We start from the raw sequence: 58,224 nt of genomic DNA, 5'->3' as shown, positions 1-58,224 counted from the left end.
AATATAAAAGTTAAAAAATGTATGTCGCAATCACAGATTACCCCTTCAATATTCAACGTTCATTATTTCACATACAGTATTCATTGCTTGCATTCATGTTAGCTCTGTCCCAGAGGATTACAAAGCTCGGCCAGGGACTAGTCCTCATGGTTTATATAAGAAACCCCATTTATTTCACGACAAATCTTTCACTTTTGTGTGTATATATTTACTTATTTTTGGGGGGTTACAATCCTGCATGGAAAGAGGAATCAGATATTTAAAGTATTAAAAATTACTTTAGATTTAATGATTTACAAAGCAAAAGACCATGAACATAAGTTAAACTAATGAACCAATGACCCTGCGTCGCCCTCTGAGACATAACAGCAGTTATCTAGTAACAGCATCCCATCTGTTTAAGGGATTAAAAGCTCCCATCCAGAGTCAGGATGGAAGGATGGAAGTGTGTTTTGACTTGTGACCGCGTGTGCTGTACCTTTTTTCATTTCAAGGATTATGAGGCAGGTAGCTAAGTGGTCAATGCCTCGCAGAGATCACTGATAAGGTTGGAGGGGTTCACTTAATCCCCGTTGAGCACATGGGCAGAGGGACAGCAGTATAAAAGTTAATGGTGGGAGCAGTAGGCTCTTCACTGAACGCTGAACAGGCTTCCACCAAGAGACAATTACAACAGGTAATGCTTTTTACACTCAATATATTGGGTTTCCATTGTATTGTTTCACTGCTGTTTTTGTGTTTATGAGTTTTCAACTATGGTTTTCTTCATTTTTCTTGTCAGGTTATTGCCACCCGCCACTATGATGTGCTTGTTTAAATTAACTGGAGTGTCCCTCATCCTGTCCATACTTCTGAATATCGCAGACTCTTATCCAAACAGCGACATGACAAACAGTACGTTTTACGTGACATTACTTTGAAAGTACTGTTTTTATTAATGGTCTACATGTTCTGGAAACAAAATGACCGGTGAGTTGTTCTTGGAGTAGGTTGTCATTAGAGAGAATATAAATTGGTACATGACCTCCTTACTCCCAAAAAGTGTGTGCTTACAAGGAAGAGAGACAACGCATTGGTGTTGCATGGTGCATCAAGTTTACAGATCAGACTGTTCAATAGATTTTCTAGTAATTTATGTCTTTATTATCTTTACAGTGGGCTGTGAGGAATGCAAACTGAGGGAGAACAAAGTCTTCTCAAACCCGGGCGCCCCTGTCTATCAGTGTACAGGCTGTTGCTTCTCCAGAGCTTATCCAACCCCACTACGGTCCAAGAAAACCATGTTGGTCCCAAAGAACATCACCTCTGAAGCCACATGCTGCGTTGCAAAAGAAGGGAAAAGGGTAAGAATGATTAGCTATTTCGGTATAGGAGTTGGGATTGATATCTTCAGCTAAATAAAGTTTGACCATCTGACATGACGACATTCCTAGTATCACATAACATCTAAACGTAATATTTAAGAACAACTCAAATTTACCAAATGTGTTTTTTTTTAAACCATCTCTCTGTCTCTCGATTCTCTCTCTCTTCTCAGGTGGTGGTCGACAACATCAAGCTGACGAATCATACAGAGTGTCACTGTAGCACTTGTTATCACCATAAGTCATAAACTCTCTGTGAGGGCTGGAAATCTCCTTGTTTGCAGAAGTAAAAGCTTGGCACCAGATACTATATATTTGACACAACTCATTCCTGAAGTTCCTTGTGTTTTAAAAGCCCAGTGCAGTCAAAAATGTGATTTTCCTGTGTTTTATATATGTTTTCACACTACGAGGTTGGAATAATACTGTGAAACTGAAAATTATGATAATACCCTTTTAGTGTAAGGTGTTTGAAAAGACCACCTGAAATGTCAGCCTGTTTTGGTGGGATGGATTTGGGCCTGCCTGGTAATGTCACCAGACGGTAAATTAGTTAATAGACAAATAAGAGAGTTCCAAACTTCTCTGCCAATAACAGCTAGTTTAAAATGTTCCCCTTCCACTCAGACCCCTCCCAGGCAGTCCTAGCAAATTCTTGCTTGAGGAATTGCTCTTTGCTAAGAAGCTATTTTTGTTTATTTTTGACCATTTTAATTGAAAACAATCACATTAAGATACTTAATTGTTACCCTGAAATGATGCGATATTGAGATAAAAACAGCTGCATTGGACCATCAAGGGAAATCTCATATTAGGAAATCATTGTGATCCACCAAAGGGGATAGTCTGCTGAGAATATTTATAGTGCTCTAATGGTCACAATTATATAAAGTTGTATTCCTGTACTGTGTTGATCAACAAAATACTTTACTGTATGAATTGAATAACTATTCAAATGTCCTTAACATGCATATTATTTTGACACATGATCTCTCCTCTGCTTCTTTTTTGAGAAACTAATGCCTTGAGTAAAACCAATGGTTTATGGTTTTACGAGAAATACAAATATTGTTCCTCTCCCAAACTACACCACACTCAATAGCATATGGATCAACATAAAATGTGCATAATGACACAGCCTCAGGTAGGCCTAGTGGCCATACTATGAGTTTATATGTCCTCAAGTAGCCTAACAAGCTGTAGGTTAAGCATGATATTTACTAAAATACTTCAGAACTTTGTAGTATTAGATTGCATGTGGAGAACATTATTCGATTACCACCAAAGGTCTTGACTGATGGACAATGCGCAATTTGTAGTCTAGGTTATATCTAGTAGGCATATTAACATAATTGTCAACATCTTATTTGAATCTTTCAATTAATAAGTAATGTATTATATATTTTTGCTTTATCTTATTTTTATATAAGGTCATGCACGCTTATGCCGGTGACACCGATGTAGCGCTTTTATCGTCGTCTCTCCCCTCCCCCTGTCCGTGCGTGTGCAAGCCTGGCAGCGTAACATCTGTGCGTACGCGGTCGTGATTGTTGTGAAGATGGCGGGGGGAGAGACAGAGAAGGAATATGACACAAGGAAAGCTATCGAAGGGCTCCGAGAACGGTTCCAGGAATTGACCACAACGCTAATAGAAAGCTCGGAATCACTGTCTGAGGCCTCTTTGCGTTTCTGCCAAGAATTCTGCCAGGTCAGCATGTTTTTTCTTCCAACTACCCATCCTAGTGGTTTGCAGTCTTCCATCCAGCTTCCAGCCTGATGATGCGCGTGTACGTTAGGTACAACAATGTAGCTAGCTCGCGCTAGCCACATCAGAACATAAAAAACACAATTACTCCCCGTTTTAACTTCCAACGATAGTAGTTAGTGAACTATATACATCATACGTGTTTTCCGATATTTAGTTCATTCCCTTACTTTCGAATTATACCCGAGCATCACTAATTTTCCCAAGCTAGTTAGCGAGTTGCTAGTTGAATGCTGGCTGGCTAGCTAGCTAGTTAAGGCTTCTTAATGCTGGGAAGAGCTAGTTAGCGTTTTGTGCAGACTTGCTCTAGCTGTTGGTGTTTTAGGTTTTGCACGAGACGAAACATCATTCATCCATGTAAACGTGCATATTTTACCTTAAATTATGGCAACAGAACGTTTTCCCTTTCGTCCATTGTGTTAGTGGATCAATATTGAGTGTGCCTGCAAAAGTATTCTATAGGGCCTGGTCAACCTAATGGTATTGATTTTCATGCACAGCATAGGTTAACTACGTATGCATAGTTGTAATTGTTAGAAAAACAATATTAACTCATCAGCTTGTTTGGGTAGGTTTATTCGGTTTTGTGCTTGATATATAGTCTTTTTTTTTTTGGTGTAATGTGGCAAACCTGGTGGGCCTTGTTTGAAGCCCCATCTGTGCGAAGTGATTAATTCATTGGTCACATTAGGGATTATGAATGAACTTCAGTCTCATATCAGGCTCCATTTGGATATAAAACGACAAGTGTTTTATCTGACACTGACTGTAATAAGAATACACACAAGATTGGCTAGATGGTTACAAGGCTAACTTACTAAAATACAGGGTTTTCTCTGCAACCTCTAAATACCTGGTCACCTCAAGATTTGTGTGTGTTTATTATCATGTGCTGAGAATTACATTTTTATTTATTTTCATATGTTGGAAATGCAATGAAATATCATGATATGTTAGGCTACGTTTAGCAATAGCCTGAGTTGTAGTCTATTTAGGACTGTCCTTCTTAGAAGACCCTTACTCATTGAGCAGCGATTAGGCTTCGACTGGGGGAAGGGATGACAGGCAGGGAGAAGAATGTCAGTGCTTGTAGCATTCAAGTTAGTCTCACTCTCAACTTTGAACGTTGTCCTGCATGGGTAGCCTATGAACTACTCCGTGTGGTTTAGCCTATTGTAGGCTACTGCATGAATTCCATTTGGCCCACACTATAGGCTCCAATCAGGAGCCGGGCTTATAGAAGTCCAAGCAGCCTCCTGTATAATGCTTGTGTAGCTACAGTGTCTTCAGAAAGTATTCAAACCCCTTGACGTTGCACATTTTATTATGTTACAGCCTGATTTTAAAATGGATTAGATGTTTTGGTCACTGGACCACAATACCCGACAATGTTTAAGTGGAATTATGTTTTTATATATATATTTTTTTACAAATGAATGAAAAGCTTAAATGTCTTGTCAATAAGTATTCAACCCCCTTTGTTATGGCAAGCTTAAGTTCAGGAGTAAGAATATGATTAACAAGTCACATAAGTTGCATGGACTCACTCTGCATTAATAGTATTTAACATGATTTTTGAATGACTACCTCATCTCTGTACCCCACACATACAATTATCTGTAAGGTCCCTCGGTCGAGCAGATTAAACCACAAATACCAGGGAGGTTTTCCAATGCCTCGTAAAGAAGGGCATCTATTGGTAGATGGGTTAAAAAAACAAGAGACATTGAACATCCCTTTGAGCATGTTATTCATTACACTTTGGATGGTTTATCAATACCAGTGGTGGAAAAAATACTCAATTGTCAAAACTTGAGTAAGAGTAAAGATACCTTAATAGACATTGACTCTAAAATACACTTAAATTATTTTTGACTTTTGAAACTTAAAAGCAAACCAGACGGTACCATTTTCTTGTTTTGTTTAATTTACGCATAACCAGGGGCACGCTCCAACACTCAGACATAATTTACAAACTAAGCATGTGTTTAGTGAGCCCACCAGATCAGAGACAGTAGAGATGACTGGGATGTTCTCTTGATAAGTGTGTGAATGAGAAATTTTTTCTGTCGTGCTAAGTACTCAAAAAGTCCTTTTGGGTGGTGGAGTGAAAAGTACATTATTTTTTTTAGGAATGTAGTTAAGTAAAAGTAGTCAAATACCCTAAAAACTACATCAGTAAAAATACTTTAAAGTACTACTTAAGTACTTTACACCACTGATCAATACATCCAGTCACTACAAAGATACAGGCGTCCTTCGTAACTCTGTTGCTGAAGAGGAAGGAAACCATTCAAGTAATTCTGCAAAAAAACATCCAATAGAACACATTACTGAGTACCACTCTCCATATTTTCAAGTCGAGAGGTAGCTGCATAATGTTATGAGTATGTTTGTAATAGTTAGACTGGTGAGTTTTTCAGGATAAAAAAGAAACGTGATGGAGCTAAGCACAGGCAAAATCCTAGACGAAAACCTTTTTCAGTCTGCTTTCCACTCTACACTGGGAGATGACATCACCTTTCAGCAGGACAATAGTTTAAAACACAAGGCCAAATCTACATGAGTTCTTCCCAAGAATACAGTGAATGTTCCTGAGTGGCCAAGTTAGTTTCGACTTCAATCTATGGCAAGACCTGGTTGCCTAGGAATGATCAACAACAAATTTAACAGAGCTTGCAGAATTTTGAAAAGAATAATGGGCAAATGTTGCACAATCAAGGTGTGGAAACTCTTAAGAGACTTACCCAGAAAGACTCTCAGCTGCAATCGATGCCTAAAGAGCTTCTACAAAGTATTGACTCAGGGGTAGGGCTGGGTGATATGGGCAAAATATCAAATCATGTTATTTTATGTTTTTGAATAATAAAAGTTATACATTTGCTTCATGGGTAGTGGGTGGCAACATCCATTGAAATCCTTTAGAATGTGTCTTTCTCAACTCTGATTTGTTTTATACAGTTCAATTCAACTTCAACCAAATACATTTCTGCATTTCCTGCACTAATTTGAGATCATTTTCACACTGCCATGTAGGGTTGCACGATATGGGTCAACAACCTAGGCCTTATTTTTAACCAAATGTTGCAATTGTGATTTGACTTGTGAATTAGAGAAACACTTGGGTGAGCTGTTGGAATGATGGAAATATAATGATTGTTCTCCTTTTATAGCTGGAATATAATTGTGGGCACTTTGAATAGTGTTTGACATGACGATGCCAGAGAGGAGTTATTGTGAAAGGGTAGGAACCAAAGTGTTGACAAGTGTTTCCAAGGGGACCCTATAATCTTTGGCCACATTGATTTTTTTCAATTAGCTACTTCATGTAGCTTACTTATTCATGCTTCGCGTATTCCTCTTTGATTTAAAAGATACTGTTGCACAAACATGCAGATTTAGGTCTATACCATCACTGGTATAATCAGGCTGTATAGCTAATTAGGTTATCTTACTCAGTACATTTATTAGCTAGCTAGCCAGCTAACTTAGCATTAGCAGCAAAGAAGATTTAGGCCTAACTTGCTAAGAAAAGACAAACTAGCTGTTTGCAGATGTAAGAAACACAAATTAATTGTAGAACGCTGGTGGATTTATATTAAGAAGCAAAGTGAAAACGGCATCATTGTTGTCAACATTGTTGCATGTGCTGCGTTGACCATGCAGACTGAACGCAAGTTTTCGAGGAACAACAAATGCGCTCCTTGAGTGACAGGCGGCGGGGTTAGATCTGTGTGGAAACCAGCATGGAGAGCAAGAGCGGAGAGAGATGACTCAAGTAGCGAAGTAAACTATAAAAATGGACACACGGCATATCCCATTTAACAAACCAAACATTCAAATACTGTTGTAGAAGGTAAAGTAAAAACTCAAACCGGTCTGTACATCAATACCGGTATATTGTAAAAAACAGTTTACCGCCCAGCCCTACTCACGGGGTGAATACTTATGTAAATAAGCTATTGCTGTATTTCATTGTCAATAAATTTGCAAACATTTCGAAAAACATGTTTTCACTTTGTCATTATGTTGTGTGTAGATGGGTGAGATAAATATATTTAATACATTTTGCATTCAGGCTGTAAAACAAAATGTGGAATAAGTACAAATAACTTTCTGAAGGCACTGTATGTTGGTTCATCTTTCACTTTTTTTATTAGACCGCATATATGAGGTGAATATTCGCATTCCAACAAAGTGTTCTTTACTAGTGATGCACCGATATGACATTTTTGGCCGATAACGATATCCGATATTTTCCTTGCCAAAAAACGATCCTGATAACTGATATTTAACATTTTAGCGGCCTTTTAACCATTCTAGTACAGTTAAATAGTTAAAACACATATGGACGCAGCGGTCTAAGGCACTGTATCTCAGTGCAAGAGGTGTCACTACAGTCCCTGGTTCGAATCCAGGCTGTGTCACATCCGGCCGTGATTGGAAGTCCCATAGTGCGGCGCACAATTGGCCCAGCGTTGTCCGAATTTGGCCGGGGTAGGCCGTCATTGTAAATAAGAATTTGTTCTTAACTGACTTGCCAAGTTAAAGGTTTCACACACCACACTGACCAAAATGTTATTTTGTCATTTAACTATGTCCCCATTACCAATAAAACACAATCAAAACCTATTTCTTTCACTTTCTTGCTGTGCTGTTTCGTTGTTCAGTCGTTTCATTCTCACCCAGGATTTCTCATACTATGGAATGCTGTTTGCGTCATTATTTGATGTGTAAAATAACACTATTTGACCATTCAGGACATGAATATGACTGCATGTCACATAATTTTACGTTCATAATTTTCTGTAGTTAATACACATAGATTACACTATCACTCGTAATTCATATGTCACAACGATTCATCGATACGTGTGCTATGATGCTAAAGTTGGTAAAGTTGTCTCGCGCACCTACAGTGCTGGTCATAAAAAAATTTTTTTAAGCTAGCTAGCTTGTGGATGCAAACAATGTTCTTCCCCAGAAACATAGCAAAAACGACAATCTGTTTCAGTAGCTACAGTTAGCTAACTATATAGCTAGGTGTCATCAAAAATAACCCTCATTTATAAGACGGTTCTTATTTAATTAATGGTGGTCGGACCCATCTATGTGAAGCTAGCCACAATAAGGATTAGCCACAATAGTGGATTTTGCAGGTAACCTTCAAAAGAAAAGTATGTCATTGACAGTGATGCAAATGAATACAAATAGTAGATTTATGCCATACTTGAATAGATGATGCTAAACGAGGTTGGAATGTTATGTCAAATTATTTTTTGTTGATTTTATATCTGAAATCACACTGGATGTATTATACTTTAGAATTGCATTGGGGGCTTACTTATTTCACTGTACAGCCTTACCTATGGATTGTGGATCAATGACATGGGGTATCAGTCTACTCCGTGACACCCAGAGAACATTAGCGTCGTAGCTCTTAATGAATTTAGCCACATTTATTGTCAACCTATGTGTATTGAACACTATTCCCCAGGAAAAACAATACTGCGTGGATGTTTTGGAGTCTGATAACTCTGAGGAGGATGTTGGGAAAAAAATATATTGGGTATTGAGTAGACTGATACCCCATTTCATTGATCCCCAATCCTTAGGTAAAGCTGAACAGTGCAATATGAATGTCAATACACACAATAGGCTGACTGGGGAGGTGATTTCACACAGTCACAGTCCTGCGATAAGAGCTACAACGCTAATATTTGCATAAACTCTTAACAGTTGTGTTCTGTGAGTGTCACAGAGTAGACTGATAATTAGATTGCTTCACATGCCAACCTTGTTTAACATTATCTAGTCTAAATATGGCATGATTCCACCAATTGTAACCTTCTGCATCACTTTCAAAGAGGTACTTTTATTTTGAAGCCAAACCTTAAATTCCACTATTGTGCCTAATCGTTATTGTGGCTAGCTTCACAACACATAATCCAGACCGGCCTCGACTCACTAGCCAGATGAAGCTAGCTGGCTGTTTCTAACGTTAGCTTAGAGCAATGGGCTTAAGTAACTGACTAGCTGTTCATTTTCAAGAACTGAAGTTCAATTTCAATAGGCGAACAAGTGGCTACCTAGCTAAATATTACTCAAAATAATTCATAAATCATTGCTAAGAATAATGAAAATGACTGCAGTTTCAACTGGTCATTGTTTTCAGGTTGGTTTTATTGGTGCTAGCTAGCTACCAAGCTAAAGCTAGCTACCCCAGAAGTTGCGGTCAAACAAATAATGCTTCATTACCAACGCAGTATTTTAAAGACATCCTTCGTTGCCGGTGTTTGCTCGTTTGCAGACTTTTTTTTGTTGTACAGCTTTGACAGTGCTACTGATAGTAGTAGTGGCGCTTGGCTTGCACGTGCAAATTCCTAACACACAACATTCTATAATAGAACTGTTATTTGACTTGTTAAATAGTGTTATTTGACATATCTTTTGACACGCGAAGACCCAAATGGCATTCCATGGTATGTCGTGAAGCTTATAGCAGTGCTATTACTGTGTAACTACGGTAGGGCAACATATGAAAAATAGCGCACTTGGTAGTGTATACCGGTGCTCAATCAGAAGGCCAACATCACCCACGACAGAACAGTTGATTGTCAAGGGCAACGAATTACGCTATCTTGCCGTTAATGAATTTCACCTTTGCTGTCTCTCTGAAATGTTCTTACTCTTTCAATTGCCAGCTGACTTGTTACCTGCTCGATTCACACAGCAGACATTGTGGGCTAGGTTAGGAATGCTGTTTTGCACATGTAGCGCAGAATTTTGCATGCCGTCATTGCGTCATGTACGTTATTTAGGTACGCACGTCAGCTTTGACATCGGTTTTGCACATCGGCGTTAAACTAGACATCGGGCCGATACAGATGTTGGCTTTTTTGGCTAATATCGGACGATTTTCCTATATTTTCACCGATTATATTGTGCATCCCTATTCTTTACATTAGTGAATGACAAATATGCCTACAGGAGACTGCACTAGGATTTATACGGTGCATTCGGAAAGTATTCAGACCTCTTTTTCCACGTTTTGTTACGTTACAGCCTTTATCGAAAACTGATTAAATAATTTTCCTAATCAATCTACACACAATAGCCCATAATGACAAAACACAGGTTTTTATGAATCTTTGCACATTTTATATACCCCCCCCCCCCCAGGCCCTTTACTCAGTACTTTGTTGAAGCACCTTTGGCAGCAATTACAGCCTCAAGTCTTCTTGGGTATGATGCTACAAGCTTGGCACACCAGTATTTGGGGAGTTTCTCCTCCATTCTTCTCTGCAGATCCTCTCAAGCTCTGTCAGGTTGGATGGGGAGCGTCGCTGCACAGCTATCTTCAGGTCTCTCCAGAGATGTTTGATCGAGTGGCCCAGCCAGAACCCGGACATGAACCCAAGGACATTCAGAGACTTGTCCCGAAGCAACGCCTGTGTTGTCCTGGCTGTGTGCTTTTGGTCATTGTCCTGTTGGAAGGTGAACCTTTGCCCCAGTCTGGGTACCTACTCCAGAGCACTCAGGACTTCATCAAGGATCTCACTTTATTTTCCTCTTCATCTTTCCCTCGAGCCTGAGTAAGTAGTCTCCCAGTCCCTGCCGCTGAAAACCATGCTTCACCATAGGGATGGTGCCAGATTTCCTCCAGATGTGATGCTTGGCATTCAGGCCAAAGGTTTCATCAGACCAGAGAATCTTGTTTCTCATGGTCTGACAGTCCTTTAGGTGCACTTTGGCAAACTGTCATGCATTTTTCTGAGTGCCTTCTGTCTTGGCACTCTACCATAAATACCTGATTGGTGCTGGTTGCCCTTTTGGATGGTTCTCCCATCTCAACAGAGGAACTCTGGAGAGCTGTCGGTGACAATCCTGTCTCGGAGCTCCACGTACAATTTCTTCGGCTTCATGGCTTGGTTTTTGCTCTAACCATGCACTGTCAACTGTGGGACCTTCTTTTTTTATATATATAGTCGGGTGTACCTTTCCAAATCATGTCCAATCAATTGAATAATCAAGTTCAGGTCCAATCAAGTTGTTGAAACATCTCAAATATGAATAATGGAAACAAGATTCACCTGAGTATCAATATTGAGTCTCATAGCAAATTGTCTGAATTCTTACAGTACCAGTCAAAAGTTTCGACACCTATTCATTCCAGGGTTTTTCTTTATTTGTACTATTTCTACATTCTATAATAATAGTGAAGACAACAATTATGAAACAACACACATGGAATCATGTAGAAACCAAAAAGTGTTAAACAAAGGTTCTTCAAAGAAGCCACCCTTTGCCTTGATGACAGCTTTGCACACTCTTGGCATTCTCTCAACCAGAGGTAGTCCCCTGGAATGCATTTCAATTAACAGGTGTTCCTTGATGAAGGTTAATTTGTGGAATTTCTTTCCTTGTTAATTCGTTTGAACCAATCAGTTGTTGTGACAAGGTAGGGGTGGTACTGTGGGGCAAAAAAGTATTTAGTCAGCCATCAATTGTGCAAGTTCTCCCACTGTAATTTTCATCATATGTACACTTCAACTATGACAGACAAAATGAGAAACGAAAATCACATTGTAGGATTTGTAATGAATTTATTTGCAAATTATGGTGGCAAATAAGTATTTGGTCAATAACAAAAGTTTATCTCAATACTTTGTTATATACCCTTTGTTGGCAATGACAGAGGTCAAACATTTTCCGCAAGTCTTCACAAGGTTTTCACACACTGTTGCTGGTATTTTGGCCCATTCCTCCATGCAGATCTCCTCTAGAGCAGTGATGTTTTGGGTGCTGTTGCTGGGCAACACGGACTTTCAACTCCCTCCAAAGATTTTCTATGGGGTTAAGATCTGGAGACTGGCTAGGCCACTTCAGGACCTTGAAATGCTTCTTACGAAGCCACTCATTCGTTGCCCAGGCGGTGTGTTTGGGATCATTGTCATGCTGAAAGACCAAGCCACGTTTCATCTTCAATGCCCTTGCTGATGGAAGGAGGTTTTCACTCAAAATCTCACGATACATGGCCCCATTCATTCTTTCCTTTACACGGATCAGTCGTCCTGGTCCCTTTGCAGAAAAACAGCCCCAAAGCATGATGTTTCCACCCCCATGCTTCACAGTAGGTATGGTGTTCTTTGGATGCAACTCAGCATTCTTTGTCCTCCTTCAATTTTGGTTTCATCTGACCATATGACATTCTCCCAATCTTCTTCTGGATCATCCAAACTTCAGACGGGCCTGGACATGTACTGGCTTAAGCAGGGGGACACGCCTGGCACTGCAGGATTTGAGTCCCTGGCGGCGTAGTGTGTTACTGATGGTAGGCTTTGTTACTTTGGTCCCAGCTCTCTGCAGGTCATTCACTAAGTCCCCCCCGTGTGGTTCTGGGATTTTTGCTCACCGTTTTTGTGATCATTTTGACCCCACGGGGTGAGATCTTGCGTGGAGCCCCAGATCGAGGGAGATTATCAGTGGTCTTGTATGTCTTCCAATTCCTAATAATTGCTCTCACAGTTGATTTCTTCAAACCAAGCTGCTTATCTATTGCAGATTCAGTCTTCCCAGCCTGGTGCAGGTCTACAATTTTGTTTCTGGTGTCCTTTGACAGCTCTTTGGTCTTGGCCATAGTGGAGTTTGGAGTGTGACTGTTTGAGGTTGTGGACAGGTGTCTTTTATACTGATAACAAGTTCAAACAGGTGCCATTAATACAGGTAACGAGTGGAGGACAGAGGAGCCTCTTAAAGAAGAAGTTACAGGTCTGTGAGAGCCAGAAATCTTGTTTGTTTGTAGGTGACCAAATACTTATTTTCCACCATAATTTGCAAATAAATTCATAACAAAATCCTACAATGTGATTTTCTGGCTTTTTTTTTTCTTCATTTTGTCTGTCATAGTTGAAGTGTACCTATGATGAAAATTACAGGCCTCATCTTTTTAAGTTGGAGAACTTGCACAATTGGTGGCTGATTAATTACTTTTTTGCCCTACTGTATATAGAAGATGGCCCTATTTGGTAAAAGATCAAGTCCATATTATGGCAATAAAATCGCTCAAATAAGCAAAGAGAAATGACAATCCCAAAAATGTCAAGAACTTTTAAGGTTTCTTCAACTTCAGTCACAAAATCATCAAGCGCTAGAATGTGGCTCTCATGAGGACCACCACAGGAAAGGAAGACCCAGAGTTACCTCTGCTGCAGAGGATACATTCATTAGTTACCAGCCTGAGAAATTGCAGCCCAAATAAATGCTTCAGAGTTCAAGTAACAGCCACAACTGTAAAGAGGAGACAGTTGTTTTATTATTTAACTAGGCAAGTCAGTTAAGAACAAATTCTTATTTTCAATGACGGCCTAGGAATAGTGGGTTAACTGGTTGTTCAGGGGCAGAACAGCAGATTTGTACCGTGTCAGCTCGGGGGTTTGAACTTGCAACGGTTACTAGTCCAACCCTCTAACCACTAGGCTACCCTGCCGCCCCACTGTGTGAATCAGGCCTTCATTGTCAAATTGCTGCAAAGAAACCACTACTAAAGGACACCAATAAGAAAAAGGAAAAAGAGACTTGCTTGGGCCAAGAAACACGAGTAATGCACATTAGACCGGTGGACATCTGTCCTTTGTTCTGAGTCCAAATGTGTGATTTTTGGTTCCAACCGTTGTCTTTGTGAGACGCAGACTAGGTGTACGGATTATCTCTGCATGTGTGGTTGCCACCGTGAAGCATGGAGGAAGTGTAATGGTGTGCTTTGCTGGTGACCCTGTCTGATTTATTTAGAATTCAAGGCACACTTAACCAGCATGGATACCACAACAATCTGCAGCAAAAGCAGCCTACAAGTTTTCAGTTATCATCTAGGCGAAGGGTGGTTACATTGAAGAATCGAAAATATATTTTGATTTGTTTACTTTTTTTTGTTTACTACATGATTCTATTAGTTATTTCATCATTTTGATGTCTTCACTATTATTCTACAATGTAGACAATAATAGAAATAAAGAATCCCTTGAATGAGTAGGTATGTCCAAACATTTGACTGGTACTGTATGCGAACAAGGTTTTTCTGACTTATTTTTTTCAAAATTGTCAAACCTGTTTTTGCCTTTTCATTTTGGGGTATTGTGTGTAGTTTGAGGATTTACCTTTTTTTTTAAAGTATAAATGAATCCAGTTTAGAAGAGAACTGTAATGTAACAAAATGTGGAAAAAGTTGAGGTATGCATACTTTCCCAATTGCGGTTGAATGGAGCATCCCAGGACTGAGTCTCAATGGACTTCTGTATCAGGGTTTTGGCTTGACACATTTCAAGACCTAAAGGAAAATGAACTAGCCAACAATTTCCAAGGGGTGCTGCTTGACAGGACTTTGCCTAATATATCTGGCTGTGATACCTTTTTGGTTGGTTTTTAGTCTGAAACGATGCACTGCAAAACATATATTTTTTTTAAAGTTTCTTCTGAACCACTACAAGCCAGAATGTTGAATAAAATGTATTTACTCTACCAGTTGTCGGTTCAGTCGGTCCTTTTGTTAATATACATTTTAGAAAAAATAACCACAAGTGTTAATAAAGCTGCAATATATAACTTTTTGGGCGCACTGACCAAATTCACATAGAAATGTGTTTTCTATGTCTGTCATTTGCATTGAAAGCAAGTCTAAGAAGCAGTAGGTCTTTTCTATGGCGCTATTTCTATGATTCCTGTTCTGAAGTGTTTCATTTTTGAGTCTTCAAACAGCTGAAAATACAATATTTTTGGTTATATAAAATATATTTCAGTGGTATAAATGGTAGAATGATTTTCTATGCTGTACTTGCTTGTTTTTGTCACACAAACAGAAATTAGTCAAACTTACAATTTTAGCAACCAGAAAATGACAGATTTCTTTATAGGGCAGCTTTAAACCAACTTCAAAACAAGGGTCTCTGGCTCTCATGGTTTGTTTGTTCATTGCCAGAGGCAAGCGCACAAGATGTAAGCGATGTACGCGATGCACGCATGCTAACCGAAGTCTTGCAGGTCTTTACATGGGTTTGAGCATGTGCCAAATAATATAAATCTCAACGCCGGTAACCGAGTTTGAAAAGGCGGTTTAGTACTTTACTGTGGATATTTAGGAAGGTTACTCTGTTACCTGTGCGGATTAAATTCAAATGTAATTTTATTACAACATCTACAAGCAAGAATGTTTGAGGTAACGTTCCAATTTTGTGCAGTGCATTGTTTGACTGTATTAACATGGTTTGTGATACCTTTGGTAACCTTTGTTTTTATTTGAGTAAAAGTCATTCCGCATAAAAAATAACATCGCAACAGCTGTTATTGAAATTGTTTCAATGCAATTGTATAAATGCCAACAATTTGTACGTTGTGAGATTCTTTTTGTCATTTAAATTATGAGAAATAGCGATGGAAAAGTATTTTAAAACTCTAATATTGAAATAATACCCATCATATAAAAGTTAACTTGGCGTCACGCAATATTGTGTGTGTGTGGTCCTTCCACTACGACTCGTGAAACCATGCACTTTATTAGGCTACAGATAAAATAAGTAATGAACTTCACAGGATGGTGAAAGTGCACTGATGAACTTGATGCTCCTTTCCAATACATATTGAGGTGACATGATGATTGGCTCTGTTTGACAAATAAAAATATTCTTGCTTCTTATCCATAATCTCATGTAGACTAGCCTACCCGCTGTATCTGTGAGCTGTTGGCTAGAGCGTACGTGCCAAGACTAGAGTGGGCACATTTGCACTAGGTCATCATGCGTGGATGTTTATCTATTTCAGTTTAGAATGTAATTTGTTTAATCAGGTGTGTTAGCTGTGGGGCTGGGGGGGAAGTGTGATACCAATCAGGGACCTGAGGGCAGAAGTTTCCCATCCCTGGGCTAGAGTATAGACTATTATTTCTAGGGCTGGGATGATGCCAGTATCACAGTATGTTTTCCATGGCAAAAATGTAAACACCAAGCAGGCCAAACTCTTTGGTCCTTGTAAAACCTGCTATGCGTAAAATATTGTGAGCTATAGCTTGGAATATAAATTAAATGTGACCCTGGATGAGGGCTGCGTTCATAAATTGTATTGTGGCTTACGAAACAACTTAACGAGTATGATGATACTGGTGTCATTCCGGCCCTGATTATTTCCCAATTGTTTTGGTAGTTGTGGTTTTCTCAATTTGCTATTTTAATGGAGTGTAGCCTAATTTACTTGGAAGGACTAATACTTAATGAAATTAGTCCATTAGTCATTTTCTATGATAATTGTCAAGTAGTTGGAAAGTAGAAAAAATACAAATACATTTAATAGCGAGCACTAATCAGCTTGCCACATTTTATGCCTGACTGAGAGCATGCCATGATGTTGTCATTTGTTTACAGATCCTTGTGGAACATGCAGGCCGATGGAAGACTGAGGAGGAGCCACTGCCTTTACTGGAGGCATACACAGTGGCCATACTCAGTTATGCGAAGGCCACGTCCTGTCTCTCCTCCGAATGTGAAAATGTGCCACTCGTTCTTGAAAACCTAGCAATGTGAGTACTCGAGATGGTCTGATTCATATGCATAGATGCTTCATGGAACCAGCTATGCATTATTTCAGATGGTGCTATGCCTGTGTTGTTGAATGACTGTTTGCATTCCACTTCTGCTAGTGCTACTGACCAATACAACTGTATCCTGCCTAGGGTTGTTATGGTGACCGTATTACCGCCACACCGGCGGTCATGAGTCATGATGCAGTCAAATTCCAGGTGACCGTTTAGTCACGGTAGTTAGGCTTTTCCAATCTGATGCTGCTGATGGTCGTTAGTAGCGTACCAAACTTGCTAACTGCCTGGTACTCCGCACTCTTGTCCCTCTAACTCTGACATCAATGCAAATGTAATCTAAAATCTAATCAAACACTTCTTGAGCTCATGTTGTGCAACATTTCTATAGGCTACACAATTGCGTGAGAAGTTGATGGCCTCTATTAAAAAGAGGATCCCATTACCTTTCTATAGGCTAGGCCTGCTATATTTATTTCTCAACTTTCCTAATATTAAGCACATTCCTTCTCTTTAAAACAGGAGTATAGCCTACCTCGCTGGTATGAAAATGAACCACGGGAAAAGCGCCCTCCATTCGCTATTTAATTTCATAAATGTCATGTATTTTTTTACGCTGCCCCTGTTTCGAGACGGGTGCATGATAATGGTCCATTCTAAATCCAAACAAATTTCACCCATATATTATTTTGTATATGTAAAGACAAGATTGAATCAATAATAGTGTGGTGGGTGACAATATTAGCCTACCACTTGTGAATTATGTATTACCACTTGTGAATGATGCCCAGCTCAAGGCAAGAAACAGCGCATGCTTTTAAAACTTTTGTAGCCTAGCCCATAGGCCTATATGTTTTGATAAGGTTTGTATCACAACTAAAGTGGCCAAATAACTTAAATTGAAGCACATTTATCCGCTTTACAATGGATGTAGTAGCCTAATTGGCATACATACACAGCGTGTGAGTCAAGTTTGGGGAAGATATTTTTATGGTGAAAATTGCACCTTTATGGGCCTCCCGAGTGGTGCAGTGGTTTAAGGCACTGCAGTGCTGTAGGTGTCACTCCAGACCCGGGTTCGATCCCAGCAGTGTTGCAGCCAAATGTCTGTCTTTACTTGTAGCCTGTGAGAAGACGCATTTACGTGACGGAGAGCCATGTGAGTGAGAGGTGCCGAGTGCTTCGGGCATGCAGCCGGGAGAAGGGAATTTTAATTATTATGTTCAGCCCATGGGCACAACGGCCACTGGCCACAAAAGGCATGGATTTTTTTTAAAGGGACATTACGGCCGCACAAAGGGGGTGCAGCCGGAAAATTCAAGTGCTTGTCAAATTGTGAATGAGAGACTGATGACGTGTGTACAGCTTGCGCAAAAAAACAAAGCTGAGCTCATGCCTTTCATGCAACTTTTTTCAAATCGTCATTAGTTGCATCATGCAGCCTTATAGCATGTATTTAAAAAATCTAAACACATAACCCAACATTTGTATCATAACTAAATTAAGCAAACCGGAGTACCTGTTTCTTTATTAACCGCTCAACACAGAATAGTCTTGTGCGCACTCACTCAAATCAGTTGGAGAAAATATCCTTTCTATTTTATTCAGCTATGTTCAATTGTATGCTTCATACTATAAAATAATGCCATGGAATTCTAAGCAAATCTTGTCTGCTAAATGAACTAGTGTAGCCCACAGCCATATGGCATAGCCAAATCAGTGCCTAACATACAGACAACTCAGAGTATGCTATTCTGTTCTAATGAAATAGAATAAATTTTCTTCAGACCTGTCTAAATAAATGGATTTATTGTGATGGTGGAAGCTATATTACATGGAATTACTAGACTTAAACATTTTTTTTACATGTTCCAAAGGTCTGCATCAGTGGCTTGTAGGCTATGCGTGGAAGCCAGGAGATGCAAAATGTGTTTGTTAATTAATGGTCAATTACCGTGAGACAAACCGTTATTTGCTTGACAATCACCGGCTGACAAAATGTAATGACTGCCACAGCCCTAATACTCTGAAGCGATGCGAACGTCGCAAAATTCATTTAGAAATCTATATTATTCAATTATTGCACCCACACTGCTCGCACGAGTCAACGAGCGTCTGCGTTACCAAGGGCTAAAATAGAAGTCACTATTTGTGACGCAGATTGCGCTGCAAGTCCTGCCTCTCCCATCTCCTCATTGGTTTATAGAAGCAGGTACCCACGTGCCATCTCCTCATTGGTTATACCCACGTGGGTGACTGAAAGACAAATGAGGTTGGTGGCGGTAATTCACCGAATTTATGAAAGGTGCCAATCGCAATATAAAGTCCAGAGAAGGAGGAGAGATGACTAGAAACGATTTGGTTGACCATTTTATGTGTGGATTAATTGTCGGAGTAGAGGACCATGTGCATTTCAGGTAAAATAACAACTCAATGTATATATCCCAGGACAAATAAGCTAGCTAAATAGGACAAATTAGCTAGCAAGTGCAAGCTAGCTAGCTAAATTGCCATACATGTTTAATGCTTTTCGACCTGTCCCCAAATTAATGTCTTTGGTTAAGAGTTTTTGATATTTTAACCTGTGTGTCGTGATCGTGTTTGGTGTGGGGGGACAAAATACATTTATGCACGATTGCGCACGCGCGCAGCCGGTTTGGGTTCCGCGTAATCCTGCCTCACTCATTTCACAAGCTAAATAAATGAGGCTTTCCTTATAATAAGTGCTGCGGCAGAAGTGTGTAGTGCTTCTTTCATTTTAGTCATCTGCACACAACTTTAGCAGCATTAGCATGAACCTAAACAAACTCATTGAATGACCCTGTTTTACTTGCAGGAGCTGTCTGGAGCTCCTTCTCTCACTGCCTGAGCATGTCCCTGGTGCCTTATGGGGGGAGTTTCAGTCCTCTATCAAGGTTAGTCTCAATGCTGCTCTTTTTTTATCAACTTTGCATAAAACAGAAATGTATGGAGTGAACTTTTATTTATTTATTTTTTTGTACTGCCAATTCTCTCTAGAAAAAGTGACATGGTGTCGCTTTGAAACTGAATTGGAATATGCATGCACATATCACACCCTATTTGACATAATTAGAATCTTGTGTTTAGAAAAGTTGTTTGGTCGGTATATCTGAAAAGTTTTATGAAGTTATTTCCTTTCATTTATAGTTGGCGCACGGCCTTTTGCAAGAAAATGGGAACACACAGCTTCACATGCTATCAGCTATGGCACAGGCGCCTGGTGTGTGGAACAACACCACTCTGTGCAGCATTCTGTCTAATGAGAGACCTGAAATTGACAGAGGTTAGTTTTAGCCTACCTGTTTCTTTTCCTAATAGCAACTTTCTACATGTGAGTTGACTGATTAAATGTTGTGGTGACGGCTCAGAAGTGCTATCTGTAATAGTGTTCTCTTTCTCTACTCCCCAGTTAATCAGTTCCTGCAGATGGAAGGTCCTACACTCCTTAATATGCGAATAAAGCACCTTATCAAACAGAATCGAGCAGAGAAAGCAGCTGTCTTAGCGAAGGTGTGCTCGGAGTATCCAGAGTACGAAGGAAAAGGGAACTTCAAGCAGACATACTTTGTTTGCCTGTGTGTAACAAAAACACAAGAACAACTCATGCAAGAGGTGAGTGAATAGCATTTACATTAAGTTGTTTACCAGGCAAGTGCATTCAAATAAGGGTGCTGACCCAAATGCTTGTCTTTTAATTACGGATGGAGATTTGCTGAAGAAATTAAACAACTCCTGTTTGATAATGATAAATGAAGATGACCCTAATGTAAAATGATCAACTGTGGATGGCAATGAATTACCATCATTATATGTTTTCTCTGTGCCAGATCACCCAGGTAGACTGTAAGGATGCATTGGAGATGATTTGTAACCTGGAATCGGATGGGGATGAAAAAGGAGCCCTTTGTTTGTGCTCTGCTTTCCTCAAGCGGCAGCTTCTCCAGGGAGATGTGTATTGTGCCTGGTGAGTATTGCCCTCTTTTCATTTTCCACTCGCTCTCACAGTTTTAGAGCGGATGTTGTGTTGACGACAAACTACCTCTTGTAAAGCCCTTCATGTGTAGCAGACCAATAATGATATACTTTTCTTCTTCCAGGGAGCTCACACTCTTCTGGAGTAAGCTTTTAATACGGTCAGAGTCTTCAGGAGATTCATTTCTTGATCAATGCAGAAAGTTGGTCCTGCTATCAAGGAACGTCTGTCATATCCTCTTCCTCATCAAGGTTATCCAGTCCGAGGTGAAATTCTTTGTAAAATTGTATACGTTACTGCCTGGATATAGCCTGTAGCGATTTATATTCTCATGACTGACTTGGGCTTTATTCTTTTCTTAGGTTGGAGGGGTGGGACTGCCTGTGTGCATTGAAATGTGCATTCGAGCTCTACAAATGGCATCCAGTGACAACACAGACAGCAGGACCACCATCTGCAAAACTATTTCCTGCCTTTTGCCCACTGATTTCGAGGTGAAACAGGCATGCCAACTAACAGAGTTCCTCAATCAGCCTACTGTGAACTCATATTATGCTGTTGAATCACTCTATAATGAATCTGATGAAAAGCGTGAGGATGAGAATCTTCCAGTACCCAACTCACTACGCTGTGAGTTACTGTTGGCCTTGAAGACACAGTGGCCTTTTGATCCAGAATTTTGGGACTGGAGAACCTTGAAGCGCAATTGTTTGGCATTGATGGGTGAGGAGGCATCCATTGTGTCATCTATCGACACTCTCAATGACACTGATGAGGGACTTGAGGATGATGCCGCAGAAAAAGGTTCAGAGTTCAAAGACCTTGAGGATTTTATTTTGAACACAACAAATGAATTGAATGAAATTGCAGATGAAAAAGAGAAGAATAGGGAAGCTAAGAAATTAAGGGAGAAAGGGTTTGTTTCGGCAAGATTTAGGAATTGGCGAGCCTATATGCAGTATTGTGTTCTATGTGATAAAGAGTTCCTTGGCCACAGGATAGTCCGTCATGCACAGAAGCATTTTAAAGATGGGGTCTACACCTGTCCAATTTGTGCTGACAGCTTTAACACTAAGGAGATCCTTGAGCCACATGTAGCATCACATGTAAAGCAATCTTGCAAAGAGCGACTTGCTGCAATGAAAGCAACTAGGAAATTGCCCAAGCCAATGCAATCCACCAGCAGTCATTGGAATCATTTGAAAGATAGAGCTGTCGTTAATCTTGAGGCAGAGACCAATGTCAGTCCAAATGATGCTAATTTTCTGGATGGAAATCACAACAGTGCTGAAACTGTCAAAGTCAATACTCAAAATCCTGTACAAACTAAGGTCAGTCCTCCAAAGCCTGTACAAACTAGATATGAAGCTGAATTTACAGAGGATTGTGTCTGCCCTGTTACATACTGTCAGAAGGTATTCAAGTTTTTTCGGAGTCTTGTAACTCATGTAAAAGCCCACAAAAATGACGAGGAAGCAACACGTTTTTTGGAGATACAACGACAGAAGGTTGTGTGTCAGTATTGTCGTCGGCAGTTTGTTAATGCCAGACATCTCAATGATCATTTGCAAATGCACTGTGGTGCTAAGCCATATTATTGCATACAGCTGAATTGCACAGCCAGCTTTCACTGCAATTCGGAACTTCTCATGCATAAAAGACAACACACTGACTTTAAGGCAGGTTGTATGTTCCCTAATTGTGGAAAGATTTTCAATGAGGCCTACCTGTTGTATGATCATGAGGCACAACATTACCTTACATTCACTTGCAAAATAGCTAATTGTGGGAAGATTTTCTATTCACAGTCCCAGCTAAATTTGCATCAGCAGAACCATGATACAAATGAAGTGCCCATCACAAGTGAGAACCATCCTGTACCTAAAATGGAACCTTCCACCCAGTGCTCCGCTAGGCAAGAGGAAACCTGCTCTGCCTCTGTCATTCTAGATCAGAAGACTGCACATGATTATGTGAAGGAAGGAGTAGTTAAATCAGGTTCGTCAACATCAACAGTTCCTGAGAACCCAAACGGCACAGTGAAAATAAAACATTCAGTCGAGAGCATGTTGAATTCTGTTACCAATCCTAGAAAGGAGTTACAGAAGTGTTATGTTCCACTCATCAAAACTAAGCTCGGATTGGAGAATGCAAAACTATCTCCTGATGTCCCACTCCAAGATATGATTGCCAATTGTGAGGATCAAAATCACTGTGGAACCAATCCCTTGAAAGGGTATCCAAAAGAGGACCTGGATAACCAACCAACTCAAGCTGTTCAGAAAGTGTTACCACAGGCCTTTCCTCTACCAGAAATTAAGAGTGAACCCCCGTTTTTGCTACATCCATATGAAAGCACTCCTGCAATAACTGGTAGAGATGAAGACGCACATAGTTGTCCACTTGAAGCATGTGACCGCAAATACAGTACCCCTAAAAGTCTCTCCCGACATGTAAAGAAAAACCATCCAGACATTTTTGAAGACTGGAAACTGGCTAAGAAGTACAAGAAAGTTGCCAAAATAACTTCGAGAAAGGTTCCTTCCGTGAACAGGACTTCAAAGGACCAAACACCACTTCATCAAGTATCACAATGCAGAAATACTGGACTACAACAGTTTGAATATCCGATGGCATGTTCAAGTTTACCTGCTGTTTGCCCCCCTTGGGAAGCCCCAGCAAATCAGACTGGGCTAATGCAGTCAGAGATGGGTGAAGTGTGGACATCTACATTGAACAATTGCTATGCAGATGTCTTCCATCTGAATGAATACCCCAATAAGAGTGTAACTCCTTGGCAATCAGAATCTTATCCAACTGGCTATCCATTAGAAAGAGGCAGAGAACATACACCAGCAAATATGCATGGCAGTGCCATCCATCCCATTAAATCAGAATCAAGTTTGATGAATCAGATGTCAGAATATGTGTCAAGCTCGCTTATGCTGGATAATGGAGGACACATGCACAGTGGAGGACAACACTATGGGATAATTAACTCGGGGGATAATGCAGATAGTGTTGATGTTTCCCTAATGAGAAAAAACAATTCCAGTATGTTTTCCCAAGAAAGTAATGGTAACAATTTGTCAGCTGGCGGTTTCTTTGCTTCATATGTCCCAGATGAATCTTCCAATCTTAATTCAAGATCAAGGCCATCAACAGACATTCCAAGCAATGTATTGAGTCATGATGGCCAAGTAGCACCAAGAAACACAGTGGAGATGAACAACATTGAGAACATAACCCATTTTACATCACCCAATTATGAGAATCAGATGAACAGCTCTGTAGATGACATGCTTCTTAGTCCACATGCTTCTATCCAAACTGATGTATCATATGATGACACATGTCATGCAGAATCTGAAGCTATCCCTGCAGATGACAAGAATGCTGTTCATGAGACACAGACAGTAAAACGCTGCAGACTCAGCAAGAGAACGAAATGGCCTGCTATTATAAAGGATGGTAAAGTTATCTGCCGAAGATGCTTTAGAGAATTCTCAAGCACGAAATCTCTCGGAGGTCATCTTTCAAAACGCTCCCAGTGCAAACCATTAGATGAAATAGATTTAACGGATGATTTGCCTACATCATTTCTCGACTTTCTCAATGACCCAAATGTTCCTGAAACCAATGATTCATCAAACAACTTGGTAAATGTTGAATTCCCACAGGAAGTTGTTGGTAATCTCTCCACACCAAATACCTCTGATTTAGCACAAAAGGAAACCTCAAAACCGCTGGATTCTCATTCATTAAACACCTTTCCTTCAGTTTTGACAGGTGGACAATCCAAACCCTGCCCAAATAAAACAGAAGTTTGGATAGAATTGATACAGTCAAAAAATAATGTTGGTAGTCCGCAGAAGGAGCGAAAGTCGAATGATAGTCTTGCTGAAAAAAGGTCAAATACAACTTCCATTGCAGCATGTCAAGATGACAAGGTTATAGAAATTCAAAATGCCTTACAAATGTTGGATTTAGTTGAAGCTGCACATGAGAAAAGTTTGCAGGAAAATTGTTCCTCAAAGTACAATGACCGCCAAAGCAATGCAATCTCAAGCGATAATGTCATGCAAAAAGATAGTGATCAAAGCATGACAACAAAAATGATTATGAAGGAGGACCAGAATCGTGACAATGGCCCCAAGCCGTTCAAGTGTGAAATGGATAATTGTGAATATGGGTTCATGACCAAAGAGGCGTTGTTCAGACACCTTGCTCGAGTTCATGATTACACAATTGAGATGATTGAGGACCTCAAGAAAACCCCAGTCAAATTCTCTCCATATCCTTGTCACATTTGCCCTAAAACATTTACCAGAACCACAGGCCTAAGAATTCACTATGAAAAGGTTCACCACCTGACGCAGGCAGAGATGAACAAGTTAAAGGTTGGAAGTCGCAAAAAAAAGTCAAGCAACTCTTCTATCAAAACAGAGGTAGAGAGTAGTAATGGAACTGGATCTTCAGTTGTGTCGACTTTAATCAAACAAGAGCCACTTGATATTGACATTGGCTGTCCAATGCAAAGCACAAATCAAGAGGGACATGCACAGTCCTCTGAGATCATTACAGCAGGAGATGTAGTACAAGAGGATTCCTTCCATCAGTTAACAGTTGAGAGGTTGCAATCACCACAAGATACTCTGGAGGACCTTGACAATTCATTTTACCAGTTAGAATCACCATCAAAGACAGGATACACCAAGAATGAGCCATCGATGACAGCCATGCAAATGAACCACACCCCAGTGTTGAAGCAGAAATTCGGTCAAGGTGACACTCTAAAAGAGCCAGAAGCAAGTTCAAACACTAAATCATTTAGCCATGCAACAGAGGCAATATCCAGCCAGGCTGTGAAACCCTTACCTGAAAAAGCAGGTTGTTCAAAAAACATAATATCTAAAGATGAGGTTCATGTCCAAAAGAAAGAAAAGGTTCAGAAAAGGTTGGGGCTTCAACTGTGTGATGCTGACAATTCTTTCAGTCCATATAGGCCGTACCGTTGTGTTCATGAAGGATGCGCTGCAGCTTTTACGATCCAGCAAAATTTGATACTTCACTGTAGGGCTATGCATCAGTCATCCCTTCCCCTTCCTCCAGGAGACCTTGATACTGACATCCCTGGTCAACAAGCTGCTGAAGTCCAGAATAATGAAATCAGATGTCAAGTGAAAGACTGTTCAAGAATATTCCCGGGGATCACAACCTTAGTGCAGCATTACCTCTTGCTTCATAAATTCACTCGAGATAAAGCCACTGTTATGATGTCAAGCATCAAGGTAGGGACATTCCAGTGTGACCGGTCAGAATGTACACTCTCCTTCACCTCTGTGGAGAAATACATTGACCACATAAAAAACTTTCACAAGGAAATAAACATCTCTGAGAGAGGCAGTGTGGATCAGACTTTCAAGTGCGAGTATGATGGCTGTGACCGGGTCTACACTACAAAGTCAAACCTCCTTCGTCATGAGATGAAAAAGCATAATTTAATTTATATTCCCAGAACACAGCAACAGAGAACAGGCGTCATTCCCAACAATGGTAAAGAGAACATTGAAAACAAATTCAAAGTGAAGAAAAAAAACACTAAAAAGAAAGATGACAAATCACCTGACCACTGGACTAGCTTTGGAAAACCCTCTCTGAAATCTATGGATGAAGCATCTGCCATGTGCACAAAAAACTTCTCTTTGCAATACCCATGCATGATCAAAGGCTGTGATGCTGTTGAGAGGGCTGAACGGAACATATTCAGACATTACACCACACATGGACTCACTGAGAGATATATAGAGGATCAGAGAAGCCAGTTCATTTTCTGCAAAAAGTACCCACGCTCAAGATTCAAAGATGCAAACAAATCCGAGGGTATGTCAACAGACGCCTCCGCTGAGGAGACGGACCCTAATGAGAGTGAACCTGAGATTTCAAAGACCACCTGTCAGAGGCAAGAAGCGTTGGATGGGATCATTCAAGCAGAGGCTAAACTGTCAACTGATGCTAGTTCTGAATCCCAGTCTTCTACTTCGGAGGTCAAAAAAAGGGGGCGTCCCCTCAAATCGTCGCGGCGAGCATTAGCTTGTCCGGACAGAAGATTGACTCTGAGAAATCGTCCAGCAGATAAAGTTTACCGGTTGACAGACACTTCAGACCAGGGCTTCACTGCTTCTCAAGAGGAAGAAACAGAGGATGGTGTTGCACTGGACACTTTGTTAAAGTTCCTGGAAACTTCACCGTCGACCCACACTCCCAAAAGAAAAATGAGTGGAGGTTCAAGAACAGAGTTGCCATTAAAACAGCAGCGTACCTTTCAGCAGAAGACGGCCAACATTATATGCGAAACACCTGATATATTTATTGAAGCCTGTCAAAACCTTGTAGACTTCAGAAATCCTCTCAGTCTTCAATCGGTGAACAATGTGAAGATAGTAATGGACAAAACCTTTTCCAATGGTGCTGAGCTTTTGCTAAAGCAACTTCAAGATATGCGACCCATGGTTTTAATAAAAAAAGTGGCTTCATAGTTGATGGATTGCTCACAGCCTGACGTTTTTATTTTTTACTCTTAACTCAGGATTAGAAAAGTAACATGCTGCAAACATATATGTTAATATTGTTCAGATATCAAATGGTAAACTGTTTTCACCATTAAACAATTGAAGGAGTATTTTCTACTTATTATGATTGATTTTAAGTTTGGGTAATGTATGTTAGTCATATAAGAACCAGGTAATCTATAGGGAACATAGACTTTAGAACATGTTTGTATTTATGAGGCTTCTAGTACTAATTGTTTTTGCTAAATGAAGAATTTTAAGGAAAAACAGTTTTTATATATCCCTATGGGATTATATTTTTTGTTTATTTAAATGTTTCAACACTAGTATCTGTAATATTTACATGTCTTCCACAAAGTGTTAAATAAAATAACTGTTTGCCTTTGTAAAACTTGTTTGCAGGATGTTATTTACATTCAGTATTATGAAGCAACTATGTGAAGAGCCCATTTGTTGTCATTACATTTGACTGGTGGTTTTGACACACACATTGAGTTAAACCGCCATAACCCGGACCCTTATTGAAGGCATAAGAACTGACTTATAATTTGTAATTGATGTATTTATTCAGCTAGACCGTTTGAGCCCTGATTCCCTGATACCCTTCACATGGCATCTACTACTACGTCCATAATGATGATCAAACAGTGCCTCAGGTAAGTAATGAAAGAAAATTGTTTCAGAGCAGTGGGTTTATGACAAAATGATTCAAGACAGTGCATCATTTTTGTTGGTTGGTTTTACTGATGTCCAGTCACATTATGTTGTTGGGTGAGTGTTTGTTTTAAAGAATGATCAAAGATTGTTGGAACTGCTATAATGAACCAGAGTCATAATACGGAAATGGTTCCAATCGTTTTTTCCACCATTTCTTTTTCCCATAGGGGATTTTAGAAACACTTCAGATGGGGTAGTGTTTTGTGTAGGCTTACCCAGATGTAATGTCCCCCCAAATGAAATGTTAATGTGGCTATCATACAGAACTACAAATACCTGTCTCAAGCTTCACATCACTCACCAGGGCCATTATCTGGATGATACTGCCAAATTGAGGCAAAGGTAAGAATCTCTGAATCTGTTAACTATCTGTTAGCAACATTTTCTATTTGACAATTCTGTGAACTGTCTTGAGCAAGTTTTACATTTACACTAGCTGTTATCTAGCTAGCAACTAGCTCATGGTTAGCTAGTCAGGAGCCCCAGGTTACAAAAAAGGGAAGCCTGGGAAAGTCCATCGCACAAAATCAGTTATAAAAGGGGCGGGAACCCGGTGTAAATCAATGATACCTTGTTTGGGCGAGATTAGTGTCAGGTGCAACAGTGTGTGAGGATGGCGGTGAAATCGGCGGTTTAAAACCCCATCAAAATATGCTCATGTATGCCGTGTTTGTGGTGAACAGAACAATTGTAACAGGAAGAAACAACCTTTTGGAAGGTAAATCGTCTTCATTGCGATCGGACTACACACTGGCTTTAGAAAAGAAAGCAGGACCTGTCACGCTGAGTGATGGGTTTTCAAAAGCAGTATGTGGCTCTGTATTCTCAAATATAAAAGTGCCAATGACGTGGAAAGAATCAGCTGTTTTGTGAGGGAAAGAATAAAGAACGAAAAGGTGTGGTGCGGCTGTTTCGACCAGAAGTCCCAAAATAGTGTCTGTTCAGCAAAGCACAGAGAGTCCAGCAAGACCAGGCCTATTCAGGGACCCAGTGACAGATCTGCTACACGCACCGGTTTTTGGTGCATCATCGGCTGTAAGTGACGACAACTAAAGTGATCGTAGTTAAGGTGCTCTACCTTCGAACAACTCATCCTGACATGACCCTCCAGCATGACAATGCCACCAGCCATACTGCTCGTTCTGTGCTTGATTTCCTGCAAGACAGGAATGTCAGTGTTCTGCCATGGCATCGATGAACCCGGATCTCAATCCCATTGAGCACATCTGGGACCTGTTGGATCGGAGGGTGAGGGCTAGGGCCATTCCCCTCCCCAGAAATTGCAGGTGCCTTGGCGGAAGAGTGGGGTAACATCTCTCACAGCAAGAACTGGCAAATTTGGTGCAGTCCATGAGGAGGAGATTCACTGCAGTACTTTATGCAGCTGGTGGCCACACCAGATAATGACTTACTTTTGATTTTAACCCCCCCCCCCCCCCCGCTTTGTTCAGGGACACATCATTCAATTTCTGTTAGTCAAATGTCTGTGGAACTTATTCAGTTGGTCTGTTGAATCTTATGTACATACAAATATTGACACGTTAAGTTTCTTGAAAATAAACGCAGTTGACTGTGAGCAGATGTTTCTTTTTTTGGTGAGTTTGAGACCTACAGTACATATTGTACACATACATTTTTCTAGCCAATAGGCTATGTAACTCCAAACACATTTTCGCTAAAAGCAGCTGTTTAGCTCAGGGGCCTTTTTCTTGCCATGGAACCCTGCCGAGACAGACCTAGGGACCCCAATCATGTTAACCCCCCCAAAAAAATATTAATTTGTCTTATCAGATGAATGATAATGGCAAGGAGAAGTAAGGAACATTTTCAAATGAATGGACTTGGTACATAGTTGGAAGAGGAAGTAATAACTCTAGCATACCTTTTTCTAGCTAATAGATTAACTCCCAATCTGGTTTAGCTGGTTGAACAAAGGTGAGCCATGTGTTGGCAAAATATATGTCCAGGACCCTGTTTCCCGATAGCGATGGAACTTAGGCTGAGTGTAAACATGCATCTTTCCAACAATGGCCAAAGATGCGTTTCCCAAAACACCACGAAGAGAGAACGCTCGCTTAGTGAGATGTTGGGGCATGTGTCGATACTAATAGGATCGAAAGAAAGTGAGCACTGCTCTCAGATCAGCTTTCTCCATTCAAATCTTACCTTAACTTTTAGAATTATTTCACAATACTGATGACGGATCAGCTCCAAGAGTGATATTAACACCTACGGCTGCAAATATTGAGGTGGCTTATTACTATGCCTACACAATAAAAATGGACTAAATCACTGATTTGGCACAACATTGCGCATGTTAGGTTACATACACATCATGAAATATATTGAGAGAAATTATTAGACAGTAGCCTACAAGTAGCAGAATAGAACTCCATTGATTGAACCACTGTCAAACCAAATACAATGTTATTTGTCAAATGGGTCTTAAGAGGTGTAGACTATGCTTACATACTTACTGGCCCTTACCACTATTGCAGAGAGAAACATTTTAGAAAACTAATACAACAAATAAATACACAATAAGTAACTAACTTTAGCTACAGTGCCTTCGGAAAGTATTCAGACCCCTTGTCTTTTCCCATATTTTGTTACATTACAGCCTTAATTTAAAATGTATTTAAAAAGTATTCATCAATCTATACACATTACACTATAATGACAAAGCAGAAATTAGGTTTTTAGAAATGTTTTAATAAAAAATATATAAATATCACATTTACATAAGTATTCAGACCCTTTACTCAGTACTTTGTTTGGCAGCGATTACAGCATTGAGTCTTCCATGGTATGACGTTACAAGCTTGGAACACCTGTATTTGGGGAGTTTCTCCCATTCTTCTCTGCAGATCCTCTCAAGCTCTGTCATGCTGGATGGGGTGTGCTGCTGCACAGCTATTTTCATGTCTCTCCAGAGATGTTAGATCGGGTTTGAGTCCAGGCTCTGGTAGATCCACTCAAGGACATTGATACTCGTCCCGAAGCCACTTCTGCATTGTCTTGGCTGTGTTCTTAGGGTCGTTGTCCTGTTGGAAGGTGAACCTTCGCCCCAAGTCTGAATTCCTGAGCGCTCTGGAGCAGGTTTACATCAAGAATCTCCAAGTACTTTGCTCCGTTCATCTTTGCTTCGATCTTGACTGCTGAAAAACATCCCGCAGCAAAATGCTGCCACCACCATGCCTCACCCTAGGGATGGTGCCAGGTTTTCTCTAGATGTGACGCTTGGTATTCAGGCCAAAGAGTTCAATCTTGGTTTCATCAGACCAGAGAATCTTGTTTTTCATGGTCAGAGCCCTTTAGGTGCCTTTTGGCAAACTCCAAGCGGGCTGTCGTGCCTTTTTACTGAGGAGTGGTTCCATCTGGCCACTCTACTATAAAGACCTGATTGGTGGAGTGCTGCATAGATGATTATCATTCTGGAAGGTTTCATCTCCACAGAGGAGCTCTGTCAGTGACCATCGAGTTCTTGGTTACCTCCCTGACCTTGATTGCTCAGTTTGGCCGGGAGGCCAGCTCTAGGAAGATTATTGGTGGTTCAAAACTTCTTCCATTTAAGAATGATGGAGGCCACCGTTCTTGTCGACCTTCGATGCTGCAGAAATATTTTGGTACACTTCCCCAGATCTGTACCTAGACACGATCCTGTGTCGGAGCTTTACGGACAATTCCTTCAACCTCATGGCTTGGTTTTTTCAACTGTGGGACCTTTTATATAGACAGGTGTGTGCCTTTCCAAATCAAGTCCAGTCAATTGAATTTACCACAGGTGGACTCCAATCAACTTGTAGAAACATGATCAATGGAAACAGGTTGCATCTCAGCTCAATTCTGTGTCTCATAGCAAAGGATCTGAGTACTTACGTAAATAAGGTATTTCAGTTTTTTTAATACATTAGCAAAAATGTCTAAACTTGTTTTTACATTATCCGGTTTGCTTAATATTAGGAATTTGACATGATTTATACCTTTACATTTAATACATAAGTATATTTTAGCAATTGCATTTAATTTTGATACTTAAGTATATTTAAAACCAAATACTTTTTGACTTTCTTACTCAAGTAGTATTTTACTGGGTCACTCACTTTTGTCATTTTCTATGAAGTTATCTTTTTACTTTTACTCAAGTACGACAATTAGTTACTTTTTCCACCACTGGTGACTTCCTAAAACGAAATGTGACAAAATACTAGAATGTTGTTTTGAATGTTTTTGGTCATTTGAAAGTTATTTCCCCTCTATGGGGCACCATTTTCAGCCATTTACTTTTAACTGCATGAATTGAACGTTGTCTGAGGACCTGTGGGGAGCCTACATGTTTTAATGCTCTAGGCCGGGGATTCCCAAACTCGGTCTTGCAATGACACTTATTTTTCTTGTGGTGCTTGACATGGAGGGACTTTAGGGAATGGGAGGGCCTGTGGAGAGTGTTTGAGGCTTTGCGAGGGGTGGTCAATGAACTAATCATCTACTTCAACTACCGCCATTTCTGCACTTAAAAAAATATATATATATTTTATTAAACATTTGCTTAAGTTTGTTACATTCGGTTTTTGGATCTGAGATTACACTACAAGTAAAACTTTAAATACATACTTCTATTATATGAAATATATGGCTGCGTATGATAGCTGCGTCTAGGTAATCACTTAGAACTTATGACCTCAAACAGTCTACAATCTATATGGCCTGCTTGAGAGGGAACGGGTCCCAACTACCAGGGATTGAAGCTCTTCCTGATAGCCCATCCCCTGGATCTGAGGACAGACTTTCTCATCTCAGCAATGCTGGAATAGTATGCACACAGTGCAGTTTTTATACATGGCAACTCACAGTAGCTGTCCTTTTTATAAAATGCATATTGTGGCTACAGTATCAGTTTGCTACATTCATTTCATTTTGGAACTCTTTGCCACTGTTTGCAATCATCAGGGCCAGCTTGACAGTGGCCAGGTCCTAATGTGGAAGCGACACTGACAACGCCGACACGGTGTACAGCATGTGTGTGTTCTTCAGCAGTCTTGGGGGGCTTCTTCCAAAGTCACTCTTGGTCTCAAAACAAGGACATCTGCACCTGTTTTAAGAACGTGTAAAACATAACATTGTGAATGTAGTTGTTGAACATATCGTTTGTGGTGGGGGGTTGGGTGAGGTAGCCTGGTGGAACAAGACCGACACATGTATACCGCTCCCCAATAACCTAACTACCATCCTCCTTGGTAACTTTTGACAATTCGACCCCTAGTTCTACATGATTGATTTGAGCAAGTTAATTTGTGTGTGTGAGAGAAAATGTCTGACATGAAAATGATGTCCATCACCCACACTTTGGAAATGTGTCCGTACCCCCCCCCCCACGCATTTTGACTCTGTCAGGGGTGGGGAGTAATGGGTTACATGTAAGGGATTACAAAAAACGGTAACTGTAATCCGTTACATTACCAGCATTTAATATTGTAATCAGTTTACAGATACTTTTGAAAAACTAGTTACTTCGAGGATTACTTTTAAATTTATTAAGGATGTTAGCGGAAAAAAATCTTTGACACTTCTCTGCTTTCTCAATGACATGCAAATGAGCATTGAAAAAAGGCTCAAGTTTAAGTTTGTTCCACCTGAACGAGTCTGACCACAAGTCAGAGACCACTATGATGATACCAAATGTGCTTAATGGATCGTGGGTAAAGAGCAGGAATATACATTTTTTTGTAGGCTACAGTCCAAGCTGTCTTCCAATGGTGCAGCATCCAAAGATTATTCACCTTGAATAAATGCTTGGAGGTAAGGATGGCAGCAGTGGCGTAGTCTACCGTGATACGGATATCACTTATTATTTATATCTACATAGTGCATTGATGTGAAGTGAATCACACTGCTGCTCTCTGATTTAGCTATTTGCGCCTTATGGATTGTGGTTGCTGTGGATAGCTGTTCACAAATCTAAATGGTTGAATTCAAGAAGTTTAAGCTTCCTATCAATCATTGTTTTTGAAACCAGTGGACAGCCAGTGAAAAATGCGCTCTTGCAACAGCTGCATAGCGCGGATCCAAGCCTATGGAGTAAGTGGGGCTTTTATTGATCAATCTAATTCATGCTGATAAAAAAATCCATAGGACTTGGAATTACTGGAATTTTGATAGACTTTGGTTTTTAATGTAAAAATAATTTAATCGTATTATTTATTATTTATATGTACTAGAAAGCTATAGGTTAGAAGAAGCCTACATAACCACCCCATAAAATGTAACATCCATTTATGGCCACTGTAAACTTGAACAGATTTATCCTGCAATAGATGTTCAATTGTTAACATACATTTTTGTCTTCTAATGCCTCTTAAGGGGAAAGTAATCTAAACATTACTGAGTTTGGGTAATCAAAAGGTTACGTTACTGATAAACATTTGATTCTGCTGTACTTGGTTCTGTTATTATTCTCGTTGGAGATGGAGGCAGCTGCCAAGTTTCATCTGCTGGAATGATATAGACTTAAAATGTTTTATTTTCTGAGTTCGTATTGTTCAACCAATGAAGTAGATGGGTCTAGCGCTCCCTTAGTAAAGTCTTGCATGTTAAATTCCAAATCATTGAGTTTTCTTTTTTCATTTGGAAATAAGTGCCTTAGTGACCGTCTTTGGTGCCTTTAATTGTCTTGTCCCACCACCTTTTTCTTCTCTCTAACTTGGCAGAATGAGTCGACTCCAACTTGTTCCAGCCATCCAATTTTGAAAGTATGTTCTGTTGTCTTAGCGTTGGAGTTTCCACAAAGTTTTGCAGGCTACTTATGACTTTTCTTTAGGCTTATGGAACAATTAAAAAACGGATCTGCAGTTTTGAACACACTGGATCCCTGGAGAGCGGCCACTTATCTTTTGCAGTACTGCCTTATGGCAATACGATCACCAAATCTGGGCACGTATTTTGCGAGTTCGGCATCCATCATGACCTTGACGGCACTGCAGTAAATCTGAAAACAAAAGAGGTAAGTAGTTACAACTTAGTGTAATTAACTTGATTTGATGGATGGTTATAGTGGATGGATGAATACATAGCTCAATTAAAGCAAGAATCCTTAATTGAAATGATAACAAAGCAGCCAACCCTGCCTCTTTTGGTAAAAAGCTGAGGAATGGGCCTGGTGTAATGTAACAACTCTCAAATTCATACACAGAGCTATGGATGCAAGGACTGACAAAATAAAAACAAGATCAAATTTGGGTTCTGATGGGGGGATGACTGTTGAACTAAGCTCATGAGGCATTGTTTTTATTTATTTATTTATTTATTTATTTATATATAAGTCCCAAAATGGTGTGACAAACTGTGCCCCAACTATCCACTGCCCAAAAGCGGGAGAATTATACAGGGCATTTGGAAAGAATTCGGACCCCTCGACTTTTTCCACTTTTTGTTACGTTACAGCCTTATTCTAAAATGTATTAAATACATTTTGTTCCTCAATCTACACACAATACCCCATAATGACAATGCGAAAACCTTTTTTTTTTTTATGTTGTGAGACTCGAAATTGAGCTCAGGTGCATCCTGTTTCCATTGGTCATCTTTGAGAAGTTTCTACAACGTGATTGGAGTCCACCTGTAGTAAATTTAATTGATTGATTGGACATGATTTGGAAAAGCACACACCTGTGTATATAAGGTCCCACAGGAGGTGACCAAGAACCTGATGGTCAATCTGATAGAGCTCCTCTGTGGAGATGGGAGAAACCTCCAGAAGGACAACCATCTCTGCAGCACTCCACCAAATCAGGCCTTTGTGATAGTGGCCAGATGGAAGCCACTCCTCAGTAAAAGGCACCTAAAGGACTCTGACCATGATAAACAAGATTTCTCTGGTCTGATGAAACCAAGATTGAACTGTTTGGCCTGAATGCCAAGCGTCACATCTGGAGGAAACCTGGCACCATCCCTACGGTGAAACATGGTGGTTGCAGCATCAGGCTGTGTGGATGTTTTTTTTGTTTTTCAGCGGCGGGGACTGGGAGACTCGAGGGAAAGATGAACGGAGCAAAGTACAGAGATCCTTGATGAAAACCTGCTCCAGAGCGCTCAGGACCTCACACTTGGGGCGAAGGTTCACCTTCCAACAGGACAATGACCCTAAGCACACAGCCAAGACAACGCAGGAGTGGCTTCGGGACAAGTCTCTGAATTTCATTGAGTGACCCAGCCAGAGCCTTGACTTGAACCCGATTGAACATCTCTGGAGAGACCTGAAAACGCACAAGCATTTCGCTACACTCGCATTAACATCTGCTAACCATGTGTATGTGACAAATAAAATTTGATTTGATTTGAAAATAGCTGTGCAGTGACGCTCCCCATCCAATGTGACAGAGCTTGAGAAGATCTGCAAAGAAGAATGGGAGAAACTCCCCAAATACAGGCGTGCCAAGCTTGTAGCGTCATACCCAAGAAGACTTGAGGCTGTAATCACAGCCAAAGATGCTTCAACAAAGTACTGAGAGAAGAGTCTGAATACTTACGGAAATGTTTATTCAATTTTTTTGGTGGGGGGGGGGGGGGGGGGAAACTGTCATTATGGGGTATTGTGTGTAGATTGAGGAGGGGGGGACTATTTAGAATAAGGCAATAACGTAACAGTGGGAAAAGTGAAGGAGTCTGAATACTTTGCGAATGCACTGTATATCTGGCAAGGCAGCGGCGCTGTCCTTTCAGCACCAAAGAGTTGACCATGGTTCCCCAAATGTAATTTCCACGTTATTTGGTTGAGTTTGCTTTGTTTGTCATGCATGCGTCTTTAACTTCCTTTAATAAGTAGGCATTCTATATTTTATTTCAATTCATCATAAACCTAGATTTATTTGTTGATTTATCTGTCATTGATTGTATTTCCGGGAAGCTGTTATGTGCACCGATAGTAGCCTTGCAGTAACATGACAGCCTTTAGTGGCTTGAATATCAATTTTCTTTCGTGAAGCTCATTAGTTATTAATGGTTCGAGATATATATATATATATGTGGACAACATTCCTCTGATGCAGTTTATTGATCTGAATAGAATGTTGTTTTGACGAGACACTTTTCTTTGACACTTTGAACTGCATTTATTAGTCATTTTGTTTGTTGATAGGCTATCATTTCATTACTACTTTTGGTTATAATAGCCTATGAATTCATTGTTTGTATAGTATTGTAATATATTGAGACAAACTCTTTACTGCCTTTTTTACTCCCTTTTCAGAACAATGGCTGACTTTATAGTTTACATGAGTCTACTCCAGACTCTGGATCTGTGTAGCTCTATGAACGGCGACCTTAAGTACACTTTTAAGTTTAGCAATTTCAATAACCTGAAAAGTCAGGACCCTCGCTAGCTGTCATAACTGAATTATGCATGTTTACGACGCAAACTAAAGACACAATGCGCAAACTCTGATTCATGATACATGTACAACATGAACAGCGCCATCTGCTGGATAATTGAGATTACACCATGAAATAACACTGACATGACAATGGTTCAGGTCATTGGAAAGTTTATTTTGCCTGCTCCTTACCGTACTGTCAACTACATTATTATATTGCTGAATTGTAAATACAGAGCTCAACCATGCACATAACGCAACTTTTTCCTCCCGGAACTACGCTAAATGTGCTTGCTTAGTGACATAATTTCATCTTCCAGTAAAACATGGCATCAGGCAAACGGTTTGATGAGTTTGATTGTTTAATTGTCAGAGGCAGAAAGGAATCATTTCTAGGACTGGAGGCTTCGGTGTTAACAGGTGCAAATGTCAATGATGGTGCGCTCTCATCCCTGCGCTATAACTATTTTGTTATGAAACCCCTAAAAGTTAGCTATCACGTAGGCCTACCTTTTCATTGATGAAGGTCTGTAACAGATCCTCATCAAACCCTCGATCTCTCAAAAAGCGCAGCAATTCCTGGTTCTGCTCCATCTCTTGCTAGCCTATACTCCGGAGGATGGAGGGGGCAGACTGGTTGGATATCTATCAAAAGCTAGCTAGCTACGTATCCTAGCCTGGCTATCAGCTAGTATAGCGTTACAGGTGAACGTATTGTCATAGCAACAAAGCAAATAGCTATCAATTGCTTAAATTCCTACACCGCGAAGGAGCAAGACAGCTAGCTACAAAAGACATTAGAAATCATTTGCCTGTTTTAATCGATTCCAGACCATGGTTCCATCAGCAGCATGTTTCTGGTTTAGGGTTGCATACACAATGAATGGAAAAACATGCAGATTATTAAAATTGAGGGAATAAAAAAAATTTAATGAGGGAACGAATACAAAATCGGAGAGAACTGTTAAAAACAAAAACACTAATTAATTTGAAAAAAAATCAGTGAAATGATTTTTTTTTAAACGGGAGAATTGATATTAGATTAGTCTGGCCGTTTGTCGTTCCCCACCACCATGACTACTGAAGTGCGCCGTACAATCTGTCAAATAATAAAACATTTTACTGATCATAGTCTGTCTGGGACAGTCACATTTTGACAACTTCTTCGGTTTCAAAGGTAGGCTAATGAGTCCATTGGTTTTATTGAGGTTTCCTGTTGGGAGTGGTGAATTAGTACATCATCGTGGCAAATAACGTTACATCTTTCCCACGTATGTCAGCTGGTTTACTAACTTTAGCTCGGCAAAACGACCATAACAAAATTATAGGTATCTAGCCACAAAACTTGTTTAAGTTATTGCTTGTTGTCAGCCCACTGAAGTAACAATGATCATGTCATCATGTGTATATCCCCCGCATGGATAGGGTTGCTTTGTGTTCAAGTCCAGTGCCAAAAAGAGAAAGAAGAGGCCAACTGTGGGTGAGTGATTTTATAGATTATAAACACAGTAATTGAATAATACGTGTACTTTGTTTTGTGAAACCGGAATATTCTGCCAGTGCCATTTTGTATTGATCGCGCGCGCATGTTTTCTCCAGAGGATTATTTCGCTCATGGCAATGAGGACACAGAGAATAACAGACATTATTGGAGAACATGAAGGCAGACACCCAGGTGAGAACCTATAATGAAGGCAGACACCGAGGTGAGAGCCTATACATGTCATGCAGAATAGGGAATTGTGTCGGCTCTATTTATTACATTTCTATCTGTAACGTTGTGAACGTTTCACCTCACAGAAAAGTTCCGTTATCAGGCATGGAAATGTACATTGTTTCGTCTTTACAATTTCTGCAGGATGAGCTGAACAGGATCATCTTAGACAGCCTATTGGAGTTTATCAGAAAGAGTGACTCCACTTTCCAGCAGGGCACGGATGACTGGGCAAGAGGTATGAGAGCCAATGAGATTCCTACAGCTGCCCTAGTGCGTGGATTGTTACTCAAAAGAGAGGGTGCACACGCAAAAGTCTTTGGCATGACCAGGGCTCATGCCATATGCCTAAATTAGTGTATTTTGATATGTTGTCCATGGGATAGAGATTAACCAAGTAACTGTATGTCTCTTCTCTTCTTACTGTGTAAGAGTGAATGTGCCAAATCATGAAATTACCTTCCAGAGCTCCTCTAACCAGCTGCAGCAGTCGGTGACTCCTTTTTGTTATCTCCATACAAGCCAAAGAGTGTGCAGGTCAGTCCCATGTATGCAGGTCAGTCCCAACAACTCTTATTTCTATTATTAGTCAACAAGGGAATTTGTACAACTGCTATTTGAGGTTGGTAATTGGGTAGATGTAATTTATTTATACTTTGATGTAAATAAGTATCTGCATGCCATTTTTTTTATTATGACACATGGATACTACCTCACTCAAATCTTTAAGCACCTGATGCATAGGGTTCTAGTGAGACTGATGAGTGCTTGTGTGTCCGTGGATGTTGAAGAGAAGGAAGAGCCTAAGCAACACAGTACATATGTTAACCAGAAGAGGGTGCACTGCTCCCTTGGCACCCTCTGGCACCCTCTGTGACTGGTACATTACTTTTTTCCCCACCTTTATTTAACCAGGTAGGCCAGTTGAGAACAAGTTCTCATTTACAACTGCGACCTGGCCAAGATAAAGCAAAGCAGGGCGACACAAACAACAACACAGAGTTACACATGGAATAAACAAACGTGCAGTCAATAACACAATAGAAAAGTCTATATACAGTGTGTGCAAGTGCGGTAAGATTAGGGAGGTAAAGGCAATAAATAGGCCGTAGTGGTGAAGTAATTACAATTTAGCAATTAAACACTGGAGTGATAGATGTGCAGAAGATGAATGTGCAAGTAGAGATACTGGGGTGCAAAGTAGAAAAAATAAATAACAGTATGGGGATGAGGTAGTTGGATGGGCTATGTACAGATGCAATGATCTGTAAGCTGCTCTGACAGCTGATGCTTAAAGTTAGTGAGGGAGATTTGAGTCTCCAGCTTCAATGATTGTTTTTCAGTTTGTTCCAGTCATTGGCAGCAGAGAACTGGAAGGGAAGGCGGGCAATGGAGGAATTGGCTTTTGAGGGTGACCAGTGAAATATATATTCTGGAGACTATGGGTGGGTGCTGCTATGGTGACCAGTGAGCTGAGATAAGGCGGTGCTTTACCTAGCAAAAATGTATAAATGACCTGGAGCCAGTGGGTTTGGCAATGAATATGAAGCGAGGGCCAGCCAACGAGAGCATACAGGTTGCAGTGGTGGGTAGTATATGGGGCTTTGGTGACAAAATGGATGGCCCTGTAATAGATTACATCCAGTCTGCTGAGTAGAGTGTTGGAGGCTATTTTGTAAATGACATCGCCGAAGTCAAGGATCAGTAGGATAGTCAGTTTTATGAGGGTATGTTTGGCAGCATGAGTGAAGGATGCTTTGTTGCGAAATAGGAAGCTGATTCTAGATTTAATTTAGGATTGGAGATGCTTAATGTGAGTCTGGAAGGAGAGTTTACAGTCTAACCAGACACCTAGGTATTTGTAGTTGTCCACATATTCTAAGTCAGACCCATCCAGAGTAGTGATGCTAGACGGGCGGGCAGGTGCAGGCAGCAATTGGTTGAAGAGCATGCATTTAGTTTTACTTGCATTTAAGAGCAGTTGGAGGCCACGGAAGGAGAGTTGTATGGCATTGAAGCTCGTCTGGAGGTTAGTTAACAGTGTCCAAAGAAGGCCAGATGTATACAGAATGGTGTCATCTGCGTAGAGGTGGACCAGAGAATCACCAGCAGCAAGAGCGACATCATTGATGTATACAGAGAAAAGAGTCGGCCCGAGAATTGAACCCTGTGGCACCACCATAGACTTCCTGAGGTCCCGACAACTGGCCCTCCGATTTGACACACTGAACTCTATCTGAGAAGTAGTTGGTGAACCAGGTGAGGCAGTCATTTGAGAAACCAAGGCTGTTGTGTCTGCCGATAAGAATGTGGTGATTGACAGAGTCAAAAGCCTTGGCCAGGTCGATGAATACGGCTGCACAGTATTGTCTTTTATCGATGGCGGTTATGATATTATTTAGGACCTTGAGCGTGGCTGAGGTGCACCCATGACCAGCTCAGAAGACAGATTGCGTAGCGGAGAAGGTATGGTGGGATTCGAAATGGTCGGTGATCTGTTTTGTTAACTTGGCTTTCGAAGACCTTAGAAAGGCATGGTAGGATAGATAGACTGTGACAAAGGTACGAAGCTACTGCACACAATCAAGGACTAATGTAAGGCTTTTATGTAAAACAGTCACATCTTAAAGATTTTGACCTTACTATCTCTACATTGTGTAAATGCTCATTACAGATCATGAGTCTTATGTGCACAAATAATTTGTTTGGTCCTAATAATTTGTCTGGCACCCCAGGCAAAAAGTGTACTTCTTTTGGCAAAGACATGCAACAGTATCCTCCCATTTTAGTGATCTTCATAGACCTAGAGGCTTTCAACCCTAGAGTGCTGCAAGACCTCACCATCTGCAGGGGGGAGAAAAGCATGATCCCTGACCTCTGTCTCTGTTAGATTGATTGAATGGGGAAAATGCACTTGTACTTGTGTGAGGGTACCTCTAGCTATATGTTAAAAATGCCCATGCGTGACGTGCTATATAATCTCCCCGTTCTCTGCGACAAGTTGGTACGTGGAGCAGTTTCCTCTGATGTTCGTCTTTGGCATCACCACGTCTCGCAGCACCAATCAGCACATGCTACCCCAGTCCATATCCTTTCTGCTGTGCATTGAGCTCTTCCAGTCCCTGTCCTGCACCCTGCACCTGACCACTGTCATAGACAAACCAATCAACCTGCACATGTACTCTACTGTATGCTTATTGTTATTGTTGAATGTATGGTTATTTTGACACTTGGTTATTGTTGTCCCTTTGACAATTTTGATTCTTATTTTTATTTTATATTGTAAATATCCAAAATAAGCTTTGGCAATATGTACATTGTTACATCATGCCAATAAAGCTAATTGAATTGACAAAGTAGTCTGTAGCTACCACGGATCCATCCATTCACTTTGATGTAGTTCTATTGGACACAGTGATCATGCTCCTCTGTGCCCTATTCCTAAACCCAATAGGGTTCTAAAGGTGCAGTTGAATACCAACTAGAGATCAACGCACATTTTCACTCTTGATCCCCATTGATGACATTATTTTTTTATTTTTGTTTTGTTACACGTCTTTCCCAAGTTAGAATTCTGACTTTAGTGTGTGTATTGCTTTCCCGTCTGTGTCTCAAGGTGATCCTGACCCCACTGGATGTATTATTTTGGATTATTCCTGTGAATAGTTAGTTACCTTATCTTTTGCATTGCTTGATCTCAGGTTTGTGTGTACGTGTGTGTTGAACATGGGGCCCCCTTACCAGTTGGCTCTGCTGGAGCACTTCCACAGCCAGCCTCTGAGCGTGCTGTGCCGTAAGGAGGCGGCGGCCCTGGGCCACGCCACTGAGCTCAGCCACAGGGATGTAGAGAGGATCCAACAGCTGCCATCCTTCATGAGGTGACTGTCTCACACACATACGCACACGCAGGCCCACAAGTCTCCAACACACACACACTTCTACCCATATGATGGTTGAGTAACATTATTTAAATGTTGTGTGGTTCGTCTGTTTAAAACTTGTTGTGATGCTTGGTGTTTACCTCGCACCCTTTCCCCCAGGTACATAGCAGGCTCCCCAGGAGCAAATGGAGCTGTTGACCAGTGATGACCATGTGAAGGTAAATATTGAGTGCTTTGTCTCAATGCCTCTCCACGTTCTAACGTCTTCTCTACCTAAATACCCTCTGGGGAAACAGGTTTGAACATTTTGTTTATCAAGGTTGCCATTGAAATAATACCTCCATGTTAAGAATGTAATTGTAGAGCATGGCACCAACTGTCTCGCCTGTTCCACATATGCCTCGATTTTCAGATAAGGGAACTGCACATATCCTGTTTGGAGAAGAATGTGTGGGAGAATGAAGAGCATGTGTCTGCCATGCAGCTGAGGTAATGATTGATTCCAAAATCGTTGTTTAACGTCAATATAAAGCACAAACATTGCCTTACGAAACTTATTTCAAAGTTCTATACAAGTTGCCATGTACTCGGTTACCTGCTAAGATAAGAAAGTTCAGTTTGTCTGCTCTCCTTTCTTTTGACAACACTCTACGTTTCACCCCAGGATGATGGCCAAAGATGAACTTGTAGCAGCACTGCAAAAGTGCGCTGAGATCCTAAAACCTGGCAAGAGCAAGAAAATGAGCGCTGCACTGCTCCAACTGGAGGATTTACTTGCCAACGTTGACCAGTCGGACAGAAAGTAGCGATGAGGGTTTTGCTTTACCATTTTTATTTGGATCTCTGACGCATTAAAATAGCAGACTTTTTAATTATATTTCTATGGTGGTGAAATGTACTTTTTGATTGCTTCGACCCTATCAGATGTTGCTGATGCAGCGGGTGCAGCTGGGGAGATCATCTCTTCTCCAAGGAAAGGCCTCCAGAAGAAAACAGACCTGTTCCAACTGCAAAAGGTAACATTTTTGTAATGGAAAATACCGATTTTAATACACTTCTAATATGTACAGCAGTGCCCCTACCCGAATCCCAGTATGTGTGCTACTATAGCTCCTCTGCTGTCCTGAGACCCCACCTCAACGCCACGCCATCCAGACTGCCCTCAGCAACCCCTACCTTTACCTGAAGGTAAACAACTTACCACTGAGAGGCTTTGTCTCAATAGTGTCTAGTAAACTCCTTTCCTCATATCCTCTCCCTAATCTGGATAGACTTGATGGGTGTAAGCAATTTGGTGGACTACTATCAGTGGGCTTACGGTCACCTATTCACAATTCTTTCAGTGCAGATGAAGGAAAAGGAAAGGAGGTAAGACAGTCTCTTTAGACAACTGAGTATCAGCCCAAACTTTAAGTGTTAAAGCTACAACAGCAGCTGATACTGATGCTAATGTTGTGTGGTTCAGAATGAAAACCTGCGGATCGAGGACGGGACAATTTCAAATGCTGCTCCTGACATCTGCTTTGTGTACAAACTCCATATGGAGTGTGGGAGGCTCATCAACCTGTATCACTGGCAGGAGGTAGGTTTTTATAAAGAATCAAATGAAACACTATTGTTGGTATTCTTTACTGAACAAGAGCACTTTACATATTGCATTGAGTGAATTTGTATGTATTTTGCAGGCTTATGCTACAGTGGTCTCGGCTGCAGAGGGCAAGGATGCTGACTGTGGACTATGGCAAAGTGGATGAACTCAAACGGTATCCTTTAACTGTTGGAAGTTTTAAAATGCTTGCTCGTGATGTATTTTGAATATTGCTTTTCATACCACATGTCCTACTGCAGTCTCTTTCCTTTCCCATAGCCTAGATATACAGTCAGGTCAAATTATTGGCACCCTTGATAAAGTTGAGCAACAAGACTGTAGAAAATGAATTAGCACAAATACTGAGTGAGCTATGTTGTATGCAATTTTGAAAATATTATTATACTAATACAATTGCTCAGAAAAGACAGCCCTCTTGAATTCAAACCACAGGTTGTCAATGGGGTTCAAGTGTGGCGAATCAGATGGCCATAGCAAAACGTTGATTTTTGTGGTCAATTAACTATTTCTTTGGACTTCGATGTGTGCTTAGGGTTATTGTCTTGCTGGAAGATTCACTTGCGTCCAAGTTTCAGCCTCCTGCCAAAGGCAACCAGGTTTTTTATTTTTTTATCCAGGCTGTTTCTGAGCTAGAGTTCCGGGGATTCGTAAAATCCACAAAGCAGAAGTCTGACCTGCGGAGGCTGCTGTTTCACGGTCTCTGAGCTTGTGTTGTATAGTATGCATGTGTCAATTGTTTTATCATGATTTGCTCCAGTGTATTCTTAAAAGGTGTGGAAAATGCAAACATGTTTACAGTTTACTCCATTAACAAACACACTCAAAGAGAAGTGTGTGTATATGCAATATTATAAAACATTTTGTCATCAAGTAGCAGTATCACAAATGATAAAAGCAGCCATGTTAACAAGTTTAAGGGGTGCATTCATATGTAATGAACATATGGGTCTTCATGTAGTGGTTGTAAACAGGTGACGAAACAAGATCATTCTACCACTTGAGGGCTAGATGAAGTGCAACTGGGATGAACATTCAGTCAATACTTACACGGAGGGCCGAGTGTGTGGGGTTTTGGTTTTTCCAATTAAGACCTAGACAACCAGGTGAGGGGAATTCCTACTAATTAGTGACCTTAATTCGCAGATCAAGTACAAGGGTGGTACAGAATCCTGTAGACACTCGGCCCTCCGTGGAATGAGATTCAAATCAAATCAAATTTTATTTGTCACATACACATGGTTAGCAGATGTTAATGCGAGTGTAGCGAAATGCTTGTGCTTCTAGTTCCGACAATGCAGTAATAACAAGTAATCTAACTAACAATTCCAAAACTACTGTCTTGTACACAGTGTAAGGGGATAAAGAATATGTACATAAGGATATATGAATGAGTGATGGTACAGAGCAGCATAGGCAAGATACAGTTGATGGTATCGAGTACAGTATGTACAAATGAGATGAGTATGTAAACAAAGTGGCATAGTTTAAAGTGGCTAGTGATACATGTATTACATAAAGATGCAGTAGATGATATAGAGTACAGAATATACGTATGCATATGAGATGAATAATGTAGGGTAAGTAACATTATATAAGGTAGCATTGTTTAAAGTGGCTAGTGATATATTTACATCATTTTCCATCAATTCCCATTATTAAAGTGGCTGGAGTTGAGTCAGTGTCAGTGTGTTGGCAGCAGCCACTCAGTGTTAGTGGTGGCTGTTTAACAGTCTGATGGCCTTGAGATAGAAGCTGTTTTTCAGTCTCTCGGTCCCAGCTTTGATGCACCTGTACTGACCTCGCCTTCTGGATGATAGCGGGGTGAACAGGCAGTGGCTCGGGTGGTTGATGTCCTTGATGATCTTTATGGCCTTCCTGTGACATCGGGTGGTGTAGATGTCCTGGAGGGCAGGTAGTTTGCCCCCGGTGATGCGTTGTGCAGACCTCACTACCCTCTGGAGAGCCTTACGGTTGTGGGCGGTGCAGTTGCCATACCAGGCGGTGATACAGCCCGCCAGGATGCTCTCGATTGTGCATCTGTAGAAGTTTGTGAGTGCTTTTGGTGACAAGCCAAATTTCTTCAGCCTCCTGAGGTTGAAGAGGCGCTGCTGCGCCTTCTTCACGATGCTGTCTGTGTGAGTGGACCAATTCAGTTTGTCTGTGATGTGTATGCCGAGGAACTTAACTTGCTACCCTCTCTACTACTGTTCCATCGATGTGGATAGGGGGGTGTTCCCTCTGCTGTTTCCTGAAGTCCACAATCATCTCCTTAGTTTTGTTGACGTTGAGTGTGAGGTTATTTTCCTGACACCACACTCCGAGGGCCCTCACCTCCTCCCTGTAGGCCGTCTCGTCGTTGTTGGTAATCAAGCCTACCACTGTTGTGTCGTCCGCAAACTTGTTGATTGAGTTGGAGGCGTGCGTGGCCACGCAGTCGTGGGTGAACAGGGAGTACAGGAGAGGGCTCAGAACGCACCCTTGTGGGGCCCCAGTGTTGAGGATCAGCGGGGAGGAGATGTTGTTGCCTACCCTCACCACCTGGGGGCGGCCCGTCAGGAAGTCCAGTACCCAGTTGCACAGGGCGGGGTCGAGACCCAGGGTCTTGAGCTTAATGACGAGTTTGGAGGGTACTATGGTGTTAAATGCTGAGCTGTAGTTGATGAACAGCATTCTTACATAGGTATTCCTCTTGTCCAGATGGGTTAGGGCAGTGTGCAGTGTGGTTGAGATTGCATCGTCTGTGGACCTATTTGGGCGGTAAGCAAATTGGAGTGGGTCTAGGGTGTCAGGTAGGGTGGAGGTGATATGGTCCTTGACTAGTCTCTCAAAGCACTTCATGATGACGGATGTGAGTGCTACGGGGCGGTAGTCGTTTAGCTCAGTTACCTTAGCTTTCTTGGGAACAGGAACAATGGTGGCCCTCTTGAAGCATGTGGGAACAGCAGACTGGTATAGGGATTGATTGAATATGTCCGTAAACACACCGGCCAGCTGGTCTGCGCATGCTCTGAGGGCGCGGCTGGGGATGCCGTCTGGGCCTGCAGCCTTGCGAGGGTTAACACGTTTAAATGTCTTACTCACCTCGGCTGCAGTGAAGGAGAGACCGCATGTTTTCGTTGCAGGCCGTGTCAGTGGCACTGTATTGTCCTCAAAGCGGGCAAAAAGGTTATTTAGTCTGCCTGGGAGCAAGACATCCTGGTCCGTGACTGGGCTGGATTTCTTCCTGTAGTCCGTGATTGACTGTAGACCCTGCCACATGCCTCTTGTGTCTGAGCCGTTGAATTGAGATTCTACAGTGCCTTGCGAAAGTATTCGGCCCCCTTGAACTTTGCGACCTTTTGCCACATTTCAGGCTTCAAACATAAAGATATAAAACTGTATTTGTTGGTGAAGAATCAACAACAAGTGGGACGACATTTATTGGATATTTCAAACTTTTTTAACAAATCAAAAACGGAAAAATTGGGCGTGCAAAATGATTCAGCCCCCTTAAGTTAATACTTTGTAGCGCCACCTTTTGCTGCGATTACAGCTGTAAGTCACTTGGGGTATGTCTCTATCAGTTTTGCACATCGAGAGACTGAATTTTTTTTCCCATTCCTCCTTGCAAAACAGCTCGAGCTCAGTGAGGTTGGATGGAGAGCATTTGTGAACAGCAGTTTTCAGTTCTTTCCACAGATTCTCGATTGGATTCAGGTCTGGACTTTGACTTGGCCATTCTAACACCTGGATATGTTTATTTTTGAACCATTCCATTGTAGATTTTGCTTTATGTTTTGGATCATTGTTTTGTTGGAAGACAAATCTCCGTCCCAGTCTCAGGTCTTTTGCAGACTCCATCAGGTTTTCTTCCAGAATGGTCCTGTATTTGGCTCCATCCATCTTCCCATCAATTTTAACCATCTTCCCTGTCCCTGCTGAAGAAAAGCAGGCCCAAACCATGATGCTGCCACCACCATGTTTGACAGTGGGGATGGTGTGTTCAGCTGTGTTGCTTTTACGCCAAACATAACGTTTTGCATTGTTGTCAAAAAGTTCAATTTTGGTTTCATCTGACCAGAGCACCTTCTTCCACATGTTTGGTGTGTCTCCCAGGTGGCTTGTGGCAAACTTTAAACGACACTTTTTATGGATATCTTTAAGAAATGGCTTTCTTCTTGCCACTCTTCCATAAAGGCCAGATTTGTGCAATATACGACTGATTGTTGTCCTATGGACAGAGTCTCCCACCTCAGCTGTAGATCTCTGCAGTTCATCCAGAGTGATCATGGGCCTCTTGGCTGCATCTCTGATCAGTCTTCTCCTTGTATGAGCTGAAAGTTTAGAGGGACGGCCAGGTCTTGGTAGATTTGCAGTGGTCTGATACTCCTTCCATTTCAATATTATCGCTTGCACAGTGCTCCTTGGGATGTTTAAAGCTTGGCAAATCTTTTTGTATCCAAATCCGGCTTTAAACTTCTTCACAACAGTATCTCGGACCTGCCTGGTGTGTTCCTTGTTCTTCATGATGCTCTCTGCGCTTTTAACGGACCTCTGAGACTATCACAGTGCAGGTGCATTTATACGGAGACTTGATTACACACAGGTGGATTGTATTTATCATCATTAGTCATTTAGGTCAACATTGGATCATTCAGAGATCCTCACTGAACTTCTGGAGAGAGTTTGCTGCACTGAAAGTAAAGGGGCTGAATAATTTTGCACGCCCAATTTTTCAGTTTTTGATTTGTTAAAAAAGTTTGAAATATCCAATAAATGTCGTTCCACTTCATGATTGTGTCCCACTTGTTGTTGATTCTCCACAAAAAAATACAGTTTTATATCTTTATGTTTGAAGCCTGAAATGTGGCAAAAGGTCGCAAAGTTCAAGGGGGCCGAATACTTTCGCAAGGCACTGTACTTTGTCTCTTTACTGGCGCTTAGCTTGTTTGATAGCCTTGCGGAGGGAATAGCTGCACTGTTTGTATTCGGTCATGTTACCAGACACCTTGCCCTGATTAAAAGCAGTGGTTCGCGCTTTCAGTTTCACACGAATGCTGCCATCAATCCACGGTTTCTGGTTAGGGAATGTTTTAATCGTTGCTATGGGAACGACATCTTCAACGCACGTTCTAATGAACTCGCACACCGAATCAGTGTATTCGTCAATGTTGTTATCTGACGCAATACGAAACATCTCCCAGTCCACGTGATGGAAGCAGTCTTGGAGTGTGGAGTCAGCTTGGTCGGACCAGCGTTGGACAGACCTCAGCGTGGGAGCCTCGTTTTAGTTTCTGTCTGTAGGCAGGGATCAACAAAATGGAGTCGTGGTCAGCTTTTCTGAAAGGGGGGCGGGGCAGGGCCTTATATGCGTCGCGGAAGTTAGAGTAACAATGATCCAAGGTCTTTCCACCCCTGGTTGCGCAATCGATATGCTGATAAAATTTAGGGAGTCTTGTTTTCAGATTAGCCTTGTTAAAATCCCCAGCTACAATGAATGCAGCCTCCGGATAAATCGTTTCCAGTTTGCAGAGAGTTAAATAAAGTTCGTTCAGAGCCATCGATGTGTCTGCTTGGGGGGGGGATATATACGGCTGTGATTATAATCGAAGAGAATTCTCTTGGTAGATAATGCGGTCTACATTTGATTGTGAGGAATTCTAAATCAGGTGAACAGAAGGATTTGAGTTCCTGTATGTTTCTTTCATCACACCATGTCACGTTGGCCATGAGGCATACGCCCCCGCCCCTCTTCTTACCAGAAAGATGTTTGTTTCTGTCAGCGCGATGCGTGGAGAAACCCGTTGGCTGCACCGCTTCGGATAGAGTCTCTCCAGTGAGCCATGTTTCAGTGAAGCAAAGGACGTTACAGTCTCTGATGTCCCTCTGGAATGCTACCCTTGCTCGGATTTCATCAACCTTGTTGTCAAGATTGAAAGTGCCTTTGACTTGGTCACTCCATAGTGGAGGCAGGGAGCTGTGGTGGAACACAAGCGACTGTGTTGACAGGACCTGATATCGGTATATCTACTTGATTACATTATTAGCTATTTACAATTGAAATATTAGTACTTCAGTTAATTAAAGCATTACCCTGTTGTGACGACATGAAACTTAACATTTTATTGTTTGGTTTTTCTACTAAGTACATAGGTTTGAAAGCAAAACAGTCAATGAAATAAATAACATTTTGAAAGCAGAAAAAATCTAATAAATTGAAGTTAGTCTTTGTAAAGTCCATTAAAAAAGGCTCTGGGGCATTGCAAATAATCTTCTCCAAACCGTACCTTCCACTTGCTAATAGATTGACCAGCAAACCTTTGTCTACATTCCTTTATCATATATACATGTGTAACAAAGAAATAAAACAGTGAATAAAGTCTGGAATGCCAGATGTCTTTATAAAAGTAAGAGAGTGACAACTTATCGATACAGGTACAGCAGGAGAAATGTAGGCCACTGGTAGAGGGGGTCCATATAATTACATTAGGAAGCACCTAGTTGCTTACGTGAGAGAGATTACCACTGACAACGGCTTAGATAAACCTTTGCCCAAAGGAGAAATATGGCACAGTAAGACGTTTCATTAAACCAATCACTTGCAGGGATTTCCAAAGATTTAAACTCTAACTTCCAGCAAGAGAAGGTCGCCTGGCAAAGTCGGTCTCTCAGGAAACATCTGGAAATGAATAGATAAAAGCAGAAAACCAGCCATATTAGCATAACCTAGAGTTTTCCATTCAGGAGTCACAGTTGCCTTCTCACATTCAGCAATGGAATGGTACATGCACTGATAATTAAATATAAAAATGGGCAAAACAATACTCACAGCTTGCAGGTTGCTCTCCAAATCTTCGCATCAACTGGTCATGTGTAAACTTCACAAAAGTGTCATATTGTTCTGTAATAGAAATGTGGGAGAAAAGGGAGGGGTTTAATTTGACTAACTAAAAATCACATGGTGCACTTTCTGAATTGTGTTTGACTGTCCACACCTGCCAACTTGGAAGTCATGGTCTCTTCATATTCCTCCCGCACTTTGTCTTCACGCTCCTTCAGTAGACGTTCACAAATCATTCCAACTTGTCTAAGAGTAAATAAGGGCTGTTCTTTCTTTGATGGAGAAGAACCTCCAGCAGATGTGCCTGCAGAGGACACAAGTAAAGCAATTAGGTAATTTGCATGTTGGGGGGGGGGGGGGGGGGGGGGTCTAGTTCCTAGTATTGTGGATCTCCTCCACTCACCAGGGTTTAGGCTTATAGTACACTATAAGCTCATAACAAACCTGGCATACTGGATCCACTAAGATGGGGTGGAGACTCTGGCGAGTAGAAACCCTCTGTCTGTTGGTAAACTCCATCTATGTGCTTTCTCTTCTGAATGCGTTTGTACTCCTGCTTGATGTTGTTCAGAATTTGCTCTAGAATAAGATAGAACGTTGGTCAAACAACTTGTCAAATCTAATGGAGGCCTCACACTGCAGTGCAATCCTTATGGCCGACAACATGTTAACAAAAGACAGTACAGTATGAAGATATGCAGAAACTGCTTCTCCAATAGAAATTCCTGATCACACTTGTCAAGATGATGTTCGCTAGCAAAGCTCATGCGCAGAAATACGTCATCACGTCACCTTGTTTTAGATCTGCATTCAATAACGACTTTATACCAGTAGATGGTGTAGTATTGGCTTGGGCCTTTGACTTGTGTGCGAATGATAAAGACACAGAAGTAAATATGATTTAGGCTAGGTCTATTCCGCTATCTAAATATGCCATGCTGTTGTGTTATTTAATCGCCATATAAGTGCATAATTTATTTTTATAGCCGCGTGGGGCTACTGTGGTGATCATGTAACCTAATGAATCACACTTTTTCCAGTATTTTGGAGTACGGACTGTAGGCCTTTATTAGGCATTTTGACTATTGTTTTAAAGAATTCCACTCTGTATGTAGGCTTGTTTTAGACATTTGCGTTGCACAACCCCATCACGCAAAGGCTATATCCATGTCAATAAATGAGATGAAACAAAATATTGCTCAAGTCTTGACTATAACCTGTCCTCAGTCTTTGGGACCCCTTGGCTATTTCGCTATCTGTAGCCTATTCTTATTTCCAGATCTGTTTAAGCTATCAGCAACTATTTTGTTTAAAAATGATTTAGATGCTATATTTAGAGGCCTGGGAGCTAGGGTCTCTTTTAAAGGGGAGCCCTATAATAAAAACAGGTGTAAAACACAGTTCTCAAATTATTCCGCAAGACACCCGTACCCAAAATGATAGGCCTTCAACTTTTAGGCATTGTAATTTAGGCTTTTTTATTTTATTTGGATAGGACTAAATTAAACATTTAATTATTAAAATGATAATACATAGATTTCAATAAATACATGGATAAGAATGCTCTATTCTTTGATTTATTTCCTATTGCAACAAATTACTGAATGGAAGGCATACTGACTGAACTGAATGAATTCAATGTTGGAATGACGAGTTGCACGCATCATGCACGCTCATCACTTTATTTGGCTAGTAGGCAAATAGGCCTACATTAGGGTGTAACAACTATAGCTGCATGCCTCCAGAAGGGCATCTTCTGAGGGTGAGGGGTGCTTTTCCAAAGTCGCATGGTGCTGCACAAGCTCTTCAACTGGCCAGCAGTGTCACGATGGAGGGAATAGCCTATATGGAGACTACTTAAGACCATTGCAACAGAGTTACTGTAAAGTGTGGGAATAAGCTTATGCCAGACTTAGCCTACGTTTAACCTCTCCATTATTAATTTCACAGTCCATATGTTCATGACCCGGTTCATATAAATCATGTCAAATTATTTTACATTCATATTAACCCATCGTACAGAGTATGCTTTGGCAAGATTGAGTGATCTATTATTGTTCTGTGTTTCATTATTCCTGGTAGAGACTACTGGTTATGATTGCAGACAGAGACCAGAGAATGGAATGGTGCAATATTGAATTAGTCTTATTTGATAAGGTGCATGGATGAGGATGTCCACGTCACTTCACCCAGAGATATGCCCATGCTTTAGAGATACAACAGTGAAGTTTCATTACGCTAGGTGTAGGCATAACAGAGCTAGTGCTATCTAGACTTGCGCTGGCAAACAAATCCATTACATTAAGTACCTAATGTGAAGTAGACTTAACTAAAGAGTAATAGAGAATGGACACTTAAACATGCTGGATACCTCTTTCCGGTTTCCTTGACTTAAAAAAAAAAAAAAATTATGCTGTGTTATGCTTGTTCACGTAGCACTCCTCACAGGCCATTTGGTGTGCGTTTCTTTGTGTTGGTGATATGAAACTGACAAAACTCAAAAGGTATTATTGTTCGTAAGGATTGCAACAAGATTGGTTCAAGCCTAAAATGTTAGTCCGTAATCATAACATGGTGTTTTTGTATGTTCACAGATGAAATTTTACGTTTCATGTTTCACGCATGGCTTTTCTTACGGTCCTAACAATTTACATATCGATTTTCTTATGATCTAACAATACCTACGTTCAACCTTTTGGCAGGTCTCTCGCTCCATAATAGTCTGCTTCGCAATGCGTTCCCGTAAGTATCACGATGTTGCGCCTCTGGGTTTGAAAACACTGATATTTTTTCAAGATACAGTGCATTCGGAAAGTATTCAGACCCCTTGACTTGCCCATATTTTGTTATGTTACAACCTACACTATCACATTTACATAAGTATTCAGACCCTTTACTCAGTACTTTGTTGAAGCACCTTTGGCAGAGATTACAGCCTCGAGTCTTCTTGGGTATGATGCTACAAGCTTGGCACTACTGTATTTAGGGAGTTTCTCCCAAGCTCTGTCAGGTTGGATGTGGAGCATTGCTGCACAGCTATTTTCAGGTCTCTCCAGATATGTTCGATGGGGTCAAGTCCGGGCTCTGGCTGGGCCACTCAAGGGGATTCAGAGACTTGTCCCGAAGCCACTCCTACGTTGTCTTGGCTGTGTGCTTAGGATTGTTGTCCTGTTGGAAGGTGAACCTTCTCTCTATCCTGAGGTCCTGAGTGCTCTGGAGCAGGTTTTCATTAAGGATCTCTCTGTCCTTTGCTGTGCTCATCTTTGCCTCGATCCTGAATAGTCTTCCTGTCCCTGCCGCTAAAAAATATCCCCACAGCATAATGCTGCCACCACCATGCTTCACCGTAGGGATGTTGCCAGGTTTCCTCCAGATGTGACGCTTGTCATTTAGGCCAAAGAGTTCAATCTTGGTTTCATCAGACCAGAGAATCTTATTTTTTCAAGGTCAGAGTCCTTTAGCCTTTTGGTAAACTCCAAGCGGGCTGTCATGTGCCTTTTATTGAGGAGTAGCTTCCATCTAGTTACTCTACCATAAAGGCCTGATTGGAGAAGTGCTGCAAAGATGGTTGTTCTTCTGGAAGGTTCTCCCATCTCCACAGAGGAACTCTGGAGCTCTGTCAGAGTGACCATTGGGTTCTTGGTCACCTCCCTGACCAAGGTCCTTCTCCCGCGATTGCTCAGTTTGGCTGGGCGGTCAGCTCTAGAAAGAGTCTTGGTGGTTCCAAAATTCTTCCATTTAAGAATGGAGGCCACTGTGTTCTTGGGGACCTTCAATGCTGCAGACATTTTTTGGTACCCTTCCACAGATCGGTGCCTGACACAATCCTGTCTCTGAGATCTACAGACAATTCCTTCGACTTCATGGCTTGGTTTTCGCTCTGACATGCACTGTCATCTGTTGGACCTTATATAGACAGGTGTGTGCCTTTCCAAATCATGTCCAATCAATTGAATTTACCAATCAATTGGTAAATTGATTGTCATTATGGTGTACTTAGTAGATTGATAAGAGAAAATATTTAATCAATTTTAGAGTAAGGCTGTAATGTAACAAAATGTGGAAAAAGTCAAGGTGTCTGAATACTTTCTGAATGCACTGTAGCTGCTGCAATAACACAAGTAGTTATTGGCTAACACCTAGAATGATCTTGGAAAAAGAACATGCTACCTTAAAAGGCCCTGTGCCATTAACGTGATTTTCCTGTGTTTTATATTTCCACACTGAGGTTGAAATAATATTGTGAAAAATGCCCTTCTAGCGTAAGAGCTCTTTTAAAAGACCTCCTGAAATTTCAGCCTGTTTTGGTGGAATTTTTTGGCCTGCCAGCAATTTTTCTTTTTGACCATTGTTTTAAATACAAATCACAATAAGGTACTTAATTACCCATAAATGATTTGATATTTTGATTAAAAACAACTGCTGCATTGGACCTTTAACGTGCAGCAAGATTGCCCACTGCCTGGCTTGCTATAGATGTCTGATATGAGTTTGGGTTCATCCGGTATAGTACTTACCAGCTGATAGTCTGGATGACACTTCTCCAAATGGTGACGGCTCCATGCGAAGGTATTTCCGTGGTGATGATGATGGGGACACCGGAATACATCTTCTCCTTTTAGGGGACGTCGGACTCATCAATGGATCAAAATCCATGGTCCTTTTCAGGGTCGCTCCACACGCCATGATTTGAACCTAGGAGGGTCTACAAAGACCGAACGAGGAACGGTGTGGCTAATGCGAGAAACAAAAGAAAATGGCTTTCTAACGTTCGTTAGCTAGCTAAGAAAGAGCTTATCCTGATGGCTTTTCAGCTAGCTTTGCAACTTCGACAAGTCCAGGAAGGAGTATTGCTACTGTTAGCTAACTTATCACGCTAGCTAGCTAGCGTTAACCAACCAAATTAAAACAAATTCCCTTCACCTTTCCGGGAAAAGTTACCCTCCTCTTATCACTCCGACGCCCGTGTAACGTTGACTTTTGTTTTCACTATCTTATAACGTTATCTGTTTGGATGTCCTTAGCTAGCTAAGTTATACATTCAGACGAAGATATAACTTGCTGCCTAACGTTACCATCTTGAAAGGCAGCGAACGTCAGCTTTTTCTTGTTTTTGACCACCAGAGCCGTCTGTTTCTCGTATTGATGACGTCAAATATTCAATTATGCGCTCATGCCGGGTCGTTTGGGCATGCGCAGATGAGACTGATGATGGCGGTGATTTGGACTGCGGTCCCTGCAATCTGGAATCCATAGGAGGTCCCAACTCTGACATTAGCCGATTGATTATGAAATTTAAAATGGTCAAAGAGTGAGATAAGGGTAGGCACGTCTCAAGGATTCCGGATAGTGCAGACAAAAGTTGGTCGTTTGTGTGGTATGGAATTACATAATAAATTACATCATTTTGCGCTGCTATCCATATACATTAGTTAGTTAGTAGCCATATTCATACACATTATTGTTACTTTAATCTTGAAGATTGGTGTATTTCCATTAGTCTTTGCCTGTCTCTTTTGCTCTGCAAATGCATGGGCACGTAATGTGAAATTGCTTGTTTCACTTATAGGTTTTGTGCCTTTTCTGTTGTATTTTCACTTTATATTTATTTTTATATTGGGTTTAACTTACTTTTTGAGGCAGTACAGTACCTCACAAAACATGGCACGTTATCTCATGTGCCACTGCCTACACCTCTTTCTCCTCCAGACTGACAAAAACATATACAACCAAAGCCCGATAAGACTATCGTGCCTGCCTTATGAGTACTGTGCACACTTGACTTTATTCAGAGGCTTGGAAACTAAACCACATAAAGGTGTTTAATAATTTTGAAAATAAATGATTATGATTGTAAATGAAGTATGTGCACATTTTATCCTAGTAGGGACCTCTTAAAAAATTCACATTCCTTTAATTCTTCACTGACTTAGAGGGCCTCTGCAGATTTTCTTTCATTTGTCATTGTTTTGTCTGTTTTTGGTTGATGATGGAAGCTTTTGGTGTAAGTACAGCTGCAATAAAACACACTGGCTATTGTGTTTCAATTGCTGTGATCAGATGAAAACATTCATATACATTGCTTATTACTAAATTAGCTGGTTTGGAATAAGTAACTGCACATAAATACTTAATATTTTTTCTGTCTCTGTAGTTTCATGAGATAAGGTCTATTCTTCACAGTAGCATTGCAGTGCCATCCTCAATCTCATGAGATGCACAAAAAAATGCATGTGTATTATACTGTATGTGGTTCACAAGCTGCTTTCCTGAATGTTTTTATTTAAAAAAATGAATTATAATGTGTATTCATAGAAAAACACTTAATGCATATGGAGAGGGGGAAAACATATTTAATACTGCACAACATGACATGTCTTTGTGGTTCTTCTTTGGCGGAAATCTGTCTCCGCATAAAATTAAATAATGTGAATCATTGAAAAAATGTACATGGTCTACTCTTGTATTTCATAACATGGTCCTCAATTATGCATCACTCAAAAAATAAGGAAATCAAAACAGTTTCATACAACATACTTTATGACAAGAACTACAAACCATCACAATGTACTAATTTACAATATAAAGAGCAGCCAATTTCACCTACAAGCACTTTATAGAGACAAACCATACAGTCAAAGCATGCCACTAAATACACAACTGTACAGTTTAACAATGATTATCGCCATTATTTCCCAATGAAAATGAATTTCTTCTGAAAGATTGAAATAAAAAGCCACATTCTCTTATCCTATAGCTACATATACTTCAAAGAACTGAATTAGAAGTTGATGTTTAGCAAACTTTCAGTGCAGTGCAAGTTGGGGTAGTGACTACTCTG

The 58,224-nt window shown here is 40.8% G+C and overlaps 3 protein-coding genes and 1 pseudogene across 4 annotated transcripts in view; 2 read left to right on the top strand and 2 right to left on the bottom strand.

The window, feature by feature from the left end:
- The first annotated feature begins 2,899 nt into the window (after nucleotides 1-2,899).
- Nucleotides 2,900-27,370, top strand: LOC139383781 (zinc finger protein 292-like). Its single transcript, XM_071128352.1, has 8 exons — nucleotides 2,900-3,072; nucleotides 16,539-16,693; nucleotides 19,545-19,623; nucleotides 19,877-20,012; nucleotides 20,139-20,341; nucleotides 20,557-20,693; nucleotides 20,827-20,968; nucleotides 21,065-27,370. The coding sequence occupies exons 1-8, from the start codon at nucleotides 2,923-2,925 to the stop codon at nucleotides 27,239-27,241; spliced, it is 7,179 nt and encodes a 2,392-aa protein (XP_070984453.1). The 5' UTR covers nucleotides 2,900-2,922; the 3' UTR covers nucleotides 27,242-27,370.
- Nucleotides 27,371-29,176: 1,806 nt separating this feature from the next.
- Nucleotides 29,177-45,434, top strand: LOC139383276 (origin recognition complex subunit 3-like; annotated as a pseudogene).
- Nucleotides 45,435-50,642: 5,208 nt separating this feature from the next.
- On the bottom strand, nucleotides 50,643-56,542 carry LOC139383963 (akirin-2-like). 2 transcript variants are annotated; one of them, XM_071128587.1, is made up of 5 exons: nucleotides 55,901-56,542; nucleotides 51,828-51,962; nucleotides 51,538-51,687; nucleotides 51,372-51,443; nucleotides 50,643-51,221 (listed from the first exon to the last, which is right to left on the bottom strand). In XM_071128587.1, exons 1-5 carry the CDS (start codon nucleotides 56,067-56,069, stop codon nucleotides 51,211-51,213), a joined length of 537 nt encoding a protein of 178 aa, XP_070984688.1. In that variant the 5' UTR covers nucleotides 56,070-56,542; the 3' UTR covers nucleotides 50,643-51,210. The 2 variants fall into 2 exon arrangements, with proteins under 2 accessions (XP_070984688.1, XP_070984687.1); XM_071128586.1 differs by lacking the exon at nucleotides 50,643-51,221 and having other exon boundaries at nucleotides 51,242-51,443; nucleotides 55,901-56,184.
- A 1,535-nt stretch (nucleotides 56,543-58,077) lies between these two features.
- LOC139383904 (cannabinoid receptor type 1A-like) overlaps nucleotides 58,078-58,224 on the bottom strand; it is a 1,606-nt gene continuing 1,459 nt past the window's right edge. Inside the window, exon 1 of the mRNA XM_071128508.1 lies at nucleotides 58,078-58,224. This exon is cut by the window's right edge and continues 1,459 nt beyond it. The gene's annotated coding sequence lies outside the window, so the exon portion shown is untranslated.

Source organism: Oncorhynchus clarkii, chromosome 25 (assembly GCF_045791955.1).
Source record: "Oncorhynchus clarkii lewisi isolate Uvic-CL-2024 chromosome 25, UVic_Ocla_1.0, whole genome shotgun sequence".
Lineage (NCBI taxonomy): Eukaryota > Metazoa > Chordata > Actinopteri > Salmoniformes > Salmonidae > Oncorhynchus > Oncorhynchus clarkii.
This window is presented reverse-complemented; position numbering and strand designations above follow the sequence as displayed.

Bases quoted from the DNA above. Each gene is read 5' to 3' on its own strand.
- LOC139383781 (XM_071128352.1), top strand. From the start codon at position 2,923: ATGGCGGGGGGAGAGACAGAGAAGGAATATGACACAAGGAAAGCTATC. The intron at 20,013-20,138 runs GTTAGTTTTAGC...TCTACTCCCCAG, and splicing joins GAGACCTGAAATTGACAGAG to TTAATCAGTTCCTGCAGATG. The intron at 20,969-21,064 runs GTGAAATTCTTT...TTCTTTTCTTAG, and splicing joins TCAAGGTTATCCAGTCCGAG to GTTGGAGGGGTGGGACTGCC.
- LOC139383963 (XM_071128586.1), bottom strand. From the start codon at position 56,069: ATGGCGTGTGGAGCGACCCTGAAAAGGACCATGGATTTTGATCCATTG. The intron at 51,963-55,900 runs GTAAGTACTATA...ATCTTATTCTAG, and splicing joins GTCATCCAGACTATCAGCTG to AGCAAATTCTGAACAACATC. The intron at 51,444-51,537 runs GTGTGGACAGTC...TTTCTATTACAG, and splicing joins CATGACTTCCAAGTTGGCAG to AACAATATGACACTTTTGTG.